Here is a 72,089-nt window from a genome sequence, read left to right as displayed (position 1 = left end):
TCGAAAGCCCACACAGATCAAAAAGAGGAGGCTAGGTTATTTGATGTGACCTCAGTGAACTAATACCATGTGACTTAAATTTTCCGAGGCTAAAAATAGGATAGAAATTTAGCATAAGAGTAGTGGTTGATGGGCAGAAACTAGAAGCTCACAGTATTAATGCTGCGGTCCCTCAGAACTCCAACTTAGGCCCTACTCTCTTCCTGATCTACATAAATGATCTCTCAAATCACATCCTAAGATCATTCATAAACATTTATGCTGATAATGCTACCATCTTTGGAAACACTTCAAAGGCTATAAATGACTAAGTTCTCTCTGATTCTCTCTCCTCTGATCTTGATCATGTGGTGCAATGGGGAAAGAGGTGGCTGGTTAATTTTAATGCATCTAAAACCAAGCTTCTATACGTACATCATCAACGCTCTGATTCCTGGCGGGCATCAATCAATCAAAATGAATGGCTCTCATCTTGGGGAGGCTCCATGTTTTGACAAGCTTCTAGGTTTGACCTTTACTCCAAATCTGGGATGGAATGCGTACATCAAATCCATTGCCAAGGCTGCTGAAAAAATGGTGGGCTCGTTCTACCACTCTCAGTGGATATCTCGCTGCTGATGCAATTCTCTACTTGTATAAGAGTCAAGTACATCCAAAGATGGAGTCCTGTTGTCACATCTGTGCAGGAGCTGCTAGAAGCACTTATCCTGCCTTGACAAAGTTCAAAATAGACTTTGTAGCCCAGTGGGGGATGCCCTTTTCTCTTCCTTTCAATCTCTTTCGCACAGAAGAGATGTTGCGAGTCTGTCTCTGCTTGATCATTATTTTCATGGCAAGTGCTCATCTGAGCTCCAATCCATGGTCCCCCCCTGTCCTGACTTTCATGAAAAATACTCATCTAGCTAAAACCACTATCAATAATTTCCCCCACTCTTTATCTGTGCCTAAACCTAAACGTAAATTTCATGAACAAAGCTTCTTTCTTAGAACTGCACACCTGTGGAACTTTGTTCCGTTTTCCTGCTTTCCAGCTGACTACAATATTGCCATCTTCAAGTCCAACATGAACAAATTCTTGATGAGCCGGTCCCTTAAGTAATCCAATTTACCAAATTTCCACTACTAACGATTACTGCGACATGTTCCCTTTGATCACTGTACAATCATTAACCCTTATCCTTGAGTGGCCTTCGGGCCTTGATACGTGGTGACTCCTTTGTAAAAGAAAAAAATTTAGTATCCCTTAAATATAATTTATAAATATAATTTATAAATGATGGCTCCTGAAAAATGAAAAATGAAGCTTAGTGTATGAAAAGCAGAAAATTAAAAAAAAGATTAACGAAACAGCATATTTATATATTTACGAAATATGAACATGTACGGTGAAAAAGCATTGTGAATTGTATGGCTAAAGAGATGTTGCATCGATATCCATGTTCTGTGCCTTTTCGGGGGTTGAAAGAAAAACTGGGTTACCATAGTTTGGTTAAAAGGATAAACATCTTCATTATAATTTAAATCAAGCTAATCATACAAATTTCATACTTTTTTTTTTTTTTTTTTAAGATATTTGTTAACTACGTGGGAATCGCATCACTCGTGTTTGAAATGGACCAACACAATGATGGGCTCCCGACGGATTCCCCATGGGCTCTCATACATTTGAAGTGAATGACGAAGTGAAAATGAAGCTTAGGAGAACAATAGGAATGGGAAATGAAGTCGCAAACCTATATATTGGTGGATATACATTGGTTCATTTATTCAATAAGGGAATACAAACAATTAGTTGGGAGATAGAAGGAACTCTTTATAAAAAGGCATTTCGAAGCCTAATGCTTCTCATCAGAAGAGTAGAGAAGACGCTAGGTAACATAGTGGGGATGCAAAACAAACACTTAGTTGGGGGATAGAAGGGACTCTTTATGCAAAGGCATTTCGAAGCCTAATGCTTTTCATCAGAAGAATAGAGAAGATGCTAGGTAACATAGTGGGCATGCAAAACAAACAATTAGTTGGGTGATAGAAGGGACTCTTTATGCCAAAGCATTTCGAAGCCTAATGCTTTTCATCAGAAGAATAGAGAAGATGCTAGGTAACATAGTGGGCATGCAAAACAAACAATTAGTTGAGGGATAGAAGGGACTCTTTATGCCAAGGCATTTCGAAGCCTAATGCTTTTCATCAGAAGAGTATAGAAGATGCTAGGTAACATAGTAGAGATGCGGCATCTAGTGTGGGATTCATTAGGAACGAAATAGATCAAATAAAATTATAGATGATGTTGGGGGGAGTTTTATCGAAAATTCCCCAACATCTTTGGGAAAACTGGCTTGCAGCCAAAGTTAAGTCGCATGATGTTTGACCTCATTAAATTCACGCACCTGTCACTTAACTTTGTAATCGTTAATAACGCTTTCCAGTTCCTCCCCCATCGTGGCTGAATGGTAAGATGTCAGGATTTTTCACACTTTCTTTTTCATCTTCGTCTCCAAACTCCGGGTTCGAACCTACCTCCTTACCAAAACTTATAGAATTGAGCTCACTCTTTTCCTCTAACGCACTAAGCTATATATATATATATATATATATATATATATATATATAGTTATGTCTTAGAAGTAGAGTGAAAAGCACATCTTATTTTTCTTTTATTAATATTATTTTTTTCCTTGTACACATTTTTGTGAATTATTCCATGGATTTCTGCCTTTGGATTATTATGGACCATCTTCTTCCAATTACGGGATTTCCTTGGATTTTACTTATACAAATGGAAATTCTTTTAACTTTCTTGAAGTTTTACATTTAGATTTTACCGTCACTGGATTTTTTTTATCTTCCATCAGACTATCCATTCATGTGTAATCACCTTTTTCTTTACCATATTCCCTCTGCTTAACTTATTTTGTTTTCAAGTAAGATCTTTGACTTACTTGTTGTTTCATCAAATACTTCTGCATGCAAAATCCGATCCTGCATTTTGCTAATTCCTACCCTCTGATGAGAAGGAGAGTATTTCTTCGAAACTCCACGGATTAAGGACTATCCATTTATCTAGTGTTTCCTTTTCAGATTAAATATGTTTTTAACTCATTTCAAAGTGTTTTTTAACATACTTTATTAACTGTTTGCTCATATATATATATAAAGAGCAAATAGTTAATAAAACATGTTAAAAACACTTTGAAATGAGTTAAAAACATATTTAATTTGAAAAGGAAACACTAAATAAGTGGATAGTCCTTAATCCACAGAGTTTCAAAGAAATATTTTCTTTTTCATCAGAGGGTAGGATTTAGCAAAATGCGGGATCGGATTTTGCTTATAAAAGTATTTGATGAAACTACAAGTAAGTCATAGATCTTACTTGATAACAAAAAATGAAGCAGAGGGAATAGGGTGAATAAAAAAATGATTTCACGTGAATGGATAGTCTGGTGAAGGGTAAAATATCCAATAACGGTAAAATTCCAAAAATCCAGAATGAAAAAAGTTAGTTAAATTTCCATTTTCACGAGTAAAATCCAAGTTAATCGCATAATTGGAAGATGGTCCAAAGTAATCCAAAAGGCAGACATCCTTGGAATAATTAACAAATGGGTACAAGGAAAAGGGAATGAGTTCAAATAATATTATTAAAAGAAAGATAAGATATATATATATATATATAACTACTTCATTTATTCACATAAATTAATATACAAAAGTATAAATTTATGCGTAAATTTTAAGTATTTACTTCAAAAGTGCTCAATACGTAGGTAGAGCTAGTTAGTAAGTTATAAAATATATATGGCGATTAAGCTACACTGAATATTCTGCATTTCATCCACTCTAGGATTCTTAGAGTGGATGAAACGCAGAATATTCAGTGTAGCTTAATCCCCATATATATTTTATAACTTACTATATATATATACTAGCAGACCGTCCGGCATTGCCCAATCATAAAATATGCTGAAATATGATATTTTAATTTATGAATAATTATATTATTATATTACAAAATTGCAAAGTATGAATATGTTGGATGAAGAATAATCCTGAATTGCATGAAGAAAGGACATGACTATCCTGTAGACATTTCTGGGCAGAAAGAAAACCGGCGTTACCATAGTTTGGTTAAAAAGACAAACTTACTTCATTATAATTTAAATCAAGTTTATCATACAGCTTCTTTTTTTTTTTCTTCTTTTTTTTTCCATAGTCATCATCACTTATCAAGGTCCAAAGACCACTCGACGATAAGGGTTAAGAGTGTACAGTAATCAATTAAACAATATAGTAATTGTTAGTAATGGAAATTAAGTAAATTTGTTAACTTAAGTGGAACGGCTCATCAAGAACTTGTTTACATTGAACTTGAAGGCAATCAGATTGTAGTCAGCTGGAAAGCAGGAAAACGGAAAACAATTCCACAGGGGTACAGTTTTAAGAAAGAAGCTTTCTTTATGGAATCTACGTTTAGGTTTAGATTCATAAATATAATATCATTACTTGGACAAGAATACAAAAATATGTCAGTCAGTATATGGACAGGTTAGGGTTAGGGTTATGCTAGGAACATGGATAGATATGAGTCATTCATCTCGTCAGGTGGAAGGTGACGGTGGTCAAGTGGTTAACGATACGGACTGATGACATGGATGTTCCAAGTTTGAATCCAGTTCGTTCCACAAAAGCATTTTCACTTAGGATGTTGGCAACCTTCATGTGGTCCCTTCTCAAAAGTACCCAATATCTTTCTAGAAAGAATTCTGACTAGAAAGATATCGGGGAAACCACTGCTAACAATGAAATCTTCAGATTCATATATGTGATTATGATCTCCTCAGTTAAGGCTTGTTGCCTTGACGCTTGAACACTGACTGTGTAAAAAAAACAACACATTCTTAAGTGTGATGACTAGACAACTCATTCTTAAGGTGTATGTTTGGTCTGTCTTGTTGTATGGTTGTGAAAGCTGGACTATCTGTCTCAAAATGCAGAAACGCATTAATAGTGCATAAATTTGGTTTGTGAGACAAATGTTGGGGGTTGTTTGGAAAGATCACATTTCTAGCGAGGAAATCTGGACTAATGAATGCTGATGGAAACTATCATGAAAAGAAAAATGATTTTCTTAGGACATATTTATCATCAAAGAGGCATAGAACATCTGATATTGACTGGTAGAATGTCAGGATTGAAAAAGCAAGGTCAACCAAGATGCACTTTAATGGACAACTTAATCAATTGGATGGGATATTGTCAAAAGTTGAGCTTTTTCGGGCTATGGATAGCTGCCCGAACTGGAAAACCATGGTTGCCAATGCTGTTAAACGGCAGGGCCGCCGCCGATGATGATGATAATGATGGTGATGATGATGCAAAATTAAGGCCAAATAAACACTTTTTGGATTTTAGTCGGTAACATCAACGTAATTATTACAATAACTAAAATATACACTTCACTTCTTGAAAAGAAGTTACTGGAATAGATCAGCCTGTCTCAAGATACTGGCTTCCTGACCTAAAGTGCACAAAACATTGATGTTATTGCATTTTTCCCCCTTTCTCTTTACAAAACTCCATCATGTTCTGCAAAGCCAAAAACAAACAACAATTTCCGCTTCTGAATTTTTAAAATGTGGATTGGTTATTCATAGTTTATTTCGAATATTTGGACTACTGTTCTCATCTTGAGTGTCATTTGCCCAACGTTTCCCAAGTTCGATACCTGAAGAAAGTCGGAGGTTACATCAACCAAAATGTTGTGCAAATGACACTGAAGTGTAATTCAAAGATTCCAAATAATATGAACAATTATCGTCTACAAAACAATCAAACCAAACACAATAAATAAATATTTGGAGATATACAGAATTTGAAACATAGAAACTTCTCTCAGAATGACTGGATTTGGTGTTAAATAGCTTGCAAACAATTGATATGCCGTAAAACAAAACAACCAAACCAACCAAATAACTTTGCCTACTTTTACAAATACAATACAGTCCGCCACAGAACCAGTGCTATGTACACCTGAATCTCTTGCTTAGACAGAAGAAGCATGATTAGTGTGGGATGGCGTTGAGTGTGATGGGGTTCAAAAGATTAAGACTCATCAAACCCAACGACACCACTCTGACGTGTTGCGGATCCATTGGCTTGCCAGTGCATCCGGTCGGAGATCACCCACACTAACCTCATCCCCAAATATAAAAAATAGGGATGCACATGCATTTTCTAGAAAGTCCACAGTCTACAGTTCGACAGTCTACAGTTTAGAGTCTATGGTTAATGGGGAATCGTAGAGAGATCTTGAGTAAGACTAGAATCTTGATTCAAGTTGAGAAAATGAAAAAAGAAGAAAAATAGATCTGAATCGAATTAGCGATGAAGCGACCATGTCAACAATGGAATTGAAATAAAGACTTTCTCGAAACAATAACATCACGTCGTTTTTGGGGAGTAGGCATGAATAATTGCACGGGGGTACCGACCCAGAATGAGAAAAAGGTATGTCTTGAGATATTCTTATATGGGACACACACACACACACACACATACACGCACACACACCCATGACCAATACACGCATGTACACACACAAAAGATAGACAGTCACGGCCATGTCATAATTGCATACACAAGTATACGCACACAAGAATATACAGTAGCGTCCAAAACTAAGGGACAAAATTTTAAAACCTAATATTTGTTAGAAATAACAACTGTGAAAAGCTGAAATTTTGACAACTGGTAGTCGTTATCATCCATAATAACATACTAAAATTGGAATCATTTGCAAAGGATAGAAAAAGAATTATAACAATTATTTATTTATTTTCAAAATAGGAACGTCCAAAATAAGGGACAAAATTGAGAATAATAGTCCACAATATCCCAAAAAATAATCAATTCAACTTATTCAAAAATAAGAATTCATTCCTGTTTTTATATTCAGCATTATTCAATTTGCAATCTATCCATCTCATTCACTGTTGTGGGGTAAGCTGATCTCCCTATTTAAGGAACAAATGGATTTATCCAGAAACAATAAATACAGTTATGTCTAAACTTCATCACAGTTATGGCCCCAGAATCATGATGTGTACTTCCGCAACATACTTTTGTTAATATACCTTTTTGTTAATTATACCAGTGTTTGTCTTGATGATTACCGGCCTGCAAGGAAGCCACAACATTAACCTTTATCCTTGAGTGATTTTTTTTTTTTTTTTTTTTTTGATAAATAGTGCCTCATTAGTAAAAAAATAAAATATGTTAGAAATCTTGAAAAGTTCTGAAAAAAAGAAAACAAAAGTAGATAGAAGCGGACATGCATGCGGGTGTGCGAAAATATAGATGCAAGTAAATGATATGACCAACAAGCTTTTTTGGGCGGGGCAGGGCGAGGGGAGGCGGGCGTTTTAAGACAACTTTTGGTCATTCTGATTTTGAAGGCGGAAGCCTGAAGATATTGTTTACATAGGAATATTTGTGAAGGGAGAAACTCACAAACTTTTGACAAAAAAAAAATAATAACATTTCTCACTTCAAAAAGACTTTGAATCTTACATAAGTGTTGTCTGCAAAATAAAAAGAACCATAGTCATGCTGAATGTGCTAATTGAAAATTCCATGAGCAGAGTTTTTTTTTTTTCCTAGAGCTAATCGTCTGTAGAACACAATACTATGCAGCTGCTTCCCGATTGACTATGACATGGTCGTTTTCAAGTCCAATGTAAACAGGTTTTTGAATAGCCGTCCTCTAAAATAAATGATCAAATTTCCATTACAGCACCCATTAATCCTTATCCTTGAGTGGCCTCCGATTTTGATGAGTGGTGACTATATATTGTAAAAAAAACCCAAAAAACTCTCCAATCTTAAATTACTTTCAGTTAAATACATAAACACAACTTACAATAAACTCTTACTTATCTGTGAACCAGTTTACCACTGAACACCCAAACTTAACGCAGGTGCAAATTGCTTTGTCGACAAGTCAGATGCCTATTATTTTATTATTTGAATCTTTTCAGATGAGTGATTTTTTATATTTATTTATTTACGGATTGTTATCCTCATCTTCATGGTTGTTGTTTCACAACGTTTCGGCTAATTATTCTTTTGGTCTTCATCAAGAGGTTAACTGCAATAGGATAGGAATGCTGAATCTCTTAACTGTATCCTCAGTAATTACTGCCTTCCATAGTTGTTGTCATCTCACCACGTTTTGGCCAACTAATTCTCTAGCCAGCTTTGGGTAGGATTAAACTACTATCTTCAAACAATTTCATCATGATTAACAAAATTGATATATATATATATATATATATATATATATATATATATATATATATATATATATATATATAAGAGCAAATAGTTAATAAAACATGTTAAAAAACACTTTGAAAAGGAAACACTAAATAAGTGGATAGTCCTTAATCCGCAGAGTTTCAAAGAAATACTTTCCTTCTCATCAGACGGTAGGATTTAGCAAAATGTGGGATCGGATTTTGCTTGCAAAAGTATTTGATGAAACTACAAGTAAGTCAAAGATCTTACTTGATAACTAAAAATGAAGCAAAGGGAATAGAGTGAATAAAAAAGTGATTTCACGTAAATGGATAGTCTGGTGAAAGGTAAAATATCCAATGATGATAAAATACAAATACAAGAAAGTTAGTAAAATTTCCATTCGCACAAGTAAAATCCAAGTGAATCGCGTAATTGGAAAATGGTTCAAAAAATCCAAAAGGCAGAAATCTGTGGAATAATTCACAAACAGAATTCATATATATATATATATATATATATATATATATATATATATATATGGCGATTAAGCTACACTGAATATTCTGCGTTTCATCCAACTATAGAATTCGTCAGGCTTATGCGCATGTTTTATGCGAATAAATAAAGTAGTTATATATATATATATATATATATATATATATATATATATATATATATATATATATAGTATAATAATTCTCCAAGTTATAAATATTAAGTTTTCTCAGTTGGTCATTTATTACTTTTCAAAAGGTATCCATTACAATATTGTTTCGTATTGCGACAAACAAGTCTACAAAATTATGTTATTGTTGCATATTTAGTCACATACTCTTCAGATGTTTACTTAATAAAACTTATAAAAACAACATTTTGGACGACTTACATGGTTTATGTAACTGACATACTCTGCCGGTTCTTGTATAAAATGTGAGAGTACGGTTACAAAAAGATTGGAAAGTTATATTTATAAACATAGGTGATAAGAACTGACCAATCAGATGAAACTACATTCTGCTACCAACCAATCAGAAACCAGAATCCCTTCATAAAAATATACTGAATCTCCTAGAATATCAAGTTTTCTTGGTTGGTTATTTATTACTTTTCAAAAGGTATCCATTACTATATTGTTCCGTATTGTGACTAACAAGTCTGCAAAAATTATATTATTGCTGCATATTTAGTCACATATTCTTCAGATGTTTAACTTAAAAAAAACTTATAAAAACACCATGGGTAACTGAGAAGTAACGGCAGAGTGTGTTGGTTATATGAACCGTGTAAGTTGTCCAAAATGGTGTTTTTATAAGTTTTTTTAAGGTAAACGTCTGACTAAATATCAGCAATAACATAATTTTGCAGGCTTGTTAGCCACAATATGAAACAATATTGTAATGGATACCTTTTGAAAAGTAATAAATGACCATCTGAGAAAACTTGATATTTGTAACTTGGAGAATTATTATACTACACTATATATGCTCTGGAGCCCAATAAAAAGGCATTCATAGAGTTTGGACTTTTTTTCAAAATTTACAAAATTTATATAAAAAAAGATTTTTCATAATAAAAAACTTTATTTATGTGAAAGATTTTTTTTTAACCCATTTCGATTGGTATATACAAACCAAGTACGTCTCAATAACAAAATTTGCTATTTCTTTTTCTCGGAAACCTTTTATCAACAAGTGACAATTCTAATTAATTTCATTCTAACCAACTTTGGTAACCAGGACTTTGATATTTCTTCTCCGCAGAAGTTTTATTTATCAACAAGAGGACTTTTCATTTATTACATTTTTTTCAATAAATATTTAATTTAATAATCTGTTTGTCTTTCTTGCTACCATACTTTTTTATTATTGCGCCTGTCATTATCGAGTATTGAGATACAACAGCTTGTAACACACAAATATAACAACCGGTGGTGTTTATAATAACTGGTATTAAAGGTCATAAATATATAACATTATAGGCTATGGGCCCAAAGATCAAAATCCCTTTAGATTTTTGATGCTGTGACCTTGGTTTGGGGTGGAAGAAAACATGGTGGCAAATAAATGCCAATAGACGCCTGAACATCATATTATTTTTCACAAGCGTAAATGTTGCGCATTCACAAGAATTAGTAAGGGATTAAGTATTTCGTATGTTTCCTTTTTTTTATGACACTTTTACTCGTGCAGATTTTTATGCAGTTAGAAAGAATTCACATGGTGAAAATTTTGTGGAGCCGCTATTCAGCCCACAAAAAGCTGTCTGGAAATCACGCGATTGACCATATTTACGCGCGTGTCGACCATATGCACGTACAAAATGGCCACCCGTGATAATATATAGAATTACATGGCTTAATATTTGGAAAACTACTTGTTTTTCGTCTAATTTTAAATTTTCGCTAATACTACACTGTGAAAAGACAGTTTGGTACGCGAGTGCACATTTAACAGCCTTCGTTTATGCTCACGCGTAGCATAAACGAAGGCTAGACTATGAAATGAAAAATAGCCCCAGAGTTCAGGGGTTAATACCATTGCGCATACAAAAATGGCCACCCATGATAACATATAGAATTACATGGCTTAATATTTGGAAAACTACTTGTTTTTCGTCTAATTTTAAATTTTCGCTAATACTACACTGTGACAAGACAGTTTGGTATGCGAGTGCACATTTAACAGCCTTCTTTTATGCTCACGTCTGGCGTAAATGAATGCTGGGCTGTGAAATGGACAATAGTTCTAGACTTAAGGGGTCAATACCATACAAACGGTAAATTTGCAACGGAAACGGTTACCATATTTTTTTAAAGCACACCAAAAACTACCAAAAACTATTTTTTTTTCTATACAAATGTGAGACAAGCCTTAAAGTAAGATAATACCGATTTTTCTTTATTTTTTAATTTCCTCGTATCTTTATTGAAAGATGAAAACAGAAAAAGAAACCGAAAAAAACTTTTAGCCAATAAACACTAAAAAATATGCCCCCTCTCTCAGGTGGCCAGAAAGTAGGTGCTCATTTTAAGTTGAATTTACTTGGAAAAGTGATCATCCACTTTTCAAAAAAGTAATTTCTTCATATCATGAAAACTATTTTTTTGCGACGGAAACGGTTTGCAGATTCGTTTTTAGCACACCGAAATCTACAAAAATATATTTTGTTCTATACGAACGTGAGACGGTCTTAAAGTAAAAATTTACCGATTTTTCTAGATGTTTTAGCCGTGTCTAATAAACTTCCTCAGTAATATAACTTCGGACGAGAGTTTCCATTTTCGCAAATTAATTTATTAAATTGTTCCTATTTACTTGCCTCCCCACGAGGGCAGGGTTAGACATAAGGTCGATTTTTAATAGGGGGAAAATCCAGCTCCCTAAAACGGAGCACTCTGGATAGGAACAAAAATAAAAATTGTCTCAATCTAGAAGGATTTCTCCTCTACTAATCTGTCAGAAAAAGGTAAAGTGTAATATCAGAACAGATACTACACTTTGCTCTTAGCCAAAAGACCAAGTTGTTAGGTCCCAGTAGTACAAAATAGTTAACAAAGGCTCCTTTCCCATGTTAAAAACGGCTTTCTAAATAATAGCGTTATTATTTTAACAGTCAATAAACTGCAGAGCATTATTCAAAAAGCCATTCTTAACATGGAGAGAGGGACTTTGTTAACTATTCAATACTTTCACTTAAAATTAATTAAAATTAATAAATGAAAATCAGTACAAAACTTTGTCCAACCAGAAGAGTCAGCGATCGAAAACAGGAAGTCTTTACTAGTAGGAACTGAATCTAATCGAACACCGTTTGCTGCTGACTTTTAGTCGAGTACTCTTCTTTTTTTGCCAAGGGTCTATTTATAAATAAATGGAACATATAAATATGCAAGTAAGAAAATGATCATCAGCCACATCAATTTGCTTTAAAATAAAAAATGAAGATTGTATATACGGTCAGTAAAAATGTGCTCTAATGCAAAAAGAAGTTTTTATATTTTCCGCCGAGAAATCAAGGGAGATAATCGGCAAGGAACGCAGAAAGAGATGACGTCACAATATAAGAACACAATTTTTTTAGTCTTAGATCAACATAGTCTGCTCGTCCGCCATGTGTTCCGAATAATGAGAGATATATTACCTTATTGTTGACGATCCTTCCATTGCAGTCGCGGCGTTAAATGAATTTCAGTGAAAACAATTCAAGAACGTTCGTTACTATTTTATTAATAATTTTATTGTTCGTTTTTTTTTTAACACGCATTGAAGTTTGCGTGTAGGAACAACTGTTATTGTGTATGGTACGAACTTGACTTGAGTTGGGTTTTTTTTTCCGAATCAAACATCTTTTCTCAATAATACGAGGGTCGTTCCGAAAGTAAAGCTTCCTATTTTTTTAAACCCCTCAACAGTTGAAACCTACGGAGACGGGAGTGGTACCATTAAAACGAGGGACATTTTATGCTCTAGAAATTATCTTTCTACATAATCACCACCATTCTCAATGCGCTTTTACCAGTAATTCAATGACGCATCTTTGTTTCTGATGCACGTCCATGACAGATGTTGCTTTCTTGGAGTTTCACATCGTCAATATCTGCAACAGAGAGATAAAACCTTTCAGGTCATCAATCTATGAGTTCAGTCAAGTCATGATAATGAAATTTGCAATCTTTCTTTGATGTATTTGGACGGAGTAATCAATAGGGGCATTACTTTTGGAAAACTCCTCGTAGTAACGTTGTTTGCTGTTTGTAGATATAGAGTCGACAGATCAATTTTTTTAAATATGTCGTTTAAAGTAAAAGCAATATTACGTACTTGTCGTGTTAAAAATAGTAATAGGTAATCTCCAAAAATACCGTTAGGGCTTACAACATGGCCGCCAGAAGAGTCAACAAAAAACTGCGAATAAAATATATAAAACTCGTAATTTCTGTTTTTAAAGTGGGTTGTCAATTTTCTTTATGAAATATACTTCCAAAATAAACTATTACAGTCGTTTAAAACATAATAGAAGTATTATTTTTTATTTTTTAAAAACAATGTTTACAAAATGTAAACATTGTTTTTAAAAAATAAAAATTGCGAAAATTCATGAAGAAGAAAGTTATTCAGGTATTTTTTTAGATTAGGTCCACCCACCTCCACAATTTTCTTTTAAATGACACCCTTTATAGGTTTTCGACTATGCTGAATACGAAAATCGCATAGAAATTTTGCAGAAATAATTAGTTATCGAGATATAAAAAGTTGTATTATGCATTGTATTCTTTGGCGGCCATGTTTTTTTACCCGCGTGCAGTGTCATAGATGAGTAGATTTGTTTCTGGTACACGCGCGTAAAAACGATGGCCGCCAAAGAATACAATGCATAATACAACTTTTTATATCTCGATAACCACTTATTTCTGCAAAATTTCTATGCGATTTTCGTCAAGTCGTCATTTAAAAGAAAATTGTGGAGGTGGACCTAATCTGAAAATTTACCGTTATTTATAGTTGAAAATAATTTTTACGAAAAATTGGGTAAAATTGCATTTTCTTGAGCGTTATAAAGTAGACGATAAAGAGTTCACACACAGGGGACATCACTCTAAACGAATATTTTAGTTCATGGCGTGCAAATATTTGTAATCTATAGCGATAGACCTTTATTTTTACTAAAAACACAATAGCATGAATTTTTGTAATTTTTTTTTAATATATATTACCATTTTCGACATGACAGTTAAGTATTGTTGTTTAAAATGACATATTTAAAAAAATCGATTTGTCGGCTGTATTTTAACAAGTACCCTGAGCAGGGTTTCCCAAAGAGCTCCGTGAGTGAGGCTGAGAGGCTCCGGAAACCTTTTTTTTTTTTCTTTTTATCTTAAAGAGGACCAAATGCTTTATATGGAAAAATTAAATGGCTGCAGACATTTAATTATTGATCTTTTTTTTTCCTGAAAAGAGATTTGTATACATAACTAGTAGTTATGATAACTACAAGTGTAAAGAGTTTCAGGATGGTTCGTTGAAAAAAAAAAAAAAAAAAAAAAAAACTAAATTAACAAAAATCCAACAATTTTGGGTTATCAAAAACAAAAAATGATTGTAAACACGTAAATATAGTAAAATCACGAACACTGTTCGTGATTTTACTATATTTATATTACTGTGTTCGTCGAACAGGAACAACTAATGAACGAGTATAAGTTAAAATTTGGGCACTTTTACTACCGTGCTGAAATAATAACGTTATTATTTTGAAAGCATTCTTAACATGGGGAGGGAAGGGTGTTTTGTAACTATTCTGTGCTTCCACCTAACAATTTAATAATAAAAAAAAGGTTTGTATTACTGTACACATAGATTCGAAAAAGTTATCAAAAAAACAAATATATAACAAATAAATGTTATCAAAGACAAGTTTTCTACCAAACTGGATATATTTTTCGTGTTTTTATTCAATGTAACATGTTTATTCAGCTCGAAAAGCATACAATGTTTACCGATGTATTGGAAAATTCAAAATGGCGTCCAACTCTCTCTTTAACACGGTAAGTTCAGGAAAAGGTGTTATAAATAATAAACTAGACAAAATACTGTTAGAAATTCGCTCAATATATGTTACCGTGACATAAGTTGACAGCATATATTCGGCGGTTTTTTAATAGTATTTTGTCTACTTTATTATTTATAACACCTTTTCCCAAACTTACCGTGTTAAAGATAGAGTCGGGCGCCATTTTGAATTTTCCAATACATCGGTAAACACTGCATGTTTTTCGAGCTGAATAAACATGTTACATTGAATAAAAATACAAAAAATATAGCTAGTTTGGTAGAAAAGTAACTTATCTTACCTTTGATAACATTTATTTGTTATATATTTGTTTTTTGACAACTTTTTCGAATCTGTGTACAGTAATACACCCCCCCCCCAAAAAAAAAGAGATTTTTTTTTTTTTTTTTTTTTACATAGCCATCACCACATTATCAAGGCCAAGAGGCCACTCAAGGATAAGGGTTAAAGAGTGTACAGTAGAAATTGGACAATATAGTAATCATTAGTAATGAAAATTTGGTAAATTTGATAACTTATATGGAGCGGCTCACCAAGAACTTATTTACGTTAGACTTGAACACAACCATATTGTAGTCAGCCGGAAAGCAGGAAAACGGAAGACAATTCCACAGGCGTGCAGTTCTAAGAAAGAAGCTTTGTTCATGTAATCTACGTTTAGGTTTAGGCACAGATAAAGAGTGGGGGGAATTATTGATAGTGTTTACAGCTAGACGAGTGTTTCTTGTGAAAGTTTGGCGTGGGGGGACCATAGATTGAAGCTCAGTCGAGCACTTTCCATGAAAATAACGATACATCAGAGACAAACTCGCAACATCTCTTCTGTGAGATAGAGGTTGCAAGGAAGAGAAAAGGACATCTCCTACAAGGCTACGAAGTCTATTTTGAACTCTATCAAGGCAGGACAAGTCCTTTCTAGCAGCTCCTGCCCAGATGTGGCAACAGTATTCCATCCTTGGACGTACCTGGCTCTTATATAGATAGAGAATAGCATCAGCAGTGAGATATCTACCGGATCGATAGAAAGATCCCACCATTTTTCCAGCGGCCTTGGCAACAGATTTGATGTACGTGTTCCATTTAAGATCAGGAGTAATGGTCAAGCCAAGAAGCTTGTCAAAACTTGAGGCCTCCTGAAGACGAGAGCCATTCATTTCAATTGATGCCAGATGTGGATCAGAATGTTGATGATGTAAAGAGAGAAGCTTGGTTTTAGATGCATTAAAAGTAACCAGCCACTCCTTACCTCATTGTACTACGTGCTCAAGATCAGAGGAGAGAGAATTGGAGAGAACTTGGTCGTTTACTGTCTTAGATGTGCTACCATAAATGGTAGTGTCGTCAGCATAAATGTCTACAAATGATGTAAGGATGTGATTTGGAAGATCATTAATGTAGATCAGGAAAAGAGTTGGGCCCAGGGAAACTTGAATTTAACCCGAAAAAACTATTTAAAAACTCTAGCAACAGTACATAAGCACGAAATTTGAAATTACTGTTTTTGGGTAGATTAAAAATTTTTTTCCAAAAACAACTATATAAAAAAATAAATTTTATTAAAAGCAAGATAAGTTACTTTTCTACCTAACGGGATAATCTTTTAGTGTTTTTATTTAATGTAACATGTTTGTTCAGCTCGAAAAACAGTGTTTATCGATGTATTGGAAAAATACAAATGGCGGCGGACTGTGTTGAACACGTTAAGTTTGTGAAAATAAGTTAAAACTAAAAACTATACAAAATACTGTTAGGAACTCACACAATATATGTTACTGTGACATAGGCTAACATATTCGTAGGATTTTTTGCAGTATTTTGTATAGTTTTTTTAGTTTTAACTCATTTTCCAAAACTTAACGTGTTCAACACAGAGTTCGCCGCCATTTGTATTTTTCAAATATATTGGTAAATATTATGTGTTCTTCGAGCCGGGTGAACATTTTACATTTAATATAAACACTAAAAAAATTATCCAGTTCAGTAGAAAAGTGATTTATCTTGCCTTTGATAACATTTGTTATATATTTGTTTTTTTGACAACTTTTTTGAATCTATGTGTATATAAACCCCTGTTTTTTTTTCATATTTATTTTAGAAACTGGCGCGGTGCCCGGCATTGACCGGATGTTTGGAGGTGGAAACTAAAGAATATGCAAAGTAATAACCCCCTGTTTTAATATATTAAAAACAAAAAAAAATAAAAACGATGTTAAAACTTCTTATAAAAATCGGAAAAACAAAAACAAAAAAAAACACAGCGAAGATGATGGGGGGAGGTGGACCCAACGTGTAAGCGAACGATGTTAAACTTCATAAAAAACTCAGAAAAACAAAAAAAACAGCGAACGTGATGGAAAAAAAAAACAAAAAAACCCTGTTTCAATATTAAAACTTAAAAAAAAATCGAAAAAAAAAATAGTAACAATATTATATCACCATTCGAACTTGCAACTTTAAGATAATGACGCCAGTCCTTTACCCACTGAGCTAAGAGTACGTCAGCAAAATTGGGTTGGTTTTTATAAACTTTAAACTAATTCAAGAAAAACCTTTTTTGCGTATGCGTATTTGGTTATCTTGTCATGAAGGAACGATTTTTTGCTACCCCTCCCTGTAAAGTATCCCATTGAGGGTGAAGAAAGTAATGTTTTTAGCCAATTTTTCGATATTTGCCGTCCGAAGGTTCGAGCTTCAAAATGATACCGATTTCGTGAAAATCCATCGCCTGTGTGGAAAGTTTTTGCGAGACACACACGCATTTTGCATTTTATATATATAGATTATCTTGTTAGTGCGCCGTGAAAAACCTTTGCCCTGCTTAGAGGTTCCATGGTTTTCTGAAGTTTGAGAAACCCTGTTATATAGCAGTTCATGCATGTTAATGAGTCTAACGATTTTTAACAAATACAGCATAATAGAGAAAAATAACGAAATAGTCAACAAATAACTTAAAAAAAAAAAGAAAAACAGTAAAAAAATGTTTCAATTTTCCAGAATAGCGAACAAAGCAAAAAAAAAAAGGGGGGTTGAAAAAATAAATGCACAATAAATAAATGTTACCAAAGGCAAGATAAGTTACTTTTCTATCTACCTGAATAAGTTTTTTTTTGTAAGTTTGAACTTATTTTAAAGTGTTTTGTACTTAAAAATAAAGGTAGTGTAAAGTGTGTTGTGTTGAGTTAAAATGAAAAACGAAATGGTTGTCTCATGCAAGCCTCTATATTCGCTCAAAAATCGAAAATTAAACAAAATTCTGATAGTCTATGATAGAAACGCATCCACGTGTGAAAATGTAATAGGTTAAAATTAAGTTCCATACATCTTTGTTTACATTTACGTCAGCTGATATTTGCGCTTGATGACTAATGCTCTGGAACAGTCACTTCTGATGAATGTTTACCAGTTTTAAAATATTCTGGGTGTTTATGCACTTATGTTACCATGCTATTTTTTAAAAATAGTATTTCCAAGTTAAATTAAAGTTTTACATATCTTTTTTTATTAAATTGTTAAGTGAAAGTACAGAGTAATTAAAAAAACACCCTCTCATTTCCATGTTAATAATGGCTTTCTAAATGTTATTATTTCAGCACCGTAACTTAAGTACCTAAGTTCCATATTTTGTTATTTTGAAAGTTCATTTGCATATTTTAAAACAAGTAAGCATTAATCAGAAGTGACTTTTCCGGGGCGTTCATCGTCAAACACGAATATCAGCTGACATGAACGTAAGCAAAGACAGACGAACTTAATTTAAACAATTACATGTTTTATTTTTGTGTAATCTTCGACTTTTGAGTTCTAAATCGATGTAATTGAAGTTTCATTTTTTCCCAGTTCATTAATTGTAGATTAACACCTCGGCACCCCCCCCCTCTTCTGCAAAGAGATTCTATTTTTAGGTAAATATGTGTGGACACCTTGAAAAATTTGTATGCATGGAGCACATGAGATTAATTAGTCTGTACTGAGATACAGAAAACTGATCACTGGTATTTTTAAATATTGAGCAAACTAACGAAATTGGCACTTATTTGATATAAGAACAGAAATCGAAATATTGAATTTTAATTAAAACCGATGATATCTACTTATTTGTAATGTTGGAATTAGTAAAATATCCCAAAATTACAAAAAAATATAAAGTAGAAAATTAATTATTAATGAAAATAGTTTTTGAAGAAAAATTGCAAGTTGTACTTGAATAATAACCAGAATAAATAAGGGAGGTAATTGAAGTCTGTCTTTTTACTGTTTCCCTAACAATGATGGTGGTCAATCGATTGTGAACTCTTGACAGTATGTGTTCTATGTGATGTAGTGATGTTCTATGTGATGTATGATGTGTTCTATGTGATGTAGTGATGTTCTATGTGACAGTATGTGTTCTATGTGATGTATGATGTTCTATGTGATGTTAACTTATTGCAACATGACTATTTAAGTAGATAACATTGGTTTTTAATAGAAATTAGATTTTGTGGCTTTCGATTCATGTTCTTATACCAAAGAAGCACCACAAAATTATCCCAAAAGATGGAAAGTATTTCTATTGAATCAGTGATTGATTAACCATATAAGGATAAAAGAAACTTCTGACAACAAATTCTTAAGCACAATAACTCAGATACTCAACAAGATGTTTTTTACATTGAGAGTAAATTTGGAAGTTTATAGTTGTCTCCCTTGTTTTGTTATAATGGACCTCAGGGTTCGCACACTCTTGAAAGGTACTTGAATTTTCACTTTTCACCATAAAATGGCCTTATTTCTATTATTACCTTGAAAAATCCATGGAAAACGTCTTGAAAATGCCCTGAAGAGACCTTGAAAATCGTATTCTTTATGCCCAATAAAAATTTGTGTTGCAATATTAAAAATAAAATCAAAATAAATGCTATTAAATTATTTTTTAAGTATTAATAAAATATTTTTTTAAATATTGAATATAAAATCGAAATACAATGTTCTGAAATTGCATCATATTATTGTGGATACAAGAGTTGCGTCCCTTTCTCAGGAAACTACCTGATGTTTTTCATATATCGGGTAGTTTCATGCTAAAATAACATCTTATATCCACAGTATCAGAAATTCAAAATTTAAAAGTAAAATGAACACAGTGTAGTTCAATCTACAATGGGGAAAATAACTTAAATGTTGAGACATTATGTTGAACAAAGATGGCGGCAGTAAATCAAATCGGCGAAGAATTGATGTAGTCACGATTTCAAGTGTTAAGTAATCCCTAGTAACAATAATGGTGGTGAAGAATCAATGCAGTCCCGATCTTGAATTGTTTTGAGACGGAGGCTGACGCGACGGCGAACTGATTGAATCCAAAATTTGATATTTTTTTCTGATTCGTTGATTATTATAACTGTGGTTATAAAAACGATCCTCGAAATCATTGGAGTTATACCCTCATTAAAGTCAAAAATATTTTAACAATAATATTTAATCGCGCTTAGTCAAATATAAGTGAGTTGGGAATGTAAACAGACATTGTTTTGTATGTAAATGAAAATGACTGTTGTTAAGTTTTTTTGGTTTATTATATCATTGTTTTTACATTAAATTTTTTGAAAAACTTTCATTTTGTCTGGAGAAGGCCTTGAAAAACTTTAAAAAGCCTCGAAAAGTCCTTGAAAATGTACATTGAAAATCTGTACAAATCCTGGGACCCTATTCTGAACAATTACCAACTAATATTTAGCAAATGATCCAGCTTTAATTGACTCCCAGCATTTAGTAAAAGACTTGATCTGGTAAACATTAAACAGTTTTTAAGAATTTGGGAAAGAAAATATAAATATTTATATACATTGTATAAAATCAGACATAAACAGACCTGTTTATTTTATATTTGTTTTCATTATCGCAAATAAAATCAAATATCCAAAGAGAAAGGTACAGAATCTGAGTAAAACCATACTTTATAGTCACCACTTAAATGAAGCCATTTTTTTCTTTAGGTACTTATCTAAATGTTCAACCCTAACTTCAACCTCAACCCCAACTGCAGCCCCAGCCCTAAAGAGAACTCTTCAAAGATTAAAGGTAAGAAAAAAATCATTTTTCTTAAAGGTGTTCTTACACACCAAATCTTAAGTTTTGCAGTTATCTTTCCTTGGTTTAAAAATAATTTTCCTAAGAAACTAAACTAAATGTTTTTATTTGGATCATAGTGAGATTGTTGTAAATATAAATGCATTAATTTGCATATGAATGAATTGGCTGCGTTAAGAAGAACAAATTGGGGAGAACCGTGGGTCGAGTGTTTGGCATTGAAGGGAACACACTAAATTTCATGTTGTGGAAGTGTGTCAATTTTTCTTTTTCTGTTTAGATTACCATTTTACCTTATTTATATTTCAAGTTGGTTTAAACTAGATTGATTACACTTTTTCGACTTCTGATTTATCTTGTAAAGGATCAGATCATCGTCATCCATCATCATCACTTTTGGTTTCATGTCCATTTTACATGATGGCATGCATTTGGATGGCTTTAAAAAATTGACTTCTAAACTAACCTATTGCTGGTTAAGTCTTTATTTATCACCTTTTCTTTTGAGTCCATTTTTATCAATTCCTCCCATATTTTCCTTAGCCATTCCCTATGAACTGGACCTGCTACCTCAACTGTTCTATACCTACAGACACAAGAACTTTCATTCAGTCTTTCAATGTGGCCATACTATGAAAGTCCTCTGTTCTGCACAGATCTCTCTATACTGATCAGAAAAAAAAAATCAACAATCCTATATAATATTTAAATGCTTATATCTTTGGTTCTATGGGATGAAACTACATGAAATTTTGCAGGCTTTTTGAAGATTATAATACTATTCTATGGTTAAAATTTGATGACAATTGGTAAAAAAAAGAACCTACATTTTCAAATCAGTAAAGTATGCCCATCGTGTCCTGGCTGGCCAGCTTCAGTTTTGCTAATCTGGAATGAATTTTACTTAGGTTTTTTTTTTTTTTTTTTTTGCTTAGTTGTCTTCCCTGTGGCTATGCAAGGCCACTAATAACTAAATTTATTTCAAGTATAAAATCTCTATTAACTTTTGATTAAATTAAATTCTGCATTTTTATTTTTAAAAGATTAAAAAAAATTATTTGTAGTGTACCATGTGATCAAATTAAATTCGAATGTTTTAAAAGAAAATTATTTTTTATTAACCGAAAAATGTGACTTCTGTTTGTTTTTAACTTTTTATGAAAATAAATAGAATCTCTACAAACATACATGTGACATTTGTTCAAATTTAGTGATACTATCTTTGCACAACGTCATTTTATTTCAATAGACGTAATTGTGTTTGTGTATACATAGTAAGAGTTTTTCAGCATTCACCCATGGGCCGGCTCCATCTAGAGGTGTGAATAGTTTCTTCTACTACAACATTGAATTCATATTTACTAGAAGAACCCGTGGAAATTCCATGGTAGTTAAAAATTTAAAAGCACATTATAAATAAAATGTATAAAAAATAAAATAAAACAAATAATGATGAATTTAAAACAATTTTTTAACATTCTTTTTCACCTTTTAAAGCTAAAAAGAATCAACTTAAAATATTTAGATTTTTTTCAATGAAAATTCAACAGACAGCACTTTTTTTTTTCTGAATAATGTTTTGTATATAATTTATAGAGAATCAGATGTCAATTCACTTACACATTTTTTTTTATATTATAAAAAGAACTTAGTCTCTTCTGAAGATGACTTTTTTTTAATTATAAAATAAAATAGCTAATTTGAAACCGTTAACAGACAGCCATGTTTCTTTTTGTTTTTTTAATTTTTGAAGAGGAAATGGTTTTAATGATTTATAACTGATAGAGAGCCACTATAAAGGGAGGTAATTCGTCTGAATGTACAGACAAGTAAATTAATATTTAGATATTTTAAACCACACTTTTGTTTTTGTATGGTTTTTGTGCCTTATAAATTTATTTCTTGTCATTTGATTATTTTTGTTTACTTATTCAGCCCCTTCACTGATTGGCCCCTCTGGGGGAGAAACAGAAGAAGAGAAGGTTTCCATTGGTAGCAAGCTATTTCTAAAATCTCCAAATTCTGATAAAATCACTGAAAATGGTTATGGTACAGGTAGCTTATTTGCACCAACAACAAACGCCATGTTAGATGAAGAGATGGTCTCGGTGAAAATCGAGGAAACTGAAAATTTCACTGATGGTTCAAACTCAGGCAAGCAATTGGAGAAGGAAGCAGAAAAACCAAAATGTGAACCGCTTCCAAAAGTTGCCTCGAAAATCAGTGAAATTCTTCAAAAGAGGCCACTAATGGCACCAACAGCAGGGAAACGATTGTATCCGCAATCCCTCCCGTTTCCAGAGGTAAGGACATTTTACAAATTGAGGAGGTGAGTTTGTGACAAATTAAATAGAAATCTACTTTTTGAGTGGATTTAAACTGATTGCTGTCAACATTGCCTCCATTTTTGTTCACTTATTTGTCCGAAATGGGTCTCTGTCCCTCTCTTTCTCACTCATAAACTCTTTAGCATAGACAGCAGTTCTTTAAAACTTGAAAATGTAATTTGCTTGTTTTATTAATTATATACAAGTTAAGACATGACAAATGCTCCTGCCAATTTTCTATTCATGTGATATCTTGACACATCATTTGAGCAACCAGAGATTCTTAGGTCAAGAACAACAAGAAGGAACTGATTTTTTATTTAGACAGGCTGGCATATTGTTTTTTTTTTTTTTTTTTTTTTTTTTTTTTATACACTAAAAATCTTTGTAAAAAAAATAAACAAGTTTTATTTTTTTATTCATTTCAAACAGATGGGTCGAAATTTGGAGGAATTAAATAATTTGCTGATATATTTACTTTTCATTGTCATGTTTTAGGTAAATATTTTCTATGAAAAATAAAAAAAGAAAAACGTTTATGAATTTAATAAAAAGTAAATTCCTCTTAAGTCTAAAAAAAATTTGTGAATGTTTTATAAAGATTTTTAGCCAAAAATGACAGCAAAAAAAACAGCAAGAGTCATCTGTTGTCTTCATTTGCTGTTTCTTAATTTGTTTGGTTAAATCTAAAAATTCAATACTCAAAAGTTAAGATGCCAGAAGTGGACTCGGTTTACCCAAATATGGAATGGAATAGAAGTCACTAAACATGACACAAAATATGAAACCATATGGAAATAATTTATTTAAAAATATTTTAGTTTTAACACTTCTTGTGTTATTGTGAAACAAAAAAAAAAAAACTTTTATTTTTTTATATTTTTATAAATAGTTTTTTTTTAACATTTGTGTTATCACAAAAAAAAAAACTAATGAGAATTTTTATTGTTTAGATTTCTGTAAATAGTGTCTTTTTGAAATAATATATTTATGCCTTTCACAAGTCTTATCACAGAATTTTGTCATAAATAATGTATGAAAGTTTTTTATTAACACTTCTTATGGATATATTTTAAATATTTAAAAAAATATTTATAGAAATGTAAAAAACAAAAGTTTATTTTTTTTTTATTGTTTCATGATAAAACAAGTGGTTATATATGGTTTCGTATTTCGTTTCATGCTTAGTAACTTCCGTTCCATGTTTAGGTAACCAGTCTACTTCCAGTGTCTTAACTTTGAGTACTGAATATTTGGACTTAACCATTTGTTGTGCCTTTATTTGTTGTATGTAAATATCACATGAATAGAGAATCAACAGGAGCAGTTGTCGTACATTTGTCGTGCTTTAATATGTTCTATGTAAATAGTAAAACCGTAATTTGCATTAAAGAATAATGATTGGATTATAAGTTTCCTAGGACTTCAAATTATTTTCAATATTTTTGTAGAAACTTAGACTCTCCAATAAGTCCCACACTGTCAACCAAGCTCCAACCCCTGTCCCATCACAGCAATGTTGCATCTGTGCTTATTTTACTAGTACTTTAATGGAATTTGTGCTGACAAACTCATAGCACTGGTGACCTCTCGATATAAATACCCCTGACTAACCCGAAAAGTGGCAAAGTCTTACCTCTTCACTGTAGATGCCAGAGAACCTTCTACTCTGAAAGTTTCTTTCCTTAAACTGCTAGGCTTTGGAATTCCTCCTTGTTTCCTGCTTTCCTGACTGTACTAACATGTAGAAATTTAATTTAATTGACGTTTTGCTGCTTACCCCCCCCCCCATTTAGGATTGTCCCTATAAATATGGTCCTTAATTCAAAGTAACCCCTTATATGTCAATGGCAATTTGCCATGTTTGGGTGAGTAAAAACAGAAAATACAAAAACAAAAACAACTAATTTAGGAAGAAGGTAGGAAGTATATAATGTTTTATCAAATAAAACTTTTATGTTCTCCTTTCCTTTCACTCGCCAATTCCCTTCCTTATTTTTTATCTACTCAAACTCAAAATAAAATCATTTAAGATAAAGATCCGTCAGGTCAGTCTGTCTATGCTTAAATTATTTATAAAGTTTCCATTTTCTTTGCCTTACTAAAATTTTTTATTCAAATGTACTTTACACAATTCTAAGTCCTTTTCTTTTCATTAGTCTTGTCGGTGTTTATGCATTATAAATAGATTTCTAAAAAATTTAAGAAAATGCATTTCAAGTAAAAAAAAAAAAAAAAAAAAAAAAAAGCATATGCTTACTTGTCATGTCGAAATTGGTAAAAATTAAAAAGATCACGAAAAATGATTGAGTAGAAAAATAATTATAAGTAAAAATAAATTTTATCGAATAACAAAGTTTTTAAACAAAAATAAATTTCTTCTATTACGGGGAAATAAGTCAGTTTTGTTATATGGAATTCGGTATGACAAACTGACTTATCTCCCTTGTTTTCCATGATTTCAAATAAGAAAATGGATTGATAATATATATTTTATTTTTGCTTGTAGTTATTGTTGTACTCCATCATTTTTCATAATTTTTCGAAGAATACTGCGAAAGTCCACCGCAGTAGTAGAGTGTTAGCCAATCACAGCTCCAGCAATGAACCCCATTGAAATGAAGTTCCAGGATGAGCTCCGTATTCTTTTTCACTGTTCTGAGCCAAGTTGTCTATGTCATTTTTTTTTTTTTTCAACCCTGAATAGAGGTTGGTTTGTGAATGAAATCCTCTAGGTGACAACAAAGAGTTTGACTGAACCAGTGAAGACATCTCAAAAGGAAATCTTGCTGTAGAAAGAATATGTTGCAGCAGGAATGAACAGTGGCATTTGAGATGAACTGGTGCCAGCGAATACAAAGGATGCAACGTTAGCAGTAATGATCGAAGACCTACAGCTTTTGAAGGTCACTTGCTCTCATTGCTCATGTTTAACAGACGTGCTGTGAACATTCAGCCTTCCTCTTTGTTTGAGAGGAAAGCTACATCTAATTTTATAATAAAATATGCAAGTATATCAAAACATAATTAATGTGTATTGGTATTTATCTGCCCTCATATAAGAGTAGACCTGCCTCTCACCTTTGGAAGACGTAGCAGAAAGCCAGTGGACAAGAAGTGTGTGCTCTCTCTAGCTCACAAAAATTCCAGAGCATCCTCGTTAAGGATTAACAATAAACTAACCTCTTCTCAAAGAGAGAAGGTAAAGCCTGGGAGAGTAGACCTTCTAGAACTCTACAGAACCATACCTCAGCATGACAGAAGCAAATTCACAAACTCAAAAATGACTCAAATACTGTCAGACCGATTGTCAAGGATATATATGTTATGAGCAACATCAACTCTATAAAGGAGAGCTTATCCAAGCTTCTTATTATATGTGACAGGCATGCGCAGAAGTATGCGAGAATGGTGTGTACATGCTTTCACCAGACACCCCTTGAAATACCAGAATGTATTCACTCAAGTGCTATATAAAGACAACACCCAAATCATTTGGGAGTAACTTTGCAGATTGCTCTTAGATCATGTCAGCATTCATAATTATCAACGTTTATTGTTTGAGTCCTTGTTAGCAAATGTTCTGGTCCAAGTCAAAAGTTTCTTGCTTTTATTGACACACTAGCAGGGCTACCCAGAATTTCTTAGAGCAAAAGTGTAACATATTTACATTGAAACTTCTCTCTGCCTCTCTCTATCTGTCTCTCTTTTTTTCTTTTCCCCTTCACCCTTTTATTTCTTCCTCTTCCCACTTCTCCCTTTCTCCTGTGCCCACTTTGTTCCTTTTTAGTTGAGCACATACATAGACAACATCCTTCATATAATAGATTGCCCTAACAATGAGTCAGTATTTTCTTTTCAAATTAATACATAATAACACTGAAAAACCGACCATCCTTGACAAAACTTGGCCCAGTTACCCCACCCCCACCTACCAAAAGAAGATCAATAATTTTTTTTCTAAATTGTAGATTATACATCCAGAGTAATGTTGATCAAGAATATGCCAACTTTTTGGGTCTTTTTTTTTTTTTTTTTTTTTTTTTGTAGATTTTGACTTTTAGCTGGATATACAAACACAGACAGACAGACAGACAACTACCTTTTATATAATAGACTAGCAGGGGATAGGTGGCTTTGCTTGGTTGTAAAATACAGTTAAATATCACATTAGAGTCGATTAAAAATAAACGGGACTTGGGTGCCATCTTATGTTATTAATAGTAAAAAAAAAATGCTGCATGGTGGGTGTGTGTAATAAAGTTCAGAATTTAAAAAAAGAAAACATTATTAAAAGAAAAAAATGCTGTGTGCTGGGCGCAAACTTGCAAAAGTGAAGTTCGTAAGTAAACACGCTATAGATTGGACTAAGATGTCACTGATGTGATCACATTGCAAATTTAGCTTTTTAAAGTGAAACAAAGAATCGACCGCTTTTAACAAACTGCATGGAAATGAAGATTTTTACTTCACCTCTCCCTCATTCAAACAAAACAACATTTCTACATGAAATAATTGACGATTTTTTCCTAATTTTTCAATATTATGTGTCTGAGAGATTGCCCTTTTTCAAATGCTATAAGGTTCATGCCAGTTTGATGTTTTTAGTGAACACACTAATACACAAACATACAGATGATTGAAACTTATATAATAGATTACACATAATGTAAAATGTTATGTATGAAGGTTATATTTTAAACATTTTTTAAGAAGTTTACATATATAACTAAATAATCATATTTTCTTCAATGATTATTAAAAAACTTTGTTTCTTTTTAATTTTCAGCCAATCCCAGTAAACCACATAATTGTGATTCATCCGGGATCTCAATACCTTCGCATTGGACGAGCATCTGATTCTTTTCCGGTTATTATTCCTCACTGTATTGCTCGTCGGCACAAGACACCAGGCCAGAAAAGATATGAAGACCCATGGTTGGTTAGAAAAGAATGCCAGGTTATTATAATTCTTATTCTCTCATAAGTTGGTTATCAACTTTTCATGGTTTTCCCATCGATATATATATATATATATATATATATATATATATATAAAAGGCAAAATGTATGTTAGTGTGTGTCCGGCAAAGGCTTTTTTAGGGAGGCGCTCGTGGGGGGGAATCACTGTTTCTTAGAACTTTTTATATACTCCCTAGATTGTAATATCTCAAATTTACGAAAGGAGGTTGCGTGTATCTTTTATTTGGGCGACTTTTACACGCTATTTTTGTGATATTTTTTACTCTCCGCATGTTTATTTGGCTTTTCCGTATATAAGCGAAACTAAATCCATAGAAAAGAAAGGCATTGCCCTGGCACTTGTGCCGTGGATGTCCAGAAAGCAATGAGCTTTGATCAATGCTGGCAAAATCCGTCATATCAGACAATTGCTATTCATTTGGACACTCCTCTTTTTATGGGGAGCTGGTTTTCCTCAACATCTTGGGGGAAACTGGCTTGCATCCAAAATTAAGTTTCTCTTATAGCGTGATGCTCTCATTAAATTTATGCACCTGTCACTTAACTTTTTAATCGTTTAATTAAAACACTTTTCAGTTCCTGTCCCATCATGGCCGAGCGGTAAGATGTCAGGTTTTTTCACACTTTGTTTTCCACCTTCGCCTCAAGGCTTCGAGTTCGAGCCTACCTACCTACCTACCTACCAAAACTTTTTTTTTTTTTACACCTACGAACGCCCGGGCAATGCTGGGTACTCACACTAGTCCAATATAAATCACAAACCTAGAATGATTATAAATCCGCATACACTGACCATTGTTCCTATAGCAAAATGTAATTAGAGCTAACATGCTTCCTGTTGTGGCATTGATTGATTGATGCGGCATTGATCAATTTTTGATATAGACCCATCAAGAATAAGAGAGATAATTTCCTTTCTAATTCTGCATATAAATAAAAGATTTTTTTGTTTTTAAACAAATAGTAACATTTTTAAATTTAAGGTGAAAAAAGTTTAATTAAAAAAAATTAACTTTGACACCAATAAAACTAACACTATTTTTATTATCGATACACAAATTTTCAACACTTATCTTTAAATTGGCCAATAAAATCCAAATAATTTGAAATGTTACAGAATAAAAAACAAAACAAACCCACATGCTTTCCAAAATCTGCTAACACTACATCTGATGCTCCCCCCCCCCCGTAGACATATGCGTATCATAACTAGGGCTATGACAAGAGTATATTCTTATCATTATTTTTACTCTCGCATATATATCTGACACAATTAGACACAGTTAATAAATCAAGAACCACATTACTCTATCTAAAAACATACAAGATATTAACTGATATATACTCGAGAGTCAAAATAATGAAAAGAATATGCTCTTGTCATAGCCCTAATCATGACTCAGGGTATGGTTACAAAAAATTAGAAAAATTAAAAATAATTTGCATATCGATAACAAAATTGGTGTTACTTTAATTAGTGTTAAAGTTAACTTTCTTGATTAAACTTTTTTCACCTGGAAAGTAAATTTAGAAATTTTAATATTTGTTTGAAAACAAAAAATCTCTTCAGAGTGTTATGAACTCTCATATCTTCCTAAAATCTACTGCATGAACTAAAAATCACTTTTAGATCTTCCTTATTTTTATTGGTTACACCAATCAACTACCCAATCAACTGTTCATATTGGACCTCGGGTTATCTTCCATCACTCTTACATAATAACCTGTCACACCAAATAACTTGATATCTATTACGTTTCTGGGTTTTTTAGATGAGGATTGATAATTTGGATTATTCAAACTACTGTTCTCATCTTGAATATTATTTTTACAATGTTTCTGTAGATGTAACCTCCAACCTTCTTCAGGTGTATCTTTTTCAAACTCTGAAATTTTTCTGGTGCTACCAGATCAGGCTGTCTGAAGATATTGGCTTCCTGAGACGAAATGCATCTAAAATTGATCCTTTTTGGTTTTTCTACTTCTTTTTGCAAAGCTTTGTTCTGCAAAACCAAAATTAACAATCCCCCCCCCCCAACCCTTTCCTTCTTCCCATTTCCCCTTTCTCTTTCTATCTCTCCCATTTCCTGACTGGTTTCCTAATTTGAAATGTACAAAACATTAATACTGTAACCCTTTCCTCTCTTCCATTGCAAAACTCATTTATGTTTGTAGGGAAGGGAACAAAAACATTAAAATCCACTAGAAAACAACGAAACCAAACACTGTAAACTAGCGATTGAAGATACAAAGAGTTTGAAAAATAAAAACGTTCTACAAAATAACTGGATGCAACATGAATACTATTTCCAAAATAACTGGATTTGGCATTATATAACCCAAAAAGGGTTGATATGTCGTAAAACAAAACAACCAAACTAATCTGAAATTTTTCTGTTGGACTTATGAATCTGCACGGAATTTCGAACGATACCCTTTATTTAATCCACGGGTAGAGCATGCTCTCATCCACAAGAACCCATAGCTTAACGGATAAAATACTAAGTAAAAATTAAGTTCTAAGTGACACCCTTCTGGAGTTTGAAGATTCAGTTATCAGTGCTAGTGACACAAAGTATACAATTATGAAACTTAAAAGTTTTATCCGATCATGAGCGATGGGATGAGAACAAAAAGCCCCCGTTCAATTAAATAAATGGTTCCATTCAAAATCCCATGCAGATTCTTGAGTTCAACAAGATACACCTGAAGAAGAGCTGAGATGACATCAATTGGAACATTGTGAGGATAACACTCAAAATGAGAACAGTATACTGAATAATATAACCTCATCTAAAAAAATTTCAGAAACAAAATCTTTGAAATTTAAGCTGCTTTGAAGAGGATAAAAAGATTATCAAAAAAAATATAATATCTAACCAAACAAAATTTTATTCAACGACTTGTGAAGACTCTGAAATATAAAAATTTATAAAAAATTAGCCTGGGTGCCCAGTATTGCCCGGGTGTGTTGAGGTATGTGTAATGGGGTTGGTTGAGCAACCAAACCTGAAAAAAAAATTAAAACAACTCAAAATAGCACAAAAAAAAAAATTAGTAGTAGGTAGGCTCGAACCCGTAAAAGGAGATCAAAAAGCTCACTGCAATTGTCACGTTACAGGCATTCGAAATAACGTGTTTTATGCGACATCATTCATGCGAGGCTTGAATTACTTGCAAAAATGTCGACGGTAAAAATTGACCCCTCCTTGTAGATAATAGTCCAGTTGACAGTTAAAGAATTTATCTTTTTGGCCAATTTTTTGATATTTGTTGTCCCAGATATCGATCTTTGAAACAATACCAATTTTGTCACGTTCCGACACGTCTGTTGGAAGTTTTTGAAAAACATACAAACACACGCATGCACACACATACATTTTGCCTTTTATATGTTAGACTAGCGAGGGTAGGAAGAAATAAAACAAAGTGGTAGTGCGGGGGGGGGGTCAAAACAACAGTAAGCAGTTTGGGTGGAGAGAGGTGTTAGAAAAAAATTTTTTAAATCGTAGTAGGCAGGCAGGCAAGCTCGAACCCGTAACGTGAAGGAGGAAAAAAAAAATGTTTTAGCCGATGCATCCAAAAGGAAGTTGCCCACGTGTGAAGAAATGGTGTAGTAAGGAACCCCAGGGAGGTGGGGTGTTAAAAAAAGAGTGATAGTAGCGGGGGTTCTCTGGCGTTGCCCAGGTCGAGTAAGGAACCGGGGGGTGGGGGGTAATATTTGTCGTCCAAAGGACAGAGGTTGAAAACTATATGAGTTTGGTCAGGTTCCGACGCATCTGTCGGAAGTTTTTGGCAGACATACAAACACACACACACACACACACACACACACACACACATTTTGCCTTTTATATAATAGAAGAGATGAGTGTTCAAAGTGTCTAAGGAACATTTCTGAGTGAAACAGATGTTTTCTGTGTAAGAAGAAATTGAGTGTACATGTAGGTTTAATTTTTTTTTTTTTTATAAGCACAAAAGTATCAATTTTAGTCATTTTAACCCAAAAGGCACCCCTAGGGGGGCAACTGGAGTTTTCCCGGAAAATCTGTTCTGTTACTTTTTACTCATATCATGTTTAATGTTTGTGCAAAATTTCAAAAAATTCCAAGGCATAGTTATTGAAAAAAGTGCTGAAGGAAGAACGGACAAGGGTGAATTTACAGGTCCACCCTCCTTTTGTCAAGAGACCAAAAAATAGAATGACAAAATCTGTCTATACAAAACAAAATTAATTTTATTCAACAACTTCTTCAGAACATCAAGTGACTGAAAAACAGCCCCTTCCCCTCCTGGCAAAATCTGCATCAGCTTAGGATCAAAGAATGAATAATTTTCTTTTGGTTTTAGATATTATTCATCTGGAGCAACACCGATCAATTTGTAGGTGTTCGTTTTGTAGTTTAAGAGTTTTAACTTGACATATACACATACATGAAAACAATAAAGCTCCAGAAGAGTGAGATGTCAAAATGATCCATGAACGTTGGTTGAAATAGATGTTTTTAATGCGAGGAAAAATTGAGTACGCATTTGGGTTCAGTTAGCATCATGTGCATTTACATGTGCGTAAATGAATATCTGCACTTTATTTTTAAAACATTGCTGTCAAGTAATATTTAATATTGTAATAAAAGTAAGGCTACACATTTTCTTTTTCAGCACACTGAAGCCAAATCTCAGCAGCGTCATGGACTGAAACAAGCTGAGGAAGCCTTACTTACTTGGCCTAATAACCATGGAGAGTATCGTTCAGTTACTTCTCAAAAACAGGTTGGTAAAATTTATTGGTTAAATCCATTTTTTGAGTATCATTCAGTTACTTCTCAAAAACAGGTTGGTAAAATTTATTGGTTAAATCCATTTTTTGAGTATCATTCAGTTACTTCCCAAAAACAGGTTGGTAAAATTTATTGGTTAAATCCATTTTTGAGTATCGTTCAGTTACTTCTCAAAAACAGGTTGGTAAAATTTATTGGTTAAATCCATTTTTGAGTATCATTCAGTTACTTCTCAAAAACAGGTTGGTAAAATTTATTGGTTAAATCTATTTTTGAGGTACTTCATTATCTAAATAATACTTGTGCATTTACTTTTTCTTCATGTGTGAGGTGAATGCCATAAAGATTACTGATATAGAATCAGCAAAATCAGTTTTAATCATATTGTATCGATTTAGACATATTTTAATCAATATTATTAGTAAAGGTATGAACACCTATTTCCTTTTTAGTCATGGCCAAAATAGTCTGTTTTCAATAAAACATTAGGTGTGTAATGGTCGTCGGGGTCACTATTTGTGGTGGAACAATATGAAAAGATAAATGAAATTTAGGAATAACAATCACTACAGAAACCCTGGAGGAAGAGCTCTAGTCTGTAGTGAAATGGGGACAAAAATGGATGGTCACATTCAGTGCTTTCAAGGCTAAGCTTCTTTCCTTTAATAACTACAAGAAACTTCTCAACAACTAATAACCATGGCTAATGATACATTACCTGAACGTACTTCATTCAAACTCCTCGGAACATGAGTTCGAACAGATACATTGAGGAGATTGCCAAGGCTGCTGCAAAGAAGGTGGGCTCTCTCTACTGTGCTAGATAGTTACTTACGTCTGAGAGTATTCTGTACTTCCATAAGGCCACCATTCACCCATGTATGGAGTAATATTTGCATATTTAAGCTGGTGCATCTGCTACTAGTCTCTTCCACTTAGACAGGGTTCAAAAGAGGTTCCGCACTGTCAACTAGACTTTAACCGCTGTCCCAGCAACAAAATGTTGCATCCCTCTGCCTGTTTTACAAGTATTTTAATGGTTGGTGCTCTAACAAACTACAAGCCCTGGTACTCCTTTGATGTAAATACTTCAATCAAACCCGACAAGCAACAAAATCCCACCCCTACACAGTAGAAATCCCCAGATGTAAGAAAGCCGTCTACTCTAATGGTTTCTTCTCTAAGACTGCTAGACTTTGGACTTCCTCTCTAGGTTCCTGCTTCCCCAACTGTACTGACATGCAGAAGTTCAAGTGTAATGTAAACATACATCTTGCTGCTCAACTCTCTAGATAGTACCTCTGTAAATCATGTCCTAAATAGTAGCCTCCTGCATCAAAATAGCACTGTGCCTTGTTTGGAGTGAAAATGCAATTAAAAAAATTATTATTTCATTGTGTAGATAGCGAAAACAGTGCAAATATGATGACGATACATTTTACTTATGAATGATGTGTACAGCTTGTAAATGTTTGGATGTCCAACCTGATTTAATTGTTAATTCCCTCAGCTCATACAATTATGACCCATTGACCTTGGAGAAGGTATTCGGTAATAGATACCGAAAACATCGATCAGAACAACCGGCGCTTAAAAATCCATTTTTGTGAAGAGATCGTTCTTTGAATATGTATGGCAAAAAGGAATTAGTCACGCCACCAACCGTTCGCAGCGATTATAAAAACTATGCAACTAAGGGCGACAATTCACCATGTTGTTATTATTACTGAAAGTTGCTAGCGGCTTATATCAGTGTGTGCAGGCTTCTCTTGATACCAGAATTTTGCAAATCTGTTTCCAACATGTTTCTTTGCCTGTGGTCTGACTATGCTGAAAATATTATCAATATTTAAATGAATCGCCGAAGAGGAAAATTTGAAGAATAAAATTCCAAAAATATTTGTCCAATGATTTTAGGGATGTAACTTCACTTACCTAAGCACTCAACTCTAACCAGAATCCAAATTAATTCTATATAAATACATTTATATTCATGAACAGTAAAACTTTTAATCATTTGGAGAAAAAATTAGCTTATGGTGGCTTCCTGGAGTAAATGTGGTATTATGGTGATTGATATTTTTAGTTAAATGTATGATAGACTTTTTCAGTAATTGTGACCAAGAATGAACAACAACCATTTTCCTCTTACTTTTGAATGGTCTTATGCCTAATTTGTTTAAATGTAAATTTTTATATTTTGTACAAATAAATATTTTAAAGTGTAGTTTCTCGTCTACCTCAAAAGGTCGTTCTCACAGACATTACTGTTTCCTTTCAGGCAAGAACAATGGGTTTGTTCCATGTGACACCCTTATCTGTGAGGTAGATTCCCACACGCCTTACTAGGTCAATAATAATCACCAAAACCGTTTTAAGAAATTGAATGATTCGTTTTAAAATATGAAACAAATGTTTTCATTATTGTTTAATCTTGTTAAGAATGTTAGTATTTTTTTTCATTGTCTGTGTCTTCCTTTTACTTTGTAGTTGGCGACCTACAATAGTTGCGTGTTAGGAGAATGGACGGATACACATTCGACTCTATCATGGACCGCCACAACAGAACAGAAACAAGACTTCATTATTGGTGAGGAAGTAAGTACCATTTATTAATAAACAAAATCAGATGTAAATACAGTCAACAAAGAACTATAAACACAGGCACTATATTAAGTAAGGTTAGATTTCATGTCAGTAACTGATACATGTTTCCAGAAATTAGCAGTCAGTTTCATTCAATTTCAGAATTTTCAACATTAATTCCAACCAAGCTGACTCACAAAAAAATCATATTTAGAGGAAGTTGCAGTAACTTGTACTGACATACAAAAATCTACTACCACTCCCCCCAACAATCACTGCAACTTCTTCATTGGATACATTTTACAGATCAGTCATTGTTTAAGGCATTCCTTTTGTTTTGCTTGTGTTGTAAGGTTTTTGAAAACTAATTTATCCTTTTATTCAGTTTAAAAATATCTTATAAAGTAAAGGGAATTTTATCCTGTTCAAGTTACCACCATATATTAGCACACACAATCAGTATCACATGAACAAAATCGGTATCTATGGGGGCATTGGTTTCGGCTGTGTAACAACCATGGCATTCATGATATTACTAATAATAGGTAACATCGAAGTTCTGAATTTTTTAGATGAGGGCTGATTGTTTATAGTACTTGTATTGATCAGACTATTGTTCTCATCTTGAGTGCTATTTTGTTACGCTATCTAACATGAACAGCACCCATGTAACGGGTGTATATGTTTCATGTTTGTTTGTGACGTGTCCTAAATGTGTTACTAAATGTCTATCAGTGGTTCTTCACTTTCTGAACCCGTTTTACGTTTCGTGATTGTTTAATGTTCATATGCATGCGTGTGTAGGTCATATGTGTATCTTTGACATACCTTTATCTTTTCTGCTCACTGAACCTGGTTCATCCTGACTTCATCTTCTTCTTGGAGGGGGCTGGAACCTTTTGGATGAAAGACATTCACTCCAAGAACGCTGGTTCGTTTTCATATTAGTTTTTATTCACTTTCCAGGTGTCGATCACAGAAGAATAGAAAGTGAGTTTCTTTGCTTGTGGTCTTAACAGTCTACATTGAGAGACACGTCACTCCCTCCCAAGAGGAGAGGAGAGGCAACGGTAAAGCCCAACCGCTCTGCTTCAATTCCAAGTTCTAACTACTCTGATCTCCAGCTAACCTGATCACGTGACTCACACGTAGATCCGATCAGCTGACCAGACCTTCCGGTAAACTTGTCTATGATCTAGCTTTGTTATATTTTGACAGATTAGCTAGATCGATAGATAGATAAATAGCTCCAAAGTTAGATAGATAACTAGATTGATATAAGATAACTTATTCTGTTCTACCTATTTCATAGCAATTTGTGTAACGTTTCGGTTGGATAGTCAAAGGACAATCAGATCAAAACGTTGCACAAATAACACTACAGGAGGAGAACAATAGTCCGATCAATACAAATAATATAAAATAGGTATATGTTTGGAACCATTTATAAACAAACTAGCAGGACTACTCGGCATTGCCTGGGGCAAAAGTATAGTATATTTCTATTAAAACGTTGGTGTCTATTTAGACTTGTACTTATTTAGGAAAACAAAAATAAAGAAAAATCTTACTTGTAACGACATGAAGATGTTATATTCCAAAAATCACAAAAATTGATCAAATATTTTTTTTTAAGAAAATGAAATTTTACGATCTTTAGCGATTAAGTATTTTTAGTAGACATTGATAAGTTGTTGCTTTTGAAGAGGTTGTTAAGGAGGTGAGGTAACCAAATTCAGTCAAATATGGCAACAGCAAGTCATATTTGATTTTCTTAAATAAAAAAATAACTAGTTGATCAAATTATGCTTTTTGGAATATGCCATCTTCGTTCTGTGATGGGTACATACATCATAGATACTTTTCTGCATTTTCTTTACTTAAAATTTTCAATATAAGTGCAAATCTTCTATCTGTTTCCTCCTGTTTCTCCTTCCCTCTATCCACCTCCTTTTTCTTTTCTGCCCATTCCCCTCTCTAGACATACACATAACCTTTTATAGAAAACTTGAGGAATGAGTTGGCATAAGAGAAATAACTCCTTGAAAAGATCAGAGTTACTTCCCTTTAGTTAGCATACCAAGTGGCTGGAAAATAGACACCCCCACCCAACCAGGGCTTAGGATCAAAAAATGAATAGTTTAAAAAAAATTTCCAGATATTATTCATCTGGGGCAACATCAATCAAGAACATACTAACTTTATGGGTGTTTGCTTTGTAGTTTAAGAGTTTTAACTCGACACAAACACATACTATATATATATATATATATATATATATATATATATATATATATATATATATTATAATAGATGAGAATCAATTGTCAAATTTTATTTATTTATTTACTTTTTTATTTTAAACTAGCAGGGGGTACCCGGCGTTGCCCGGGTGTTTGGAGTAGCAATACACATGAAAAAATTGAAATAGCTTGAAATATTTCAATATTGGTATGCATAGAAAGAGCTTAATGAGCTAAGAAAGAATCTTTTTAAATTTTTAAAATCTGATTAAAATTAAGGAAGTTATGGCTATTTTTGTGCCTCACACGTTTGGATATTTTTCCCTCTTTAAGACCATATGCGTTTCGTCACATTTTTTACACTACTTTTTCAGTAAAAATGTCATATCTTTGTTAAAACTAGTAATACACACGGACGAAAAAACGCTTTGGATAATCACAGATTTCAAGGTAGTTCTACTAAAATAGCCATATTTTTTAAACCAAAGCACTTCAAGTCTTCAAATTACTACTGTTTTGTTCGGAAATGAATATACTTTCAAATGAATTAATAAATATGAATGTACATTATATATTTTAAGAGTTTTAAGCAAATAAAGTGATAAAAATGTGAACGTCATAAAATGGCGTTTTCGGTAAGGTTTTGTAATGACCCCCCCTGTTTTCTAAAGGTCCGTACCGTGATTGTATGAAGAATTTCGTCATGAAATTTGGGAACCAATTAGAAGAGGTGTTAATCTTAATACTGTCAAGTGTCCGAAATATTTTTGACCATTTCTTTTTTTGTCGTGTTAAAAATAAGACTTTAATATGACGAGTATTGAACATTTTGAAAAAAAAATTCTTCGGACACCCAGTAGTAAGTAAATCAATCTTTTTACTATCTTTATCAATTAAAAGTATTGTTTTATGTTGAGTAGGACCGCGGTAATTGATAATTTAAAAGGACCTACCCGAAAAAAAAATTGTTTCTAATTATCGAATTTGGTCAAATGAAGTTTAAGCAGCAGCAGCAGCAGCTCCAGCCTGTAGAATCAGCGATAGCACAGTTGTAAACAAACACGCGTTCTTTAATTTTTATTCAAGAACGAATTAAGAAAAACATGAAAATATGAATATAAATGTTCTTATGTTTAATTAGAGCTATTTTGTTATCAGAATAACATTAGTTTAGAACTATTCGGTTTTCAGAATATATAACAACAACAATCCTAACCAATTCGGCATTATAAATCTGTTGCAATTTCTCACAAATCTCGTCAAATTTAAAAACATGGTTAAAAAACAAAAACTTTTGTAGATATATAGCTTGCATGCACTTTTATTCTTTAAATTAGTTTTGAACAGCGAATTAAAACAATGTTTTACTGCGAACAGCCACAAATGTTTTTTTTTCAAAATCAAAATAAGTATCAAAATCTCGTTTATACATAGATTCGAAAAAGTTGTCAAAAAACAAATATATAACAAATAAATGTTATCAAAGGCAAGATAAGTTACTTTTCTACCAAACTGGATATATTTTTTGTGTTTTTATTCAATGTAACATGTTTATTCAGCTCGAAAAAAATACAGTGTTTACCGTAGAAAATTAAAAATGGCGCCCGGCCCGACTCTCTTTGACACGGTAAGTTTGAGAAAAGGAGTTAAAAATAAAAAAAAAACTATACAAAATACTGTTAAAAACTCACCGAATATATGTCAGCCTATGTCACGGTAACATATATTGAGCGAGTTTCTAGCAGTATTTTGTTTACTTTTTTATTTTTAACTCTTTTCCCCAAACTTACCGTTTCAAGAGAGTCGGGCGCCATTTTAAATTTTCCAAAACATCGGTAAACACTGTTTTCAAGCTGAATAAACATGTTACATTAAATAAAAACACTCAAAAATTATCCAGTTAGGTAGAAAAGTAACTTGCTTTTGATAACATTTATTTGTTATATATTTGTTTTTTTGACAACTTTTTTGAATCTATGTGTATAGTAATACAAACCCTCAAAATCTATATCAATATTCTTGAAATTTTAAAAGCAGTTAGAAAACACATCAAACTACAATTAGGAAGCTTTTTATTTCGTTATTTTTTTTCTACTTATTAAGCGAAAGATATTTTTACAACCTGCTCCAGCGTAGTATAAACGGCCTATGGAATTAACACCTTCAACCTCGAAAATAGAAATCAACAAATTTTTGAACGCTCTTTTTGAAAAAAAGCTCTTAACTTCACCTCTAATACAAATTATGTGTGGCAAGTCTCCTCCTAAAACACTCTTTAACCCTAACAATAACACTAAGTTCGAGTGGCAAGCCCCCCCCAACAAAATACCTCTGTAAGCCACATACAAGCATCTAAAACAAACAAACAAAAAATAGATCCTTCCTTAAAGAAAAATACACATAAAAATAAATTGGTTAACTGTCCTAAAATGCTAGAACGGCCAGGAAATGATGAATTATTTTACATTAAATTTTTGTGAAACTAACCGCTCCCCCCTCTAATATTGTTTTTGTTAGCTTTGTCTCTGTCAAGTTTTCAGTATGTTCACACATAATTTTCCTTAGCCCTACAATTAATTCAAAGTCCGAATGGCAACCCTCCCCATATTCTCATTGCATAGAAACCCTCTTAAAACTACACATAATCATCTTAAAAAAAAAAAAAAAAGCATGCATATTTTCCCATAGAAAAAAAAAACAGTTAACTGCCCTAAAATGCTAGAATGACCTGTAATAGGAAATTATTTTACATTCAATTCTAAAATAATTTGTTTATCTTTCATTAAAGTTTTTCATGGCATTTTATACATAATTTCCTAAAAAGGTAGAATCACATTTTGGAGGGGTGGTCAGAAGGAGTTGAGTGGGGTTAAACAGAAGGTGTTAATCTACAATAATACCAAAGAAATATTGCAATATATTCATTTTTAAATGGTCTTATGTTTAGATTTAAGTTTTTTGTACATAAAGCACATTACAATTCAACTTTGAGTTCTCCAACTTCTTTTCTGTTTATGGATACATGGCATTTTTAAGGAATTGCTGCATATTTATGCACATTTACTGCAGATTATTTGGAAACCATAAACTTTGGGAGATTTTCAGTTGCATATTCTGATTCCTTGTACAAAAATACACTTATATGGTAAATTTCATTTCTTAGTCTTATGTTTTAACAAAGATATGACATTTTTACTGAAAAAGTAGTGTAAAAAATGTGACGAAACGCATATGGTCTTAAAGAGGGAAAAATATCCAAACGTGTGAGGCACAAAAATAGCCATAACTTCCTTAATTTTAATCAGATTTTAAAAATTTAAAAAGATTCTTTCTTAGCTCATCAAGCTCTTTCTATGCATACCAATATTGAAATATTTCAAGCTATTTCAATTTTTTCATGTGTATTGCTATTAAAACACAAGACTAAGAAATGAAATTTACCATATAAGTGTATTTTTGTACAAGGAATCAGAATATGCAACTGAAAATCTCCCAAAGTTTATGGTTTCCAAATAATCTGCAGTAAATGTGCATAAATATGCAGCATTTCCTTAAAAATGCCATGTATCCATAAACAGAAAAGAAGTTGGAGAACTCAAAGTTGAATTGTAATGTGCTTTATGTACAAAAAACTTAAATCTAAACATAAGACCATTTAAAAATGAATATATTGCAATATTTCTTTGGTATTATTGTAGATTAACACCTTTTGTTTAACCCCACTCAACTCCTTCTGATCACCCCTCCAAAATGTGATTCTACCTTTTTAGGAAATTATGTATAAAATGCCATGAAAAACTTGAATTAAAGATAAACAAATTATTTTAGAATTGAATGTAAAATAATTTCCTATTACAGGTTATTCTAGCATTTTAGGGCAGTTAACTGTTTTTTTTTCTATGGGAAAATATGCATGCTTTTCTTTTTTTAAAATTATGTGTAGTTTTAAGAGGGTTTCTATGCAATGAGAATATGGGGAGGGTTGCCATTCGGACTTTGAATTAATTGTAGGGCTAAGGAAAATTATGTGTGAACGTACTGAAAACTTGACAGAGACAAAGCTAACAAAAACAATATTAGAGGGGGGAGCGGTTAGTTTCACAAAAATTTAATGTAAAATAATTCACCATTTCCTGGCCATTCTAGCATTTTAGGACAGTTAACCAATTTATTTTTATGTGTATTTTTCTTTAAGGAAGGATCTATTTTTTGTTTGTTTGTTTTAGATGCTTGTATGTGGCTTACAGAGGTATTTTGTTGTGGGGGGGGGGCTTGCCACTCGAACTTATTGTTGGGGTTAAAGAGTGTTTTAGGAGGAGACTTGCCACACATAATTTGGATTAGAGGTGAAATTAAAAGAGCTTTTTTTCAAAGAGAGCATTCATAAATTTGTTGATTTCTATTTTCGAGGTTAAGGTGTTAATTCCATAGGCCGTTTATACTACGCTGGAGCAGGTTGTAAAAATATCTTTCGCTTAATAAGTAGAAAAAAAAAAATAACGAAATAAAAAGCTTCCTAATTGTAGTTTGATGTGTTTTCTAACTGCTTTTAAAATTTCAAGAATATTGATATAGATTTTGAGGGTTTGTATTACTATACACATAGATTCGAAAAAGTTGTCAAAAAAAGCAAATATATAACAAATAAATATTATCAAAAGCAAGTTACTTTTCTACCTAACTGGATAATTTTTTAGTGTTTTTATTTGATTTAACATGTTTATTCAGCTTGAATACAGTGTTTACCGATGTTTTGGAAAATTTAAAATGGCGCTCGACTCTCTTGAAACGGTAAGTTTGGGGAAAAGAGTTAAAAGTAGACAAAATACTGCTAGAAACTCGCTCAATATATGTTACCGTGACATAGGCTGACATATATTCGGTGAGTTTTTAACAGTATTTTGTATAGTTTTTTAAAATTTTTAACTCCTTTTCTCAAACTTACCGTGTCAAAGAGAGTCGGGCCAGGCGCCATTTTTAATTTTCCAATACATCTGTAAACACTGTACGTTTTTCGAGCTGAATAAACATGTTACATTAAATAAAAACACTAGAAAATTATCCAGTTAGGTAGAAAAGTAACTTATCTTGCCTTTGATAACATTTATTTGTTATATATTTGTTTTTTGACAACTTTTTCGAATCTATGTATAAACGAGATTTTGATACTTATTTTGATTTTGAAAAAAAACATTTGTGGCTGTTCGCAGTAAAACATTGTTTTAATTCGCTGTTCAAAACTAATTTAAAGAATAAAAGTGCATGCAAGCTATATATCTACAAAAGTTTATTTTGTTTTTTTAACCATGTTTTTAAATTTGACGAGAAATGTGAGAAATTGCAACAGATTCATAATGCCGAATTGGTTGGGATTGTTGTTATTATACATTCTGAAAACCGACTAGTTCTAAACTAATGCTATTCTGATAACAAAATAGCTCTAATTAAACATAAGAACATTTATATTCATATTTTCATGTTTTTCTTAATTCACTCTTGAATAAAAATTAAAGAACGCGTGTTGTTTGCACTGTGCTATGGCTGATTCTACAGGCTGGAGCTGCCGCTGCTAGTAATACTAACTTCATTTGACCAAATTCGAGAAATAGAAACAATTTTTTTTTGGGGTAGGTCCTTTTAAATTATCAATTACCGCGGTCCTACTCAACATAAAATAATACTTTTAATTGATAAAGATAGTAAAAAGATTGATTTACTTACTACTGGGTGTCCGAAGAATTTTTTTTCAAAATGTTCGATACTCGTCATATTAAAGTCTTATTTTTAACACGACAAAAAAAGAAATGGTCAAAAATATTTCGGACACTTGACAGTATTAAGATTAACACCTCTTCTGATTGGTTCCCAAATTTCATGACGAAATTCTTCATACAATCACGGTACGGACCTTTAGAAAACAGAGGCGGTCATTACAAAACCTTAACGAAAACGCCATTTTATGACGTTCACATTTTTATCACTTTATTTGCTTAAAAACTCTTAAAATATATAATGTACATTCATACTTATTAATTCATTTGAAAGTATATTCATTTCCGAACAAAACAGTAGTAATTTGAAGACTTAAAGTGCTTTGGTTTAAAAAATATGGCTATTTTAGTAGAACTACCTTGAAATCTGTGATTATCCAAAGCGTTTTTTCGTCCGTGTGTATTACTATTTGGAGGTGTGTGTGTATAAAAAAGAGGTGTAAAAGGAAAAAAAAAAAAAAAGGTTTGGTCGGAAGGTAGGATTGAACCCCGAAGCCTTGAGGCGAAGGTGGAAACGAAAGGGAAAGAAAAGCCAGTCACCTAACCATCTGGGCCATGAGTGAGAGGAACTGGTGAGGGCGTTATATGAAGGTTTATCAAGTGAAATAAACAGGCGCGAGGAAGTAGCGCGGTTTCTGACCTAGTTTTGCGCTGCAAGCCAGATCATTCGCTTTCGAAAACGCGGCGAGCTGATAAAATTCGGGCAAATTAAATACACACGCGACCCCCGTTACATACACACACACACGTTTTCGCTTTTATAGTTAAACCTTCTCAAATGCTGTTCGATAATAAAAAGAGTTTGAGGGAAACCATTAGTCAAGAAAGATTATGTGTTGCCAGAGAGAAGGGTGGGCAGGGGAGGAGTTTGAAATAATCAATAGTTAAAACAATTGGTGAAAGGCAACTTAAGCATCCTCGTAGCCTTTGACCTTGTTAATGTCCTTAGAACTGGCCAGAATTTATAGTTTTTCACAATTGATAAATTATTATGAATTAAGGTTTTGTTTTCTGGCGATGTCTGTGACAAACATACTATGAAATATCATTTTTGAAGATTGTCTTGATCTTAAAGTGGTGCATCGAACACTAGTTTCTGAGAAGTGGTTTTATAGAGTGTTTGCTCATAAACCCGTATTATTACATCCATCCTTTTTTTTTTTTTTTTTTTTTTTTGATTGAGAAATATATCTTCATTTTATATTGTTTTTTTTTTTGTTGTCTTTTTTTTTTATCCTTTTAAGATGAGTAATTTGTATATTTATTTATGTGTGAACTGTTATCCTCATCTTCATAGTTGTTGTCGTGTCACTACGTTTCGGCCAACTATTCCTCTGGCCTTCTTCAGGTGGTTGTTAACTGCGGCGGGATAGGAATGCTGAATCGTAGTGAAATGACAGCAGTTATGAAGATGAGGATAACAGTCCACAGATAAATAAATAAATGTCTTCATTTATTTTCTCAATAAACACTTTGTGTTGTCTTGAGTTTAACTCACTGCCATTATTCTGTCCCTGCGTCTGAACAATTCCCTTATATAAAAAACACATCTATCACAAAAGAAATCCTTATATGATTTACTAGCAGGATTATCTGGTATTGCCTGGGGCCACTAAAAACAAAATAGAAGTTAAAGTGTAACATTAAACGTTCTCTATCTCTCTGTTCCCTTTTCTCTTTCCCCCCTTTTTCCCTCCTTCATCTTTCCAACCTTCTCTTTTTCTTCCACCCGTATAGGATAAAAAAAAAACAAAAAAACTGAGAAGGCCTCTAGAGCACTACTGAAACCACCCAGATAAAATTGAGGTGACCTCCAGAGCACTACTAAAACCATCCTTTCCAAATTTATTGCTACACTCTTCTCCCTTTGAAGAGAAATGATGTTAATAATGACAATAGCCTAAAGAGAATGCTAAGAAACAATAAATAAAATCCAGTGTTAGTGTCTAAGAATTTTGAAATTTAGTTGGCATGTTTTTGTTTTTTTTAAATTAGTACATAATAAAATTGAAAATGCCTGAAAAACCTTACCCCTCTCTCACCACTCCCTGACAAAATCTGGTCCAGTTAGCTCTCAAAAAATTAATAATTTAAAAAGAATTTTAGATATTATTCATCCAAGGCATCATCATTCAAGAATATATCAACTTTGTAAAAGTTTGTTTCGTTGTTTTTGATTTTTAGCTGGACACACACACACACACACACACACACACACACACACACACCTTTCCTTTATATTACCAATATAGAGTATGATGTTCTCATAGGTCTTTTCTCCCTGATAGTCATTTTTGATGATCTTGATTGTTTATTTTCCAGCTTAGCTTAAGTTTGGCACATGACCAGGCTATAACTAACATAAAGATTTCTGCGTTTATTATTTTCATGCAGTAATCTTTACAATTCTTTTTTATTTTACTGTTTATTGATATTTCTATTGTTGGCGTTTCTGAATTTTTGGAGATAAGAATTGGTTATTCATATTGTTTGGATTCTTTCAACTTGAGTGTGATTTTCACAATGTTTCAGTCGATGTAACCTCCAACCTACTTCAGGTGTATCTTATAATTTTTTTTTTATACAATTGCGAATTACTTAGGAATTATATCCAGTTATGGCTGACAGAACAAGAGCATGCTACCCCCATGAAGTAAATAAAGGGTTCTGTTTGAAATTCAGTTCAAATTCCCGAGTTTGACAGAAGCATTCCAGAGTTTGACAAGATACGCCTGAAGAAGGTCGAAGGTTACGATGAATTTTGTTGTTTCGTTTAAATTTCTGTTTAATTGCAAAAGAAAAAAAAATAATACTTGATATATGAATATTTTTTCTAATGCTTATAGGCTTTATATACTCGTCCGACTGACTGCTACAATCTCCATTGGCCAATGAGGTATGGACATCTGAATCTTCATAAGGGACCAGGTGGGTCACTAAGTGCAGTCATGTCTGATTTGGAGACTATCTGGATGACAATCATGGAGATGAAGCTTGGGATTCGACGTGATGAACTGAGTGTGGGTTTTTAAAAATTAGTTATGCTTGATTAAATTTTTTTGTATAACTTGTAAAAGAAGAAAAAAATATGAACTGGAACAAATACACTGAGAACATTGCAAAGGCTGCTGCAAAAAAGGTGGGTTCCCTTTATAGTGCTACTCACACCTGAGAGTATCCTGTATCTAACATTAGTCTCTCCCTCTTAGGATCTAAAAAAAGAGTTGCACACGATCATCCAATCTCTAACCTCCGTCTCATCGTCGAAATGTTGCATCCCTTATAAGTACCTTAATGGAATGTGCTCTGATGAACTCCTTGTAGTCGTACCACCTCAACGTACTTACCTCTAACAAACCTGTCTAGCAATAAAATCCCACCCTCTACACTTTAGAGGTTCTTAAATGCAGGAAAGCCTTATACTCTAATAGCTTCTTCTTCTCTCAGACTGCTACACTTTGGAATTCCCTCCCTATTTTCTGCTTTTCTGATTGTACTGACATGCAGAAGTTTATATGTAATCTGAACAGATATCTTGCTGCTCAACTCCCCACATAGTCTCTGAGCTGAAATATGCGTCTAATTGATTAATGGTGCTATGAAATAAGAGAAATGAACAATGTGCCTCAGTTGAAATTAATAAAGAGAATTTGATGCTATGTTACAGCTTTTTAAAAAAATTTTTTTATTACATTTTCACCCCCAAACAAGGCACAGTGCCACTTTGATGTTGGGGGCTTCATAAATTGCAGGGATACTATGTAGGGAGTTGAGCAGCAAGATGTTTGTTCACATTACACTTGAACTTCTGCATGTCAGTACAGTTGGGAAAGCAGAATCCTAGAAGGGAGTTTCAAAGTCTAGCAGTTCTGGGGAAGAAACTATTAAAGTAGAAGGCTTTCTTACATCTAGGGATCTCTACTGTGTAGGTGTGGGATTTTGTTGCTTGTCAAGTTTGTCAGGAGTATTTACGTCGAGGGGGCACAAGTGCTTGTAGTTCATCAAAGCATTCACCATTAAAATACTTGTAGAACAGGCAGAGGGATGCAACATTTCATCGATGGGACAGAGGTTGAAGCTTAGATGACAGTTTATGACCTATCATGTTGGCAAGTCTCTTTTGAATCCTGTCCAGGAGTGAGAGACTAGTAGCAGATGCACCAGCCCAAATGTCACAACAATACTCCACACATGGGCAAATGCTGGCCGTATAGAGGTACAGGATACTTTCAGGCATAAGTAGCTTTCTAGCACGGTAGAGAGAGCCCACCTTCCTTCCAGCAGCCATGGCAATGCTCTCAATGCATCATATATATAGTAGAAAGCAAAGATCCTAATTTGTATAACTATTTTTTAAACAGTTTATAATAAATTGATGTTTGGTATGATTCATTTGTAATTTTATTCTCCTATGTTTTCTATATATATATGCAAAAGTTTCATCATTATTAACACTAATCAAAGTGGTTTAATAAATTTTTAAAAACCTATCTAAATTTAAACTAAATTTGCATGCTAGAAATAAGGATACAGAACAAGAAATAAGCGAAACAAATTCATAGAGAAAAGAGATGAAGAGGGTGACTGACAAGTTAACTTTTTTGCTTTCTCTGTTTATCTCCCTTTCCTTCACATTCTTTTTTTATTTATTCATTTTTTTTATGAAAATCGTTTGATAAAAGGCACAAAGTAAGGAGCTAAGAAACAAAACAAAACAAAAAAGATACCACTTCAAGGTCAAAAACTAACTAATAAGTGTTAGAGAGATTCAAAGCCAGAAGACGCCAATTGTGCCCCTTTGTCAGGAAAATCACTTATAGAATGTGAGGACTAAAGGACAATTTTTTTTTTTTTTTAATTCAATGATTGTTTTGATCCTGCAGACATCTGTTTGAATACCTAATTTGTATAATTTTTTTTAAAATGGTCTATAATAAATTAATGTTTCGTGTTACTAATTTGTAATTTGATTATCCTGCTTTCTGATTGCTTCATACAACATGCAATTGTACATATTATTTCCTTATCCTGCCCTTATTGGCCATTAACTAGGGGTGTTAATATAGTTTTGGTGACTATGGCAGTACTGTCACTCTTGATGACATTGACAACTTTGGCCACCAGACAAAATATTATTATTCTTCACTTTATCTTTTCTGTTAACTTTGTTTAAATAGCATTTTATGATGACCATCTTGTTCCACGTCATGAGCTTCACCTTATTCATAAAAATATATTTTATTTATCAGCAAAAGGTAGTTAGCTTGGAGCATTGCTGGTAAATAGATATGAAAGAGTATAAGAAGGCTATAGCAATGCAGGGAACCGGCTGTTGTATTGGTGTAATGTATGAACAAAAATGGACAAATGAAAGATGGTCTTATTTATTTTTGCTATGTTTTTTTTTTTTTGTATAGTATATCCATTTATTTTTCAAGATAATCACAATAAAAAATTAGTAAACATGAACTTGCTGTTTGATATAATCGGGATGGTAAATATTTCAATATTTATTTTTTTTAAGGACATTCTTTGGTACTTTTCCTTTTGAAAAAGAGATGATATTCTCAAAATATTAAGATCCCCCCCCCCACCATCTCGGTTATTTCAAAAGTAAAGAAAAATTTTTGATTTATGTACCCATAATGGAAAGAAAATATCATCTTCTTAAAATCATGTAAATTGATGTAGTAATTTTAATTATTCATAAAGAAAATCATTTTTAACTGAATTTAAGTTTTTCTGATGCCCCTCCCCTGCCTACCCATGTTAAAAATAGCTTTTTAAAATCTCACAAGTATGAATTATTTGGAGTTACTTCCCCTATTTCTTCAGACTCTTTTTTTTTTTTTTTCAAGATAGTGTTGTTTGATCATCACTTGTAGTTTAGCTATAAATTTTGATTTTTTTTATTTAAAAATATAGCTACTTGATCAGTTTACATGATTTTTAGTGAACAATATTTTTTTTCCATCACAGATACGTACATCACACAGATTTTTCTTTAGTTTTGTTTTTTCATATAGGGGAATACAAGACGAGCACCAAATAAAAATATTTGTTCATAAACCAGTATTACTTCATCCATTTTTTTTTTTTTTTTCCTTAAGGATTATCGCTGCGTTCTTCTAATTCCTGATGTCTACATACATAAGCATGTTAAAGAACTGATGAATCTCATCCTCAATACGTTAGGATTTTCTGCCGCCATTATTCACCAGGTAAACAAAAGTTTATTTCATGAATTCTTTTAAGGATGTTCAGTTAAAAATTTTTGTACATGACTTGAACTTTATTTGTTTTTCGTCTTTCTAATTCAAAATGTGATACTCATGCAGAGAGTGATCCAGACCTAACTCGGCGCCCGCCCGGCTTTCCCCGGAACATGATGTCAACAGCCAGAATAAGCCGAGCATCGCCGAGGAAATTAAGCTGTCTGACATAACATAAAACTGAGCCAATGACAATGTAGTGCGATTGTTTTTTGCGTGAGTTGAAAATTCAAAGTGGCAGGCGACAATTTGGAAGAGGAAGAAAAGAAAACAAATTAGTTAAAAAAAAAAAAAAAAAAAAAAAAAAAAAAAAGCACACATCTGGACACTCTCTACATGAGTACCCAAAATGTTTAGACGCAGGAAATCGAACAGACACACACACACACACACACACACACAGAGTTCACTTATTATCAAAACGAAGGTTGAAGGCTACACCGACTGGAACGTTGCACAAATAACACTCAAGATGAGAACAATAGTCCAATCAAAACAAGTAATACAAATAATCAGTCTTCATCTAAAAAATTCAGAACTGAAAATTTAAACGTACAAATTGTTCATTTTTCATCAATGACTCATAAAAAAACCCTAAATTTAGGTCAATATTATCTTGATGAGAATCTATCTAGTATATCTATAAAAGTGAGAATGTGTGTGTGTACACTTCTCAACCTATATACTCAACGAATTTTTGATCTACAGACTTGAAATTTGGTATATAGAATATTCAGACATGTGCAGAACTTTTTAATCGATTTTAATCTGGAAAAAAGAGTTGCTAAGGGGTCAAAACTGAACAATTGGTACATGGCCGGGGGGGGGGGGTCATTGGATTTTTATCTGTTTGTCAACTATTTCAGGAGGTTTGAAAACACTTTTTAAAGATCGTGAAAAGCTGGTCTAATGGTTATTGTAATTGACACACTGTCTTTAGGTTTTTGTTTTAATCTCAGCTCGATTATTTATTTTTTTACTTACAAGAAATGAACTGTTTGTTTTGTTTTTTAAAGGAATTTAATGTTACGTTTAATATGCCTGATACATCTGCTAGTGTGCTTATAAATTTATGAACATTAAAAATGTTATTTTTAGAAGAATTTTCTAAAAAAAGTGAAAAACTTTTATGTATTTCCTCATTTTCTGGTTTTTAGTACCAATTAAAAAATGTATGCATATGAAGAATTATTATGTAAGCAAATATTTAAAAAAAAATATTTATGATTGTCAGATATTTAATGCAATTTTATCTATCTATCTATCATATAAAAATCACTTTGTTTGTGTGTAAGAGTTTGTTCCCGATTGACTGGATCAATTTTTTGTGAATTTCACACACGTGTACTTGATGTGTCTGGGAGTGTTCTTACAAAAGTTTTATATCAGAATGCTTCTGATAAGTATTGAAAATCAATAATTGAAAAAATTTGATTAAAGAAGGAAGTCCAATTACATAGCCTAACATAAAAAGTGCATTTTAGAAGTTTTATCACAACACAAGCAGAAGGGTTCAGTGAATAAAATAGGTTCTTTGATAAGACAGAGGTGCATTTGAAATGAATGCTTCTGTTTAGAGTATAATTAAACCATGATAGTTGACTTTTGTATTTTAAACTTTAATTTAAGCCATTATCTAAAAATAAGAATCAAGAGTTGGTTTGAATTCCAACAAAGTGGAGAAGGAGAAAGTGTAAACAATTCAGGTCATTTGCATTTTAGTGTTTATAGGAATCACTTTGTGATTCACTAACAAGAAGCATCTTATCCTGCCTTAACAGAGTTCAAAATAAACTTCATAGCCTAGTGGGGGATACCCCTTTTCTTTTCCCTGCAACTTCTGTCTCAGCTTTATCGTTATTTTCATGGCAAAGGCTCGTCTGAGCTCCATTCTATGGTCCCTCCTGTCCTGACTTTCACGAAAAACACCCGTCAAGCTGAAACCACGATCAATAATTTCCCCCACTCTTTATCTGTGCGTAAACCTAAACATAGATTCCATGAACAAAGCTTCTTTCTAAAAACTGGAAGCCTGTGGAACTCTGTTCCATGTTCCTGCTTTCCAACTGATTACAACATGAACAAATTCTCGATGAGTCATCCTCTTAAGTAATCCAGTTTACCAAATTTCCACTACTAATGATTACCACGGTATGTTCACTTTGACCACTGTAGACTCATTAACCCTTATCCTCGAGTGGCCTCCAGGCGTGGATAAGTAGTGACTTTTTAAAAAAACAAAAAAACATTTCTATCCCACATGTTTGAATGCAAGTTCTAATGTATAGACATATGGGGTAAGAATGCACCTCTGACAATCAAATTTATCATAAGACTGCAGTAAGGTGTTAAGATAAACTCCTTTTAATCATTTATTATTTACATATTGTTGTAGCCTTGCAGACTGGCAGTTGTATATTTAACAGAAAGTGTATGAAGGCGCATTCCAAAAGAAATGCTTCCTGTTTTTTATTATTGGGTCAGAGGAGATTTCAAATTGCATTGTTATGATAACTGAATATTCATGACCTGAAAGTTTCATCTTTCTGTTCTGGATATTCACAGTGTGAGACGGTAAGAAAACAACCTCTGTCACGGACATCTGTCAGAAGCAGAGATGCATCATTGAATTCCTAGCAAAAGTGCATTAAGAGTACTAGTGACTATGTAGAAAAATAAATTCTGGAGCACAAAAAAAATCACTAGTTCTAACGGTATAATTTCCACTTTTGTGGTTCTTCAACTTTTTGAGTTATAAAAATAATTAAGAGCAGGACTCTACGGACAAATTTATCTTTAATTGACCTTTGACTACTAAAAATTTTACTAACCAAATAAAAAAGTTACTAGCTAAACCTACATGATTTTTGGAATATGATATCTTTGTTCCGTGATGAGTATGTACATCATAAAAATTTTTCTTAAGTTTTTGTTTTTAAATAAGTGTAATTCTAAATATGTGCCGTAATTCGTAATTCAGATGATTTTTTTAAACAGCCTTCATTAAAAAACGAGTATATTAAACTTTTATTGTTTAAATAATTTGACTTTGCTCATTTTATATAAAAAAAAAAAAAATAAAGATTGAAAAGACATTTTTCAATCAGTAATAAGATTTAAAAGATTGTCGGTGAAAAAAAACACAATTGCCAAAAGATAAGCATTTTATTATTTCTAATTGCCACATTGTAAAATCACTCGCAATGTATAGTGTTTTATTATTTCTAGTTGCTACATTATAAAATCACTTGCAATGTATAGCTCTGAGGAGGTTTTACTTTTGGAATGATCCTCATATATTACAGTACACATTATGATTCTGGGGACTATAACTACCATAAATCACTACTTAATAAGATGTTAGATGTCACTAGTCTCTGGGAAAGTTCATTATTTCTGAAAGAAGTATATCAGCTTACCCCATATAAGAGATAAAAAATATATAAATAAGAGAGAAAAATAAGAGAAATATTATAGAATGGATAAATGGATATTACAATTGCCTTTCAAGAGGCGGCAAGATATTTGGAACACTTGTTTTAAAATTAAATACAGAAGGTTAGACACAATATCAAGTGTGAGTTTGATGACCGTGTTTCTGTGGAACGAACTGGGTGTGAACTTGGTGCACTTGTGACACTATGTTCGAATGAGGGTGTTTGAGTAGAAAAAAAACAAAGGATAAATGACGAAAGGAAAGGAAGGGTGTTTAGCAAGTAATAAAAGAACTTATCAATAGACATTGGATAGGAATTTGTTCTTAATGCAGACAAAGAGAAATAAAGGTAGGTTTAATTCAGGGTGTGACGAGTGATCGACCGATAGTTTGAGAAGAATGGGCCAGTAGACATTTTGGGGAGAGGGTTACTGTGAGTCAGTGGAACAATAGGAACAACGCTTGATGGGGGAAGGGGTCAGTTGGATGCTTAGTTGAAGCTTGAACTTGCGGTGGACAGTTGGATGTTGGATACAGCCGAGGGTTTTTTTTTGTTTTTGTTTTTTTACATAGGCGTCACCACTTATCAAGGCCGATAGGCCACTCAAGGATAAGGGTTAAAGAGTGTACAGTAGTCAAAAGGACAATATAGTAATCGATAGTAATGGAAGTTCGGTAAATTTGTTATCTCAAGTGGAACGGCTCATCAGAAACTTGTTCACGTTGGACTTGAAGACAACCATATTATAGACAGCTGGAAAGCAGGAAAACGGAAGACAATTCCACAGGCGTGCAGTTCTAAGAAAGAAGCTTTGATCATGGAATCTATGTTTAGTTTTAGGCACAGATAAAGAAGGGGGGGAATTATTGATAGTGTTTTCAGCTAGACGAGTGTTTCTTGTGAAAGTTTGGCGAGGGGGGACCATAGATTGAAGCTCAGTCGGACACTTTCCATGAAAATAATGATAAAGCAGAGACAAACTCGCAACATCTCTTCTGTGAGATAGAAGTTGCAGCGAAGAGAAAAGGACATCTCCCACCAGGCCACAAAGTCTATTTTGAACCCTATTAAGGCAGGATAAGTCTTTTCTAGCAGCTCCTACCCATATGTGGCAACAGTACTCCATCCTTGGACGTATCTGGCTCTTATATAGATAGAGAATTGCATCAGCAGTGAGATATCTACTGGATCGATAGAAGGATCCCACCATTTTTCCAGCGGCCTTGGCAACAGATTTGATGTACGTATTCCATTTAAAATCAGGAGTAAAGGTCAAGCCCAGAAACCTGTCAAAACTTAAGGCCTCCCCAAGACGAGAGCCATTCATTTCAATTGATGCCAGATGGGGATCAGAAAGTTGATGATGTAAAGATAGAAGCTTGGTTTTAGATGCATTAAAAGTAACCAGCCACTCCTTTCCCCATTGTACAACGTGATCAAGATCAGAGGAGAGAGAATCAGAGAGAACTTGGTTGTTTACTGTCTTAGATGTGCTACCATAGATGGTAGTGTCGTCAGCAAAAATGTCTATGAATGAAGTAAGGATGTGATTTGGAAGATCATTAATGTAGATCAGGAAAAGAGTTGGGCCCAGGATGGACCCCTGAGGGACTCCAGCATTAATACTGTGAGCTTCTGATTTTTGCCCATCAACTACTACTCTTATGAACCTATGAGAGAGAAATGATTTAATAATTGAGAAGACATTTCCAGCTATACCATATGTTAGTCGCTCAGAGGTTCCCTAGGGATATGGGGAGATGAACTGAGGGCAATAGATGCACCCAGCCTTGACAGGACATAGATGTTGGCCTTAGTGCATAGACAGTTGATGAGGACATGCACACCCATAATCCAACCAACATATATGTCAAGCATCGGCGTCTGTATTTTTCCTATATTGTATTTTGTTTTATTTTTCTCCTTGTGGACCTGTGTCCTCATTGGCAGTCGTCAAACAAAGTGTGAAAACAAATGACAACACTGCCAGAACAAGTACAATGACAGATGGAAGAATCCATGACATACAATGTCTTGTGTCAGTGGCTTGTCGGTGGGGCCACATGGTGTCATATACTCAGTCCAAGTTGCTAACCACTTAACCACGTCCCCTCACCCCCACTATATATCATATTTTTCTATTGTTTTCTAAAAAGTTGATTAACAATTTTTTTCAGGAGTCTGTTTGTGCAACATTTGGAGCAGGAATTAGCTGTGCATGTGTGGTAGATGTTGGAGACCAAAAAACTAGTGTCTGCTGTGTGGAAGATGGCATTTCACACAGAAACACAAGGTGATGTCTATTTTTGGTGCTTGTGTAGACCAGTGATCTTTTAAACCATTGCATTTCAGGTAAAAATATTATTACATACTTACGTGTCATGTCGAAATTAGTATGAATTAAAAAATGACAAAAAAATGATGCAGTAGATAATGTCCTAAGTCTATTTTAAATAAAAAATCAGCCACAATTATGTTTCGTTTAAAAATAGCGACATTTAGTGAAAATTATCGATTGCAGTTACCTCCCTCTGAATCTTGTGAACTCTCCAACATTAAAACAAACAATAAAACTCTATAAATCGATAAACTGAATAATTTTTATTTTTACTTGTAATTATTTTTCTACTGAATCATTATTCGTAATTTTTTTGTAATTTTATACTAATTTTGACATGACATGTAAGTATGTAATGTTTTCACCTGAAATGCGTTGGTTTAAAAGATCACCAATCTAAAGAAGCACCCTATTTGTTTTTTTATCATTTTATTTAATGTTATTAGGTTGGTGCAAAAATAATGTTGTTTTTTGACATATATATATATCTGATAAAAAACATTATCTTTGCACCAACCTCATATTACAGCAATGATGATTTAAAAATTAACTTAGAAAAAATTGTTTATGGTAAATACAAAAAAACATTAGAATGAAATGATGTGTGTGATTGCAATAAGAAATGCGATTTTCATGCTAAATTTTATTTTTACAGGGAATTATCACTTATCAAGGCTTGAAGGCCATTCGAGGATACGGGTTAATGTGTTTATGATGATGAAAATAGACTATTTGAGGGGGACAGCTCAACAAGAATTTATTTACATTGGACTTGAAGATGACCATGTTGTACTCAGCCAGAAAGCAGATTAATGGAACAGAGTTCCACAGCCGAGCAGTCCTAGGAAAGAAGCTTTGTTCAAGGAACGTGCATCTAGATTTAGGCACAGTAAAGCAACTGGCCCTGACGGCATTCCAATAATAGTGCTGAAAAAGCTTCAACCAGAACTAGCTCTCATACTTACAAAGCTGTTTAAGCATTGTCTAAAGGAGAATTGCTTCCCAACACTCTGGAAAACCTCATCAGTATGTCCTGTATTTAAGAATTCAGGTGATCGGCCATCTCCCTCTGAATACAGATGTTACGTTGCGTGGATGAATATGTTATATAACGACGTACACGTTGAATAGTTGGGTTTATCTTTTTCTGTATATTCATGTATGTGTAAATGCGTGCATGTATATACGTCGTATCAGTTAGTTGATCGTCTAGTGTGTATAGTTTAACATTTATGCAACAGTTCTAACAGGAAATTGTTGAGAGTGGTTGTAGCTAGGCAAGTGTTTTTGTGAAATTTTGGTGTGGGGAGGATCATAGGGAATATGTTGCAGGTAGGAGAAAAGGGCATTACCTATCAGATTTCAAAGCTGATTTTGAACTCTGTCAAGGCAGAATGTTTACTCTAAGTGGCTCCTCCCTAGCAGCTGCTCTATTTTAGGACGAATTATACAGGTAGAGGATTGCATCAGGAGTGAGATACTTTGCTGCAAGAAATATACTTTTACACTTGTCTACAAGAATAATTTGAAATTTGAACAATTTCAATATACATTAAAATTTACAGCGATGATTGAGGACATGCGTTGCATGGAGAGAAATGATACAAGAATGATACAATGTGTAATGTGAGTCTTAAAGTCTGGCTTAGTTCTGATGATGCTAGAGGAAGATTAAATCTGGGCAGTATAGGAAAATATGTGCAGAACAGGAGACTTTGATGGTATGGCTGCATTGAAAGAATGGATGAGTTTTTGGGTCAGTAGATGTATAACAGTTGAGGTAGTAGATCCAGTTCACAGGGGAAGGCAAAAAAAAAAAAATATATGGAAGGCTTTCTCGCATTTAGAGATCTCAACAGTAAAGGGGTGGCATTTTGCTGCTTGTCAGAAGTATGTACATCGAGGGGGCACAAGTGCTGAGTTCATCAGAGCACATTCCATTAAAGTACTTGTAGAACAAGCACAGGGAATCAACATTGCAATGATTGGATAGGGATTGAAGCTTAACCAATGGTGTGGGATCTGTTAAAGTGGAGACTTTTTTTTTTGGTGGGAGGGGGGGGGTCCTGTCTAGAATCGAAAAACTAGTAGCTGGTGAACCAGCTCAGATATGGCAATATTACTCCATGCATGGGTAGATGGTAGCTTTGTAGAAATACTAGATACTATCAGGTGTGAGTAATTTTCTAGCAGGGTAGAGGGAGTCCACTTTTGTAGCAGCCTTTGCAATGTCCTCAACATATTTGTTCAATTTATTTTATTTATTTGCGGACTGTTATCTTCATCTTCATAATTGTTGTTTCACTACGTTTCAGCCAACTCACCCTGTGGCCTTCTTCAGGTGATTAACCGCGACGGGATACGAATGCTGAGTCTTTTAACTGTATCTCCAGTAATTACTGCCTTCTCACCATGTTTTGACCAACTAATTCTCTGGCCTGCCTTGAGCAGACTTGAAACCGCTATCTTCAGACAATGCTCACCTGGAATCGTAGAGACTCAACGCCTCTATCCACTGCACCACGGGCCCTGAAGAGCGATTAAGGTTAATCACCTGAAGAAAGCCAGAGGATGAGTTGGCTGAAATGTGAAACAACAACAACTATGAAGATGAGGATAACAGTTTGCAAATAAATAAAATAAATACACAAATTATTCATCTCAAAGGATTCCTGGCCCTGTCAGTGGGGCATTAGAATATGCCGACTGCCCTCCTGCAGAGGGTAAAAGTCCCTCAATGGGGGTCCTGGATATGACCTTAAACTATATCCAGTGGTGAGGCCCCAGCTTGTGGACTTTGGGAGTGTGGAGCCACCCTTTAATTACCATTGCTCCCAGGTCCACTCTGACCCGGAGTGGTAGTACCTGTTAGGGTCCCAACTATGGGTTAAATAGAAACCGACGTGAAAACAACAAATATATTCTATTAAAAAGATTTGTCTTCAAAATCTTTGGATTCAGCATTAAATAACCCGAAAAGGGTTTATATGCCGTAAAACAAAAACAACCAACCAAAGGATTCCAATAAAAAATATGTAATATGTGTTCAAATTTATGTTGTCTGCGGATGTTGAGCCAAGAAGTTTGAATGATGAACTCTCAAGTGATGCTTGGTGTATTATCCTGAATCTGGATGAAACAGTGGAAAGTATTTATACTTAACAATATTATGTTTAAGTTTTGGTAAACCAAACTAAGGATTAAACTCATTTGCATTGCTTTAGTTACTTTTATTACTTTGCGCCACACACAAACCTAATATATATACAGGGTAGAATGATGAAAGTGTTGCCTTGAAGAAAACAACACTACAGTTTTATTTTAAAACTTTTATTGAAAAAAAAAATCAATTCAGGTAACTTGATTATGTAGTAGAGCTGACATATATTCAATGTAGTTGCCTTCAGCTTCAATCACCTCCTCGATATGGGTTTGGAACTGGAAGCATGCCTTTCCCACAAGCACCAGTGGGAGCTCAGCGAATACTTGGCGGATGCCAGCAATCAGGCTGATTTTGGTGTTGTGGGAGGTCATATTAGTGATATTCTTGACATATAACCAAACAAAGTAGTCTAGTGGGTTCAGGTCTGGTGGGGGGGGCACAGTGAGAGAAGGGTACAAAGTTGTAGCACTCCTTCTGAAGCCAAGCCTGGGTCTCTTTGGGTCCTGGATATGACCTTAAACTATATCCAGTGGTGAGGCCCCAGCTTGTGGGCTTTGGGGAGTGTGAAGCCACCCTTTAATTACCATTGCTCCCAGGTCCACTCTTACCCGGAGTGGTAGTACCTGTTAGGGTCCCAACTATGGGTTAAATAGAAACTGATTTGAAAACAACAAATATATTCTATTAAAAAAATTTTCTTCAAAATCTTTGGATTCGGCATTAAATAACCCGAAAAGGGTTGATATGCCGTAAAACAAAAACAACCAACCAACCAACTGGGTCTCTTTGGATTTGAGGCCAGCGGCGAGTTCTGCTGCCACACTCAAGGGTCTGTCAGCAGCAACCTGATTGTACCAGGGAATCACATACATCAGATACACTTTGGTGTTGACTTTCAAGCCGACTTCAAAGATGTAAAGTGGCATAATGTGGCGCTCACTTGAAACCATGCCAAAGACTATAACCGTGGCCGGAAACTTCTTTAAGCTGTATCCTCATGCGTTGAACTGTCTGGATTTGCATTTTGAGGGTGCTGGCAATGGTCCTGTTGTCATAACTTGGATTGGTAGAGAGCATGAGTTGTACAGCGGTGCATCTCTGATCTCACTTGTTGAACATTATGTCACTTTCAGACATGATAGAAGGCTTCTATCGCTCTTAGGATTTGTACACAACTACCCAACTAATAGTTAGTCTCCAGCAAAAAAAGAAAACCAGTTTTCATCAAACGGAAATGGAATCATGTCATTTTTTCTAGGGTGACAAGTTTATCATTCCACCCTGTATCTTTAAGCATGAATGGAGATTCAAATGAATAACAATAATTTAAAAATTTTAATTTTCAGTTTGTCTTCATACCCTATTTGTGTTGAACTGACAATCCAATTGAATTGATTCTGGAAAAAAAAAAATGTATTTTTACAATATCGCGTCATCTTTTGAATTTTTTTAATTTCAGGATTGTTTTGGATTATGGAGGTAGTGATATTACACGCTGTTTTCAATGGTTACTCGCCAAATCTGGCTTTAATCCACAACATTTAAAACTATCCGATACAGTCGATGCAACAATATTACAAGAGTTCAAGGAAACATTTTGCCATTTGGATCAGGTGAAAAATCCAATTTTTTTTTTTTTTTTTTTTTAAACATCCTTATTTACATTAACGGATATCATTTTTTACAGGTTTCAGATTATTGTTCTCATCTTGGTGGCTGCTATTTTCGTAACTTTTTAGCCAGTGTAATGATATTAGCTCATCGCTTGTGAAGATGACCGTGATCATGTAGCTGTTCTGTTAGTTCGAAGATGGCTTGTTAGTCCAATCCTATCTCTGAAGTATCTTCTGTGTGCGGGGCACCTGTGTAATTATTCTATAGCATAGGTGCTGACAACTTTGTCTTCAAGTAGTACGTTTTCCTCTTGTGCTTTTCAATGCATGGCCTCTTTTGGCTTGCAGTATACAAGGAACATCTGTTTTGAGCTACGTTTTCTGATAAGTCTGTGTACAAACCAAACTTTACTGTTTTTTTATGATTCTTTTTCTTCATAAAGATGCTGTTTTGAGAGTCTTTAATCTAACATACGGAATAACATTTCAACAAGAAACCGTGGCATAATGGATAAAGTACTAGACAAAATTCAGTTCTAAGTGAAACGCTTCTCGAATCCTTAGTGTGGGTGATACTACAAATACAATTGTGAATTACATAAGATTTCTACTCTATCATGGCTGACAGAATAAGAACATGTGATTCCTGTGGGTTAAATACAGGTTCCTTTCCAAAATTCTGTATAGATTCCCGAGTTTCACAAAAATATTCCCAAGTTTGACAAGATACACCTGAAGAAAATCGGAGGTTACATTGGCTGAAACATTGTGAAAATAACAATCAAGATGAGAAAATCTCTGCCCCCCCCCGCCAATCTTTTACGAAAAACACCCGTCTAGCTGAATCCACTGTCAAAAATTTCCCCCACTCTTTATCTATGCCTAAATCAAAACATGGATTCCATGAACAAAGCTTCTTTCTTAGAACTGCACGCCTGTGGAACTCTGTTCAGTCTGCCTGCTTCCCACCTGACTACAACTTGGATGTCTTCAAGTCCAACGTTAACAAATTCCTAATAAACCGCCCCCTTAAGTAAACACTTCATCAAATCTCCACACTAACGTACTGTACTTGCAATAACCCTTATCCCTGAGTGGCTTCCGGGCCTTGATAAGTGGTGACCACCGTGTAAAAAAAGAAAAAAAAAAACAAAACAGTAGTTTGAATAATCCAAACATTATAAATTCTCAATCCTCATTTAAAAAAATTCAGAAACATAATACGTTTTAGTGATCGAACATCTCTAAATTTTTTTTTACGTTTGTGGAAGGTGATAATATACGTACAAAGCATATTATTATAATAGTTCATAATATTATATTATTTTTCTATTCCAGCAACAAGATGGCATCTACGAGCATTCCATCCAAATAAAGAAGCCACAAAGTTTGATAATACAGTACAGCTGTGTGAAGCTTGGGGATGAGTGTATTCTGGCCCCTCTCAGTCTCTTCTTTATTGACATGCTTTCTCTACAAGGCCCTAATTTGTGCCACACTCAGCTGCGATATGAAGGGGACTCTGATGATCCTCATGACGACTTCTACTTATTCCAAACACAAAGTCAGCAGCAACAGGTAAGTTGTGTTCAAATTTGAAATCTTCCCATCTTTTGATCTAAACATATTCAGCATCAAGTTAACAAATGTTAAATCTTTGGTGCTTGTGCATTATAATCTAAAAAAAAAAAAAATATGCTTTTAAAATAAAAAACACTATTACATAATTACATGTCGAAATTAGTAAAAATTCCAAAAAGATGATAGAGTAGAAGATCTGCTAGAACTATTTTTTATAAAAAAAACATTATTATTGATTTGCCATTTTCTAGTTTGAAATAGTGAAAGTTAAATGAAAACAAGGGAGATAAATCAGTTTGTCATAAGGAATTGGCCATATCAAACTAAACCATTAAAACTACATTATAAATTTATTTTTTCTTGTAATTATCTTTCTACTCAATAATTTTTGGTAACTTTTACTAATTTCAACATCACGCATAATTATATGATATCATTTTTATTTAAAATGCACTTTTTATATCCAACTAACAGCCCCCCCCCGGCATTGCCTAGTTGTAAAATATGGAAAATATAGAGGGGGGGGTTATAGATAGTTTATAAATATAGAGGGGGGGGGGTATAATCCAGTTTCCTAAAAAGGGACAGTTTGCAAAAATAGACTTCTTAGTGGTGTTGATATTTCCTCAAGGATGAATGCCTCAATTGTTAGATGATAATATAAATATATTGAGCACGTGGCTATTGATTGTGGAGGATTTTGATGATTTTTATGATAGCTTTGATGATAGCTTTGAATTTGTCAAACACTCTGTGATGACAGCATTTTCTGATCATATTTTAAATTTTATGCCATTTTTTCTAACTCATTGCAATTTCTTTTTCGATAATTTGTTATTCTTGTTAGTGATAGGATGATTCTAATATATTTTCCGATTCCATACTAAATTCCCGATTCCGATACAATTACGAATTCCAATTCTTTATAAATTTCTAAATATTAAGCTATAGAGTTGTTATTTTTTCCTGATTACAGTAAAACCACATGTTAAGTGTGCAGATATTTTTTCAGACATAAAAACTCACTTGTGGAGAGGTGATTTATAGATTATAGTTGAATTAATAAATATTTTTTATTTTATTATTACATTTTTTTTTTTTTAATTTTCTTCCTTTGAAGATTGTAACACTGGGTGAGGGACAGACAAACCAGCTGCCAATATTGCCTTGCTTTTTATTGAAACCAACCGAGAGCTCTTTTTATTATCCTCGTTGTTCCTTTATGCACAATTGTCTGGATCTCTTTTGCACTTAGTTCACCAAAAATATTAGTTAGGTAGGACTTCAGGTTCTTCTTCAAAACCTGTGGCACCTATAATAACTTGTATGATTGATATCTTTCTAAGATTCCAGTTTCTTTTCATATCATACATGAGACCTTGATATTTGGTCTGTTTCTCCCTTTCAGCTCTGTTCAGACCTCCATCATTAGGGACACTCACTTTAGTGGAAGATTTTGTTTTAAACAAAATCAAATAAAAATATAATTAAAGGAATTGTTTTGGCATCGAAAGATAGGCACAAATTTTTCCGATTCCAATTAATCGTCCCAACACTCATTCTTGTATTCATTTTTTTTTCATTTATTCCTTTTGAAAGCATCAACTTCTACTAAAGCTTTTATGTGTGTGTAAAAAGAATGCTTAGTTTATTTTTTGTGTCAAAAATTTATCGGGTTGGCTAACCTTTTAGGTGCAAATAAAAATTTAAAAACATCGCGGCCAATGAAACAACAACTATGAAAAATTCTTAGCCTTCGGGCCGAGATCAGTGTAGTATCTGTTTTGATGCTACACTTTACCTTTTTCTGTCCTTGGTCAGTAGAGGAGAAATCCTTCATGACTGAGACAATTTTAATTTTTGTTCCTATTCAGAATGCCCCTTTTTAGGAAGCTGGATTTTCCCCACATTAAAAACTGACCTTGAGTCTAACTCTGCCCTCGTGGGGAGGCAGGGAACATGGCTACCAATGATAAAAACATTGAAATAAATTTAAGTTTTCAAGACTTTAAAAACTAAATTAAAATTTTATTTCAGGATAAGAGATACAATTTTTGATCATTACCAAACAATGAAATATATTTAAGAAAGGGTGCAAGATTTTACAAATTACTAAAACCCCAATTCGTTCCTATTGAAGGTCATGAATGATTTTCAATGAATGTACACTCATGATCAAGCATATCTCAAGCCAAGTTCATGATTTTACAGCATACGATGAAACTTTTCAAAAGCAATAGTACATGGATACATTTGTAGTTTAAATTTGAATTACAAATTTCCAATAGGTGCTTTTTGGTGGCTTCATAGATTTTTATAATTCTTTATTCAGTTGTATTATCAGAGAGTTTCTAAGTTATGGTTGAACCACATTTTTTTTCCATTATAGCTTTGGCACATAGTAGAACCAGCTCCTCAACAATGGTATGTTGCTTGGTTGCCTTAGCAACAAGATAGGACATCTTGTCGGATGGCTGTACTTTTTATTGGAAATCTTGTGGAAAATTTCACCTACATCCGATTTTTGCCTCTCCATTCAAAATAGTTGAGAGGCTTATTGGAGAGATTAGAATGCCATGTTAAATCATTTTCCAATTCAGATGACTTCAGTGAATTATTATTGAGAATATTCTGCAACAAAACAAAAAAAAAAAATCATATTCCAAAAATCACGTAAATTGATCAAGAAGTTTTATTTAAGTGATTATTGAGAATTTTTAGACATTAAAATACAGGGTGGAACGATAAAATTGTCGCCCTAGAAAAGACGACATGATTCTATATCCACGGTTTTTTTGTTTTTTTTGTTGCAGACCATCTACTTGTTGGCCAGTAGTGTACAAGTCCCAAGAGCGATAAGAGCCTTCTATCATGTCTGAAAATGACACAATGTTCAACAAGCGAGATCAGAGATGTGCCACTATACAACTCATACTCTCTACCAATCCAAGTTATGACAACAGGCCATTGCCAGCACCCTCAAAATACATTGCTTGATTGCCATGAATAACAGGGGTGTTCCCAGAGTGTGGCAGCAGGACTTGGCACCAGCCCATAAGGCTTGGCTTCAGAAGGAGTGCTACGACTTTGTACCCTTCTCTTACCCCCCCCCCCCCCGATCTGAACCTGCTGGAGTACTTCGTTTGGTCATATATTGAGAACATTACCAACCTAATTTCCCACAACACCAAAGCCAACCTGATCGCCATCATCTGCTGAGTATTTGCTGAGCTCCTGCCGGCGCTTGTGAAAAAGGCATGCTCCCAGTTTAGACCTGTATTGCGGCGGTGATTAAGGCTGAAGGCAGCTATATTAAATAGATGTTGGCTCTACTACATAATCAAGTTACCGCAATTGATTTTTTTTCATTAAAAGTTTTAAAATAAAGCTGTAGTGTTGATTTCTTTAGAGTGATAAATTTATCGCTACACCCTGTATAAATTTTGTAAGTTTGAATTATTGTTGAATTATCTCCCTGTATTTTTTATTTTTAATTTTTTCAAAATGGTGGGCATGGCTGTGGCTTCTCATTTATTTATAAAACTTGCTTTTCTTATTTAAAAATAAAAATACTTGATCAATTTATTAGGAAGATCTTACTTTTATTTTTATAAAATCTAATATTCTGTATGACTTTCATTTCTTAGCTGTAATCTTGAAACAAAATTTGGGTGCTTGTGCAGTTTACAGCCCGTGCTATTTCTTTTAGATGGGATTTTCAAGTTAGATTCAAGTTTTTTTCATTTTGTTACAAGTATGTACCACATACAGATTTTTCTTTATTTTTGTTTTTTTAACATGGTGAGGAGATTCTGGCAAGAACCAGATCTTCAATACCCAAGAATGTTCTAGGCGTATTATATTTCGGAAAACGACCCCCTCCTCATGTAAGTTTTCTTTGGAAGGAGGGGTGCGTATCTTTCCAATATGACATCATGTTAAAACAACTCTACAGAAATCTATGAAATGATCCTTGGAAAGTGTTTAGGCATATTATTTTTACCCCCTGCATCTGTTTTAAAAATGGCAGGGGGAGGGGTAAACTTATATAAACTTTTTTTTAAATGGGTTTAGTAACCACCAATAAGATTTTTGTTTTTAAATTTTCTTTTTTTTCATTTTTACTTTATTCAGGCCGCCCGTTTGAATGCAGCCCGAAAGAAAGAAAATACTGAGGCCAGCCTCAACCAGCTGGACACCTCGTTCAACCAGTTTGAGGACACCAACCTAAGCCACCCGCAGCTAGTAGATGAGGATTCTTATGATGGACCTGACAACTACTCTGGAAGTGACGCTTTCAAATGCGAACGGAAACTAGAAATTGAAGAAGAAGAACCACAAGACACAAGTCCTGAGTTTCAATTGATGGGCTTGGATCAAGCCATTCTGCATAGTATTAGTCAATTGAGTAAGAAAATTTATCCGATTCTTTTCTTTTATCTTTAAACTAGCAGAACTACCTAGCGTTGTTCTAGGCCATTAAAAAAAAACAAAATAGAAAATGTTAAATAGCGTCCATAACATTTGTGTCTCCAAAGCACCCCATTTTTAGAAGAGATATTTCTGTTTTTTATCTCACTTTTGTGCAGGTAGTACCCCCCCCCCCCCCCCCAAAGTGAGATTACAAATATATAGGGGGAATTCTAGCAAAAACCGAAGACCTTTCTACACTATATGCACTATATTATGGCTCCTGGATAATGCCAATGAAAGTTCAGAGTTTTTTTATCCTGGGCGACATTGTGCCACACACATGAAATCCAGATGACCTCCAGAGCACTACTAAAACCAAGTTTCCTCCCATAAAAGAGAAAATGGTGCTTATTCAAACTAGCACTTATGACGACAATAAAAATAAATAAAATACAGAAAAGTCTGTATGATGTATGTACTTATTATAGAACAAAGATGTCATATTCCAAAAATTACATAAATTGATCAGTTCTTTTTTTTTTTCACACTAAGAAAATCAAAATTTACCATTTTTAGCAATTTTACTACTAAACTGTATTAAACATAAAGCTGATTTATTTCCCTTGATACTTTCATTTGACTTGTCTCTCCTTTATTTATTTCATCGGGTTGCATCATGGCCAACAAAAACACTACAACTCGTTTACTTGTAAAATTTGATTTTTCTTGAATAAAAAATAACCCGATTGATCAAATTACATAATTTTTGGAATATGACAGCTTCGTTTTATAACGAGTACATACATTATACAGACTTTCCTGTATTTTCTTAACTTTTAATTGTCGCCAAAAGTGCCAATTTGAATAAGGACTGAGAAAATTTTAACGATCATTAGAAAACGTTCGGAAAGAGAAAGAAGTGTACGCATACGCAGATAAAACGTGCTAATGAAAGTATGATCCCTCCATCCCTAACAAATTATTTGCTGTTTCTACCCCAAGACATTATTTTTTCAAAATTTTAGATGTTACTCAATTGGGGGTAATAAAATACCAACTTTGTGGAGTTTTCATTTGTATTTGTTGAGTTTTAGTGAGGCATAAAGACATACACACAGACGTTTTCTCTTCATATAATAGATTGGATCTGAAAAGATTTCTGAGTCAATATAAAAGCATGGTAGTCTCTTTGCTAATGATGATAACAATTGGAATTCTTTTTATTAAGTAGATTATGGTTGCAGTTCTGAATTTTTGAGATGAGGGCTGATTGTTTATATTACTTTTTTGTTCTCATTATCTCGTTATTTGTGTAACGTTTCTGTCGGTTTATCCTTTGACTGTCATTTAGTTGTTGTCTTGAAAAAGAAAGGAGAAAATTTACTGCCTCTGCAGATATTTTTGTATTTCTTTGAGTTAGTCTGTATTTTATGGTTATTGTTTCGTATGTGTGAAAAATTGGTTGACAAAGGGGAGGAAATATATATATACAGAGCCAGTAACTTTTCTCTTTTTTTTTTTTTTCCAAACAACCACCAACATGCCCGAGGACGGTCAAAGGCTAATCCAACCAAAACGTTGCACAAATAGCACTCAAGATGAGAACAATAGTCCGATCAATACAAGTAGTATAAACAATCAGCTCGCATCTAAAAAATTCAGAACTTTAATGTTACCTATTATTAGTAATATCATGAATGCCATGGTTGTTAAGCAGCCAAAACCAATACCCCCATAGATACCTATTTTGTTTATGTGGTACCGATTGTGTGTACTGATTTGTGGTGGTAACTTGAACAGGATAAAATTCCCTTTACTTTAGAAGATATTTTTAAACTGAATAAAAGGATAAATTAGTTTTCAAGGATCTCACAAAATAATCAAACCAAAAGGAATGCCTTAAACAATGACTGTCAGATCTGCAAGATGTATCCAATGAAGAAGTCTCAGTAATTATTGGAGAGTGGTCGTAGATTATAAAGAATGCAAAAATCTACTGAGCCAGTAATTTTTCTCCATTCTTTTCCAAGACCAACATTCCTGATGACGGTTGAAGGCTAAACCGACCGAAGCATTGCACAAATTTACACTCAAGATGAGAACAATAGAGCGATTAAAGCAAGTAATATGGATTATGGTTGTCTACTATTTTCAAGTGAATGGAGTTTTTTTTTTTTTCTTTTTTCTTTTCCTAGGTAATGATGAAATAAAGAGAAAGATGTACAGTTGTATCCTCGTAATTGGTGGCGGCTTAATGTTTCGAGGTGCACAAACCTGGATACAACATCGTTTATGGACTCAGTTGCCGACACAGTTCCGCTACACATTAGAAGGAATGGATGTGATCACAAGGGCAAAGGTAAGCATCAGAATCTATGACTCTATTTTACTACTAGCAAGCAGACCCAATGTTGCCCGGGAATGAATGATCATCAACAAATGTTTCACCCTCTCATATTTTGTCATCGAAATCGGTAAAATCGCCCATTTTTCAATCCTCCTCGCAGTACAATACATTGTAGTCTGCATTGCATTGTAATGAACCTATTGTTGATTTTATAAAATTATTTTTATATTAATGGCTTGACTTTAAGTTTAAAATGCAAAAGTCAAGTATTATGTTCAATTATGCTCTAAATGGAAACATTCATTTCAAACGCGCCCCCTGTCATATCAAAGAGCCTACTGTTGATTTATATGCCGAGCCTTTCTGTTTGTATAGTAATAAAATTTCTCAGATGCACTTCTGATGTTAGGCTGTGTAAGGCGTTAACTTTGGTCAAAATCGCCTGTTCCTACTTTCATCGGATTATTTTGATTATCAATACTTATCAAAGACATTCCAATACAAAATCTATGTAAAAACATTGCCAGACACATAAAGTACATTTGTGTGAAATTTGAAACGAAATCTGTCCAGCTGTTTAGGAGTCCATAACGAACAAACGCACACATACACAAATTTTCTTTTATAGAATAGTAAAGATAAGCAGAAACTGAGAATTCAGCAATTTCAATCAATTAAAACAAACTTGTACAGTTTATTTCCTAATCTTAATCTCATAGCTTAAGAATTATCATTTTATAATACAGAGTGGAACAATAAAATTGTCGCCTTAGAAAAGACATGATTCCATTTTCATTTGATGATAACCGGTTTTTTTTTTGGTTTTTTTTTTTTTTTGTTGCAGACCATCTACTAGTTGGTCAGTTGTATACAAATCCCAAGAGCAATAGGAGCCTTCTATCATGTCTGAAAGTTACACAATGTTCAACGAGAGAGATAAGAGATGCGCCGCTGTACAACTCATGCTCTCTACCAGTCTAAGTTATGTGACAACAGGACCATTGCCAGCACCCTCAAAATGCATCACTGGATTGCCTTGAATAACAGGGATGTACTTTGGGTGATGAAAACAAGGTTTACGGCAACAGTTATGGTCTTTGGTGTGGTTTCAAGTGAGAGCCACATCGTGCCACGTCACATCTTTGAAGTCGGCTTGAAAGTCAACACCAAAGTGTACCTAGATGTGCTGAAAAGTTTAGTGATTCCCTGGTGCAATTGGCTGCTGGCAGACCCTGGGTGTAGCAGCAGGACTCGGCGCCGACTCACAAGTCCAAAGAGATCCACGCTTTGTTTCAGAAGGAGTGCTATGACTTTGTACTTTTCTCTCACTGCCCTCTCCCTCCTCCTCTGACTTGAACCTACAGGACTACTTCGTTTGGCGACACTTATCGTTTTATCCTGTATTAATACTTTTATCCTTTGCTACGTCATGCTAGGTTTGATTTCTAGCAAATGAAACAAAGTCAGATGTGTAAAATTTAATTATATAAATGATTGCAAACTTTTGATTTGAAATTTAAAAGACTTGCACACACACACACACACACACACACACACACACACACACACACATTTAAAATTGCATTGTAGGATTATTTTTTTTATTATTAAAAACAATCCCAACATGAATAAAAGTACTTTACCTGTTTTGATAAACCTGCTGTAATTCAGCAGAACTACTTTCCTGGATCTGTGATAACTTGGATTTATTATTAGAACTACTTACCAGGATTAATTTACCATTCCTACATTTCTGAAAGATTGTTTCTCTGCTATAACATTGGTAATGCTTTCGTTTTTGCTTTATCTTGTAAATGTATTGTTATATGATTTTCTTTAAAATTTTCTTATTTTGTTTTTTTTCAGCTAAGGATGGGGCATCCTACTGGATGCCAGAAATTCCCCTTCTATCTTATACATTCTAGCCTAGAGATCTTTTTTTAAGATTCTAACCATTTAAGTGCAATTGTTTTTATTTATCTTGCATTTGGTTCACCAGGTATATTTGCTGGATAGTTTTGAAAATTCTTTTTCATGAGTCCGGTTGCTCCTATAATTACTGGAATCATGGAGTGGAGATCTTCCTAAGATTCCAATTTCTTTTCATGTCGTACATAAGACTTTGGTATTTGTTATCTTTTTCATCTCAACTCTGTTTAACCTAGCATCATTGGATACACTAACTTCTACTAAGGTTGCTTCTTTTTCCTTTTTGTCCCATATCACTATACCAGATTTAGTATCGCTGTTTTCTAGGTAGGTAGCAGTAGGAATTGCCTAGTTATAGTGGATTGTGTATGACTTATTAAAAATGGTTCTTTCTGGTTTATGTGTCCAAGACTTTCTGCTATGTTTGATATTCAACTTTTTACTTTTTGGTTTAGTGGAGATATTATAATTGTAACTGCGTCTGCTCCTTCAAATAATACAGACATAATTCAAAGTTTATTCCATTTATTTTAACTTTTTTTTCTTTTTCTTTTTTTTTTTTTTTTTTTTTTTCAGGACATGGATCCAACTTTGACATCCTGGAAAGGAGCATCTGTATTGTCTTGTCTGGACACAACTCAAGAACTGTGGATTCGACGAAAAGAATGGCAAGAATGGAGTGTACGCATGTTAAGAGAACGAGCACCTTTTGTTTGGTAATCAATATTTACGATTGGAGACGCTTTTCATATTCATCTAAGGATGCGTTCCTCACTACGAAGACATGCATTGTCCATTGTCTGTTCCAAAGGATGTGTTCTTATTTCAACAGCATTTCACCATATCCTGACAAAAGCGGTTTTCTTTTTTGATCAGTAAATCAGACAATTGAATTTTGACATTATACCTACCTCTATTTATCTCTCTTTATCTCCCCCATCATGACTGAAACTTCTTTGTCTCATCATATAATAAATACATTAAAAAAAATGTTGAATGTCGCCTTTCATTTATAATCCACCAAAATTTTCATATTTTTCAATTTCATTAAAATAAAATATTAATCAAATAGAACTTGTTTATTCTTTGTTTTATTTGTACAGGGTGGAACGATAAAATTGTCGCCCTAGAAAAGATGACATGATTCCATTTCTGCTTGATGAAAACCAGTTTTGTTCTTTTATTGCAGACCATCTACTAGTTGGCCAGCTGTGTACAAATCCCAAGAGCGATAGGAATCTTCTATCATGTCTGAAAGTAACACAATGTTCAACAAGCGAGATCGGAGATGTGCCGCTGTACAACTCATGCTCTCTACCGATCCAAGTTATGACAACAAGACCATTGCTAGCACCCTCAAAATTCAAA

General features: G+C 33.6%; 1 protein-coding gene across 4 annotated transcripts; it reads left to right on the top strand.

The window, feature by feature from the left end:
• The first annotated feature begins 12,349 nt into the window (after positions 1-12,349).
• LOC145277191 (actin-related protein 8-like) lies at positions 12,350-71,795 on the top strand. 4 transcript variants are annotated; one of them, XM_080128777.1, is made up of 15 exons: positions 12,369-12,507; positions 16,964-17,025; positions 20,844-20,928; positions 22,873-23,240; positions 28,054-28,224; positions 32,910-33,020; positions 35,519-35,626; positions 46,475-46,648; positions 49,739-49,849; positions 55,515-55,630; positions 60,298-60,451; positions 61,790-62,029; positions 66,167-66,440; positions 68,641-68,804; positions 71,298-71,795. In XM_080128777.1, exons 3-15 carry the CDS (start codon positions 20,856-20,858, stop codon positions 71,439-71,441), a joined length of 2,208 nt encoding a protein of 735 aa, XP_079984903.1. In that variant the 5' UTR covers positions 12,369-12,507; positions 16,964-17,025; positions 20,844-20,855; the 3' UTR covers positions 71,442-71,795. The 4 variants fall into 4 exon arrangements, with proteins under 4 accessions (XP_079984902.1, XP_079984905.1, XP_079984903.1 ...); XM_080128776.1 differs by lacking the exon at positions 16,964-17,025 and having other exon boundaries at positions 12,350-12,507; XM_080128778.1 differs by lacking the exon at positions 16,964-17,025 and having other exon boundaries at positions 12,496-12,598.
• The last annotated feature ends 294 nt before the right edge of the window (positions 71,796-72,089 follow it).

The sequence above is a fragment of the Euprymna scolopes genome, chromosome 1 (assembly GCF_053919585.1).
Source record: "Euprymna scolopes isolate OS-2025 chromosome 1, ASM5391958v1, whole genome shotgun sequence".
Lineage (NCBI taxonomy): Eukaryota > Metazoa > Mollusca > Cephalopoda > Sepiida > Sepiolidae > Euprymna > Euprymna scolopes.
The sequence above is the reverse complement of the archived record's forward strand: the minus strand, read 5'-3'. Positions and strand labels throughout refer to the sequence as shown.

Coding starts and splice junctions, on each gene's coding strand:
- LOC145277191 (XM_080128776.1), top strand. CDS start 20,856: ATGTTCAACCCTAACTTCAACCTCAACCCCAACTGCAGCCCCAGCCCT. Junction 20,929..22,872: donor GAACTCTTCAAAGATTAAAG/GTAAGAAAAAAA, acceptor TTACTTATTCAG/CCCCTTCACTGATTGGCCCC. Junction 33,021..35,518: donor CAGTTACTTCTCAAAAACAG/GTTGGTAAAATT, acceptor TTTACTTTGTAG/TTGGCGACCTACAATAGTTG.